The sequence below is a fragment of the Myiozetetes cayanensis genome, unplaced genomic scaffold (assembly GCF_022539395.1).
Source record: "Myiozetetes cayanensis isolate MyiCay16 unplaced genomic scaffold, myiCay2020 scf3, whole genome shotgun sequence".
NCBI lineage: Eukaryota > Metazoa > Chordata > Aves > Passeriformes > Tyrannidae > Myiozetetes > Myiozetetes cayanensis.
In genome coordinates, this window is record NW_026087521.1 from 30858934 (window position 1) to 30931022 (window position 72089).

General features: G+C 39.5%; 1 long non-coding RNA gene across 7 annotated transcripts; it reads left to right on the plus strand.

Annotated features, from left to right (window-relative positions):
* The first annotated feature begins 1684 nt into the window (after positions 1-1684).
* Positions 1685-56503, plus strand: LOC126645104 (uncharacterized). Of its 7 annotated transcripts, none has more exons than XR_007630071.1 (6): positions 1685-9015; positions 22860-22951; positions 25676-27133; positions 40173-40237; positions 45805-46170; positions 51343-56503. It is a non-coding gene; the product is annotated as an uncharacterized LOC126645104 (long non-coding RNA). The 7 variants fall into 7 exon arrangements; XR_007630072.1 differs by having other exon boundaries at positions 25676-26439; positions 27055-27133; positions 45805-56503; XR_007630074.1 differs by having other exon boundaries at positions 25676-25844; positions 27055-27133; positions 45805-56503.
* Positions 56504-72089: the final 15586 nt, after the last annotated feature.

The window sequence follows — 72089 nt, forward strand, 5'->3', positions numbered from 1 at the left end:
GGAATAAATATACAAAAAAGGACTATTACTTAGGAGAAGGAAAAGAAAAATTGAGAGGAGTGCCAAATTCAGTTTCATTTCTCTCTATGAAGATCTGTAGAATATCAAAGTCCACTTTTAAGAGGTTTCAAATAAGTGACAGTAGTTTGAGTAACTATAAATTAATATTAAAAAGACTCAATTGATTGGAAATTTCCACTTCAAGATATTGAATCCCACCCCAGAAAGAGTATATCACAGACAGGGCATGGTTTTAAAATACAGTGAACAAGCATACACACTTTGCATCTTTTTTATAGTGATGCTACTCTAGGTACAATTCCAGGCTGCAAGAAAGAATGTAACATTATAATAATGCTTCATGTTGAAGGTTTTTCTACATTTGGCAAGTATTAAGCCAGCAAGTCTGACCAAAACCAGATGGTAAAAATAAAGGAAAAAATCATTCTATCACTAGAATGAATTAAAATAAAATACAAAGAAGAAAACACCGGAGCTAAAAATCATGCTTTAGCTCACTATTCTGAAGTGATCAGAAGGGCAGGTTCACCTGTTGTACAACCTGTTTTGAGACCAGCAGTGCAGCTGTGTGAGATCATGAAAAGTAGGTCAGCACAGTCAATCAGATTGAATGCCCGGTCTTGCTAGACTTATGAATAAAATATTTTGTACTTTTTCTACAACTCCTCTCTGCCTTGAATGGCAGATACATTAACCTATTTTAAGATTTATTATGATTGCAAAATGCCTCTATGACCTAAATGTGGACCATTAAGCTATATTTGTACGTCACCTTTTTGTGGCCTTTCTTTTGTAAATTCAGTACACAACAGAGAAAAGTGGTGAAATACTTCCCCCTTGCACCTTCTCTACACTAGAAGCCCTGAGAAAAAAGAGAGATCTTTTGCACTGTCCTTATCCCTTGTCCTGTCCTTTCCCCATATTAGCTGAGTGATGTGTCCCATCCAGAAGTTTAGAATCACAGGATATGCTGAGTAGGAAGGGACCCATCAGGATCATTGAGTCCAACTCCTGGCCCTACTTAGGACACCCCAAGAATTACATCATGTGTCAGTCAAATGCTTCTTGAACTCAGACAGGCTTTGTGTTGTGACTGCTTCCCTGGGGAGCCTGTTTCAGTGCTCAACCACCCTCTGGGTGAAGAACCTTTTACTCATATCCAACCTAAACCTCTCCTGACTCAGCTTTATGCCATGTCCTTGAGTCCTGTCACTGGTCACACGAGTGAAAGGATTAACACCTGCCCTTCTGCTTTCCCCTGTGAGGATGCTGAAAACTGCAATGAGGTCTCCCTTCAGCCTCCTCCAGGCTGAACAAACCAAGTGACCTCAGCTGCTCCTCAGAAGATTTCCCTCTCTAGACACTTTACCATCCTCACTTCCCTCTTTTGGATGCTCTCTAATAGTTTAATGTCTTTTTTACAAAGTGGTGCCCGAAACTGCATGCAGTGCTCGAGGTGAGGCCACACCAGTGCAGAGCAGAGTGGGACAATCACCTCCTTTGACCTGATGCCTCCCAGGGCATGGTTGGCCCTCCTGGCCAACTGCAACTCTTATCCAACTTTCCACTGACCACCACTTCCTGGGTCCCTTTCCATGGTACTGCTCTCCATTCTCTCATTCTCCAGCCCATACACACAACCAGGGTTGCTATGTCCCAGTTGCCAAAATTACATATGAACAGTGGAGATGAAGATCCACCCGTTAGTAAATTATGGAGAAAAATAAAAAAAGATTGAAAGCAATGCAATATTTTTTTTCAGATGGTGCCTTCTATCAGTCAAGTTCATTTTCTCAAATATTTATTACTAGGCTGGCATTGTTGTGGCTGGCTCAAAAAATAGCAACCTTCTACTGAATATGAAAAGAATACGTAGATTTTTATGTGAACTAGACAAACAAACATGGTGTACAGACTTGTTGTCCATTTTTAAACACAAAGATATACCCCAAAGCTGCCTGACAATACTGCTGCTGACTATTATTCACTTCAATTCACCTGACTGTCTTGGTCAGTTTGGTGTTTTCCACATTTGAAGATCTCACAGCAGGTTTCACCACAGGTTTGTGATACTAAGACAAGAACAACTTCAACCCTGCTAAACCAACAGAGCTAGACCTCTGGAAGAGGACATTCCTCATCTAAGGAAACCTCAAGGAGGGTTGTGCAGAGATGACACCTGGGATCAAGGATAGAACTAGAACATACCCACAACTCCTGTTTACTGAATATGTTTTCTGGAGACAAGAAAACTAATTATAAAATAATATTGATGGCTCTGGCAGGTGGCAAAGGAGCTTTACAATGTCAGTGTACCATTGCCCATGTTTTCTCTCTCTTCTGAGTGTTTACAGCACCTTTGCCACAGGTGTGAGAAGGGAATGCCTGATTCATGTGCCCCAGTCCAGCTCACACCATGGTGTACAGATATTTATCTCCTCCAGTCTGCTTGACTTTGGGTTCAGTCAGCCCAATAGAGAAATGGGAGCTAACGTGCTAAACTTGCCTTGCTTTCCTTTGTGGAAATCAAGTTGTGTGATGTCTGCAAGCTCTGGACTGGGTCGTGGCAGGACATGGGGCTGCCAGAAAGGGCCTGGACTCTCCAAGGCTGCTGGAGGGCAAATGCATCTGCTCTGTGGGCTCCTTTCCACACCTCTGTACGTCAGGCTATTGACTGCCACAGTTCAGGTTGCTTCTCATTCCCATGCGCACCTGGTTCATCCTTCTGGTAGGGGAATTGGGAAGGAAAATTATGCACTACCTGAAAGGGGGCAGAGATCAATTATCCAGCAGATCCCAGAACTCCTCGCTTTTCTTCTCTACCCTTGATATCCAGATTTACCAAGTTGCCAACCACATCAGGAGGAGATACTTCTTCTGGGTAATACCTACCTAAAGTATTACTTTAATTAGAGCCAAAGAAGGCCAGGAGAAAGTGAAAGGCAGAGAACCTAGTCCTTTTCCTGCAAGATAACAAATTCTTATGAAGCAATTACAGTAACTTTATCCTGGTATCAAGACACAATGGATTCTTGCCATCCTAACAGGATTTTGATTGTTAAGAGGGATTATCGGTTTTCTTTCACACTGTGGAGAGCATGAAACTTTCAGGGAATAATGTCCAACATCTGTTGGACGTCTCCTTCCAGCCACCTGCCCTCAGAGGGCCCCCAAACAATAATGAACTTCCAGGCTTTTTAAAACTGTTTCAGACAAAGTCTTCACCTCAGGAAATATCATAGAATCATAAAATGGTTTGTGTTGGAAGGGACCTTAAAAATCTAGTTCCAATGCCCTTGCAGGGACACCTTCCACTACACCACGTTGCTCTGAGCTCCATCCAGCCTGGCCTTGAATACCTCCAGGGATGGATTATCTAAAACTTTTCTGGGCAACCTGTTCCATATATGGACAGTAAATTCCATGACTAAATGGGTTTCCACAATTTCTATCACCAAGCCTTTGAATGAAAAGGTCTGTAACATCTCAGATGAATTTCTGAATATACTGGACTGATAGCTCTGATTCTTTGTTTTCACACATTGTTTTGGGTTTAGTATGGAAATGTTTAACCTGGGTGCCACAAGAGCAGGGAACAACTATAGGTATACAAAGTTGCAATCATGCAATAATAGCAAGATATTTTTAATAGGGTTCATGCAATGCCTTATAATAGTGTGGTTGAAAAGAAACAAACACAAAAAGTTATTTTCTTCATCTGTCTTAACAAAATTGCAGATACGTTTGAATTTGCCAAGACTTTGATTTATGAATGATAAATATGAAACAGGCATTAGAAGCTGCAAACAATGCTTGATCATCCATCAAACAGACAAACCTGATGGTCTGAGAAGGCTGCTGATTTCATCAGGGTTGTGTTTGTCTGCTTTTCCTAGCTACTTCTTTCTATAGCCAATCACTTCTATTTTCAACCATTTGTGCAGTCTGTCTTGCATTTGAAACAAGGAGAAACAATTTCTGCAAAATCAGTGAAAGAAGCCACAAGTCATCTCCCACTGACTCCTCTGATTAAATTTTGCCATGTTCCTCTGCCTACAGTCCCCAGCATAAAATAGAAAAACATATAAAATTGAGCAGTCTGAGTATGCTGTCACAGCATGTAGGTCACCTGATCAGTTATCCAGCACTGACACATAAGCTTCTGTGTTAATAAACTTTGTGACTATGTGGATCAATTTCAGCATCCAAATCTAATAGAAAAAAATCCTCAGCTTTTTTAATTTAATTTTTTAATTTTGGCACCATATTTCCCCCAGAAGAAGATTATAGAAAGAGTTCATCACGAAAGTACAGACAAAAATTCAAATACTGGCTTCCTTTAAGCAGCTGAAAAGCTGTACAAAACTAACCTTCATGTCCTTCTAAGCAGTCTCTCTAATCTTTCAAATCCCATTCAATCTTATTATCAACTCACTTGGCAGAATTAATGTACTAAAATGGGCACTTTGCCAAGTTTTTTATAACAGTTAGTTTCTATTATGCCAATTCAATTGGAAATTATTAAAAATATAAGCAAAAAGACCAATGAAGATATGGTTGACTACGTTACAGCCTAAAGATATAATTAGTCTTATAAAAATGATAAAAGGATATTAAACATGTATATTTATGATATGACAGATTCAAATCTACATGACACACAGAAAATGAGCAACCAAACTCACCCAAACTAATCGGAAATGAAGGCTGATTCTTTTTCACATTGAAATATTAAAAGTACATGGTGCTAAATGGAAATCTCTTCGTTTTGATTTGGATAATAAAACATGTAACCGCTTTGCCTCCTCAGTCTGGAACACCAAATGAGTTATACTTTTCATAATTAGTGCCAAACCAAAAATAGGTTGGGTATCTACTTCTAAGACACTGCTATTTTCAGCACTGCTTGTAACAGAATTTTTTTGGCCACACTGGGAGGTATAACCTTTATAAACTGTTGTGCTAGTAGTGTCCTGGTGGCCTGAGTTCAGAGCAAAGAAATAAGCACAAGTTGTACATATGTGTTGTCCAGGAACTTGTTTGCACCAAAAATACTGTTACCATGAACAGGGATGTAAAGAACCTTCTGATCATTTGTGTGAAGGTGTTACAATTTCTGTAGACTTTTCAAAGTCTAGGATGTGACCACTGTGATCGGCTATGAAAACTATCAGTATACTTAATTCTTCAGACTGGGACATGGCCATTACAAGTTAAACACAGAAAACATTCTCAAGTGCCTTTAGTACCATACAAATGAAGAAATCCAGATACATTTTTATAAAAACTCCTTAAAATATGCTACAAATAAGCCAAGACTAAGGGACTTCTGCTGTAAAAGTCTGCAATAAATCATTGCACTGAAGACAGAAAAGAATTTCATTTATAAAACTAACCTTGAGGTTTGATGTCATTTACCAACAACAACAACAAATAAGTAAAAGAAACATTATTACTTCACTAGGCAACTAGTGGTGTTGCCCTTCTTTCTCTGTTGTAAAAAGGCTATTTTTACCAGAAATAGCACAAGCTACCAGTGATCTCATGAGGAAACGGTCTCATCTAGAGATAAGTTATATTTGGTCAACAGAGATAAGTCAGATTTTTTGTTTTGTACTAAGGTGTCTACTAAGGTGTTTTCTACTAAGGTGTTCCTGCCTGCTCTCTGGCACTTCTTATGAGAGAAATCAAATAGGTTTGTGTCTTCCACTGGATCAGTCCTGCAATCCTTAAAACTATAAACATCTATTACGTACAGATGGGTAGACTTGTAGGACAACTATCATTGCTATGTCATGTGGAATGGTAATGGTCTGGGATGGTGACCAAGCATGCTTAGGAAACATGGCTTATTTCCTTTGTGGTTCACAAACCCTGCCGTGGGTCTCTATGATGTAGCAGCCACTTTGCTGAATAATGCATCTGTGTCTGGTATTATCATTATCTTTCTTCCTTTCTAAAGACATAAAGAAGATGAAAATCCTGAAGATTAATCTTAAAATTTACCTTATGGTATTGTAATTTTAATAATAGTCTGAAGTACTGATGTTAAACTACAGCAGTGAGGTAAAAAGTACTGCTTGATACACCAAGCTCAGAACTGTGCTCAGAGTTTCTGAAACAGTGAAAAGAGGCACCACCTCCTCAGAGAATTCCTACTCTGATCTTATCTCAGCCACCAGCTTCCTTTCAAACAAAGTCCATCCGTTTTCTCTGGAAAGAGTGGTAATATCCATCTAAGTCAAAGACAGGCTCTGAAGCTTTTGTCAGTTATACACCACAAGACTTCAGGATGTGCCCAGACTCTATGATTCTAATAGCAAGTTGGTTTGAGTACCAAAACTCTTATGTCTGGCTCTGCTGAGTTCCCAGATGAAGTGCTGAGCCACCTTCCAGACCTGTGCCATGTAATTAAACACTTCTGCATGCATGGCACAGCACTGTGCTACCTGTGGAGACTGTCAATAACAGGACAATGAGAAGTGCATAGACTGATGAATACTGGAACATGCCCAGACTGTTGGTGCACTTGGCTTTTTCGGTCCATCCCTATGAAAAATCAACTTATTTTCTTTAAGTGATTTTGTGGTCTCATACAAGAATTGTTGATGATCATTTTCTTTTCATGTGAATGTTTAACAGAAGAACTCTAGAAAATGACAGTGATAATAAACCACTGGCTCTTCTGATCAGGTAGCTTCTCATTCTAATTAGTACAATAATTTAATCAACAAAAATGTTAATGAACTTTTTGTGTATGTATTTTGCATTCTCACCCCTACATCTGTCCCTGGCCTTGTCTGGATTGCTCACAGTATGTACACATTCCTTCTAGCAGATTTAACCACTATGCATCACATTCCAGTGGGAAGGAAATTGTGTCTCATTATTCTCAATGTTTAACAAAAAACACTTGAAATAACAATAAACCATACAAATTGCAAAAGTAGAAAAACACAGGGCTCAGCACAGTAGGAGAAGTTCTGTCTGCAATCTGGATTGAGTGAAATGGAGAAATCTTCACAGACTGTGCTTGAGTCAGTACCTGAATTAAAAATTGGCTGTTCTGTTCTATCAGTTTGTTTTATAATTGGTATTTTGCTTACTACAAGAAAATTATAGGTCTTCCAGTGCGCTGTCACAACTTAGAAATACGTTAAACCATAAAATCTTGAGCACACAATGCAAAAACTGAGAGAAATAGACAATTTACAATCTTCCCATTTCTAAAACATATTTTCTTCAAATTTACCTTGATTCTTATGGTTCAGTTGAGGTCCACAGAACAAGACAAAACCCATTCCAGAAGTCAGTGGAAGAAGGCTGAAGTGCTAAGAGTAAAATTTCTGTCTCCATCTCTTTTTAAAATGCATGACTTTTCTGATGGAAGCATATACAGCCAATACTTACTGCATGGCGAATGGGAATCTCCTGCATAATGGAAATATTTAAGTCCAACCTGTGTGTGCATGGAGGGATGCTTGATTGTTTTCAAGGATCCATCCCAGATAGGGCATGATGGGCACTGCCCAGCAACAGGCAACAGTAGCTCAGCCAAAACCATGACGTGTCCCTGGACAGCAGTACTGCATGCTATGGCTCTAAGGGTTCACTGCCACAGTCAGCCCTCGGTGCTGGGAGCCACCTGGGTGGGATCATGTGGATATTCCCACCCAAAGCTGAATCACCTGAGGCTGGGCTGTCCCTGCCCTGAACATTCCTGTGATGCACATCAGCTGTTTGGAGCACAAAGATAAGGAACTGGTGAGAGTTCACTGACAAGTCCATGGGCAGGGGAAATGGGGTCTAGCTAAACTTCTGCATAATGTTTATATTAGAGTGGGTGGCACATAAAGCAACCAAATTTTTTTCCAGATTTAAGCCAGATATGGAAACAAGTCAGGTGCTTTTTGTGTGGTGCTGCATTTATAGGAGTAATTCAGCAGCTTCAGCATGGTGCTGGGTCTGCAGGGAATAATGACCCTTCAGGGTCTTTGCTGCCTTTGGAGCAGGTTTCTCCTGTTTGGCCCTCAGATGCCCACAGCTGCTGGTGAGTTCACTACAATCCGCTCTTCCATCTGGACACCTCTCATAGTAGATATTTTCTAACTAGAAACATACAAACATGAAAATATGCTGTATCAGAAATAGAAGAGAGCTATTCAACAGAAATTATATGCTCACTGCATTCTCTTCCATTTTTTTGACATTATAAACCACAGACAGTTATTTGCATCATAAAAAAGAGGAAAATATTACCAATCTTATTGCAGCATAAGATTATGCTTCTCTTTTAAGGAGAAATTTCATTTTCATTTATTTTCAAGTGATCACTGAGGTTCTGTATTAATGTTAGGAGTGAATATTTTTTTACATATGTAAAGCATAGTTAAATTGTGAAACTCATACCAATAGGAAGTTACAGAAACTACAAATAAAAATTACTTCATAATGACAAATTCATGACTAAGAGGCTCATCAGAGCCTATTAAGTACCCTGATCCAAATGTAAACTCCACCTAGGCATATTCCTAAACTTGTAACTACTAGAATGAGAGGTGTTCTTGTGAGGCAGCATGTAGTGGCTTTGCTATTAATTAGCTCTTAAACTGACATCTCTAATACCAGACTAGATGGAGCCTCATTCTGAGTGTGTAGCATTTTAAATATTTGACCTTCCTCTCACGTAATAACTTTACCCTTTTCCAAGTGGAGATCATGTAATAGAAGACATACTTGCCGGACATGTTCAGTATATTTTTTCACGGGATGCCAAACAGGATTTGCTGAAGAGAAAACCTTTGTCTATGTCATGCTTTCAAAGGGATTTTAGTGAGATGTCTGTGGGAACTGAGTTTGGTTAACACCATTCAAAAGTTTGGTCACTTACTTTTTTTTCCTCCTTTGTCCAGGAAAAAGAAATCACTACACTTCAACAAGTGGTGTCTGAGACCTTACTATGCTCTGAAGAGCTACACAGACCACCTTGCTCTGGTAAAGCATAGCTGGGATTTGAGAATATCTTGCACAGGTTAATAGAAGACAATGGAAACTAGACTTCAATTTCTCTAAACCTGTACTATGCTCTTACACAGAAAAGAAGACTGTAATGACAAAGTCCTAGAGAATAGCTTTTTCTGTTCCGCCTTTGGGAGGCCAGGGGGCTCTTCTGCCTCTGATAAATTTTTTAGGTATGACAAAGATGAAGGTGACACACTTTGGCAAACAACTGCTTATGTGTTGCTTCAAGGTAATTGAGGGATGTTATGATGGTATATGCATATAAAGAGAAATTAATCAGTATTTAAAACCTAGAAATAGATTTCTGCTAGCTATTTCCAATAAATCTGGAATTATTTTAACAGATCTATATTGTAATTCATAATATAAAGGAAAAAGGATGTCAGTGTAAAATGATCCCACAGATGGGCAGAGACACCTTCCATAAGAGCAGGCTGCTCCAATCCGGGCCTGTCATTCATGGTTCTGTGGTTTGACCATTTACCTGACAGATAGTTGCAATGGACACTATGCCAAAGGAGGAATACCCAGTGCTGTCCATGAGACGGAAGCCCCCTTGCAGCTGTCCAGGTTGGGGTGGAGTGTTCCTGGCTAGGGAGCAGCTCACTGGAGTCCTGGTGGGCAGCTAAAACCTGGCATCAGGGATGGCCAGTGGCCCCCTGGGCTGCATAAATGGGGGCACAGCCAGTAGACTGAGAGTTATGACCTATCAGACCACATTCAGAATGTCGGATCCAGTTCTACCATGCTCTAATCTAGCCTAAGGAGGGCCTCAATAAGCTGGAGTGAATAAATGGAGGAGTCCATCCAACCCCAGGATGGTTAGGAGCTGGAGCACTTGCCCTTTGAGGAAAGGATGACCCTGCATAAGTAGAGGAATTTTCAGAGATCAGATGTACTCACCTCAGCCCATTGTGCACTTACACTGGCTTGGCCAATGGAGGGAATTACTCTGTCCACTCTCTCCACTGTCATGCCTGTTTCATATAGTGAAGACCCTATATCTGATTAGCTGAGTTATCCACTAGTTATCCACCGAATATCCAACTGATAATAAGTTGTGAAGGCTGGGTGAACTACAGGCCTTTCAACCTGACCTCAGTGCTGGGGAAGGGCATGGAGCAGATTATCTTGACTGCCATCATGCAGCACTTACAGGACAACCTTACAGAATCGGGCCCAACTAGCATGGGTTTAGGAAAGGCAGGTCCTGCTTGGCCAATTTGATCTCCTTTTATGACCAAGTGACTTGCCTAGTGGATGAAGGAAAGGCTGTGAATGTTGTCTACCTGGACTTCAGTAAAATCTTCAATACTGCTTCCCACAACATTCTCCTGTAGAAACTGGAAGCCCATGGCTTGGACAGGTGCATTCTTTGCTGGGTTAAAAATTGCCTGGATGGCTGGGCCCAGAGAGTGATGGTGAATGTAGTCTAATCCAGTGGGCAGCTGGTCACTAGCTGGGTTCCCCAAGACTCATTATTGGGGCCAGTCCTGTCAGTGCTGGTCGATAGTTGGCTGAACATGAACTTGCAGTGTACCCAGGAGGCCAAGAGAGCCAATGGTATCCTGGTCTGTATCAGAAGTAGTGTGGCCATCAGGACTGCAGTAGTGATGAACCCTCTGTTCTCAGCATAGTGAAGCTGCACCTCAAGTACTGTGTCTGGTTCTGGGTCCTTCACTACAAGAAAATCAATGTGGGGCTGGAGCAAGCCCAGAGAAGACCAACAAAGCTGGTGACGAGTCTAGAGAGTAAATCATATGAGGAGTGGCTGAGGGACTTGGGTTTGTTTAGCCTGGAGAAAGAGAGGCTCAGGGGAAATCCTATCACTCTCTACAGCTACCTCAAATGAGGTTGTAGCAAGGTGGGGGTCCTTCTCTTCTCCCAGGCAACTAGTGACAGGACAAGAGGACAGAGACTCAGCTGCACCAGGGAAGGTGATCTTTTATATCCACAATGTTTCATACAGAACTAGTAAAAATTGAAGAAAATGAATGACATCTGTAATAATATAAGAAACAAAAGTGACATTGTCAGGGGTTCTCCCTCTTGACATGCCCTTCTGCTTTGGTTTACATTGGTGTTTCATAGCACACATCTTACCAATGCAAAGTTGCAGAAACTGCATGAGGGATATGACCCCTTAGTTCTGTGTTCTATTCCAGAAGGATACAGTAGTGCCTGACATCATGTGAGGCTTCAGAATAACACTAATTCATCTAAAAAGTTGTCAATGTAGTGTTATCTGATTTCAAAGCACTACTGAATCTGGGATCAACAATTGCCCTGCCTTTGATTCTTAGAGGTTCAACTAGGCAAGCAAACAAACATAGAGGGGAATTACAGTGTTGGTTCTCCTCCTACCTTGAATGACATAACATCAAAGAGTGATTTGGTTCTGTGGCATTGCTCAGATTCCCTAATTTCTTTGTTTTCAGGAGAAATAAGACTTACTAATAGCAATAGGTATGCAAAAAAGGAGGTAAGTGAGCAGATGTGCAGAGAAAATCACTGGGCATAAATCTTCCCCCTTGGGCTACTAAACATATTGTATATGAACTCCTCATAAAAGCTCTGCATCCCTTGACTCTCTGATACTAATTATGATCAACCTGCAACCAAGCAGCTTAAAAGACTGCTCAGCAGCTGTATTTGCTCAGAATTCCCAGAGACAGCCATGAGTCAGTGGAAACAAATCCAGACTGTGTGACTTTGCACAGCCTTCTGCTTACAATTATAATCAAGATGGATGGGAGTCACTTCTCTGATTTTTTTCCCTACCGAGGGACCCTTTGGAGACCACACATGCATTGCTACAATTACACTCCAGCAGGTCAATAGCAGGACAGACAATTGTGGTTAATGAATAATTACCACAGTGTTGTTATAAAAGGATGTAGAATTGTGTGAAAAATATTGTGAAAGCTCTATTTCCATAAAATTTCCTATTTTTACCCCTTCCCCCCACATTCTGGACAAAATCTGTGCTACAAATGTCTACATATCTCCATGTTTAACTCCAATTTCAATGAATACAAAAAGAGATTGACACCAAGCTTATTGTAAAGATACCTTTAGATTTCAGTACCACTACATTTGAATAGCAGCCACAGAAATTACTATAGTACCCTGGTATATATGGGTATATGCTAGTTTGAACCAGGCTGAGTAGCAGTGGCAGGCTAGCAGACTATGTTTAGTCAGCCTATGTTGTGATGTTAGGATGAGTTTCTACTCTTGGGCTGGCACCATGACTAGAAGTTAGGTAGGTAAAGACAATGTGGGTCAAAATTGACATATCAGCAGTGCTGATTTTAGAGCAAGTGAGTATCTGGTCCCTAAGTCTCATTGCCTTGTCACACTGGTACAAAAAGAAATGAAGATATGCGTTTCTAAATTAGCATCCATGAGGGAAGATTTGGACTCACAGTTCATGTCTCATCACTGTACTCTTAAACAAGAGCTCAACAGATAGATAAGCCAGTTTCCAGTGGAAATCAAGTCCAACACCAACTATGATTGCTCCACCCTATCTTTTTCCAAGTATTTCATCGAGGACAACAACATAGCAACAGCATGTGTCAGTGGTGAATACAGGTTTCAAGACACCTCAAAGTGTCCCACAGCAGCTAGAGACACTAGAGCTATTTCACATGGGTATCACAGTGTGTTGCTGGATCAAAGAGTTACTGTGTTGCCTCTCTGTGACAATGTAAATCTGGATGCTGGTTTACCCCAGTTCACAGTGCACCATATTTCTTACTGCATCATTAGTTGGCTGCCTTGTTAGCATGGTGTTTCTACTAGGACAATTTCCATTGGTTATTTGGATAAGCTGCCCAACAGTGGTGCTGTGTCCACATGCTAATATTGCCAGGGAAATGCATTTCAGCCAAGAGAATTAAATGTTATGGGGAGCTTTGGGAGGAACAACGTGGGGTTAAAATTAATAGTTCTCGGTACAGATCGGCAGTCATTGCTGGTAGAACGCGTGCTGCTGATTATGCTGCCTTTCTGTTGCTCAGACCTGCCTGTGTCAAATATCCTAAATAAGACACACTATGCAGGTGTTTAGGGATGCTGCAATTTACCATCTAAAGCTCTCAACTAATGAGTCAGCAGGACTGTCTCCATGGAAAGTCGGTGATTGCAGGGCCTGTAAGCAGACCTGGGACACCTTTTATTTTGCTACTGCTGCAATCAACTGCAATATTGGATTATAAGCTCCAGGTCAGAATGGATATCTTGCAGGATTTCCACACCCCAAGACTGGCTAGGAGTGTCATTCCTACCTGCACCAAAATGGATGGAAAAGTCTGTTTGTGCTGCAGTCACATATCAATTAGACTGCAGAGAAGGCTTACCCTGAATCTGGCTGTGCTCCAGATCTCAAATACATCTTTTATTTCCTCTTTTTGGTGTCAGAGTCAGGAGAAATCAGGCTACTTGGACAATAAATTCTTTGAAGTACACAGAATAGTACAGTGTTTTAGTGTATCAGCTCATTAAGTACCCATCAGTAACCTGATTTAGTTGAGAGCTTTAGATACTAAACAGCAACATCCCTAACCAGCTGCCAAAGGGGAGACTCATTTTCCAGCCCCCACAGCATGTCTGAAGTCAGCATCAGTCTGGTTCACTCTCCTGCTGCCTTCCCTACTTTTGCAGTCTCAGCTGGGCAGTGGCCTGGTTTCCACAGTAGGAAATGAGAGACCCCTTCTGAAGTCTAGCCTGGAAAATCCAGTCTGAAAATTCAGATGGATAGATTGTGTAAACTGCTGTCCTAATATTAGTGCATTGGATAATTACTGCTAATGCATGTTTTGCTATAGCACAGTGACATCTACTGTTTAACTCAGTGTTTAAAGTGAGGATAATATTTTACCTATGTCATACTGTTCTACACTTTAGGTCTGTTCTGCTTGAAAGGAAACACTGGCATTGCCTGTGATATCCAAGTGCTGTACTGCAGGATGCTGCCAACACAGTGTACTCAAGTTCTGGATCAGCAGGACATGAGCCAGCTCCAGTCTCAAGCACTATGGCTTGTTATTGTCATCCTGAGCCTGCCTTGTGACTCTGCTTCCCATAATAAACACACAAGCAGGCCCTTCATTTCTGTATGAGTGAATTGCATTGATGCTCAGCACTTGTTACTGTCTGTAATGTGTCTCAGGCATCTGACCATCACTTCCATCCTCTGTTCTTTTTCATTCTGAAGTGCGTACACGTTGTTGACCAAGGCAGCCTAATTAGATGTATTTTCCTGGTCTACTTTACCATTCCAAGGAAACTTTTTTCCTCCCAGCAGCCCTGAGACAAGTAACCTCTCTTTGCAAATCTTCCTGTATGAGCTTTTCCTCCCATATTTCATCTGTCTAAACTTACCTTCTTGCCCTGTTTATTTAGCATTAATCCATCAGGCTGGGCTTTTCCCCAAGTTGTTCTGAGCCATCTGTCATGCTTTTTGCTATATAAATACAAAGTCATATCAAAATGTCATCTATGTAAACTTCAGCACATTGAGTGAGCTGTTTAAAATATAAAGGCAGAGAAATCTTATGGTTTGGGTGAAACACCTAGAGCTGAACCAACATGGTCTGAGACAAAAACAGTGACTATGTCAAAACAGCTTGGTATGGGAGATCTTTGAAGACCTTTGGTCTGGATGCACTTTCCAGTTTTGTTCTTATAGCATACCAAATTGAAGTTGGGAAGGTCAACATTTTCCTCACCATCTTCCATAACTTGGTTTCTCACACCATGAAAATAGATACAGGGCTCAGGAATTTCCACAGACTGCAGCTGAGATGCAGACAGTGCCAAAGTGCTTACTCCCAAAGTAAGTGCTGAATAAAACCAAGTATGTTATATAACTTCTCAACTCACCCATTAAACCCATGCTGATGCATCAGGGGTGTTAAAACTGTGGACATTGATCATCTGTACTGGCATTTCTATCTTATTTGAAAGCTGAAGATGTTTTCTTTTTGTGCATTTGGTCAGGCCTAATTCCAGTAATTGACCGTGCAGAATTTAGGTGATTTTGTCCAAAATGTGTGATGCTGCTGATCGGCTGCTGCCTGATTTCTTGGGGTGAGTAATTTCCAAGAGCATCTCACATTTTTTTCTGGACAGCGCAGAATAATACCTTTGTTCATTTCTGAATCATCTTCCTGAATGGTCTGAGCAATCTGGTATTTAAGTCACCACCTAAGCTCAGTCAGAAGCCAGAAAGTAGGCACCCTTCTGCCTCTGTTTTTTACATGCTCAGTCCCATTGAGATTCTCAAAATGTATCAAAAGAAATTGCTGAGAGTGGGCTCAATGCTCCATGAAGTTGTAGATATCTTTTAAAATGGTGATGGAGCTTATTTTGCCATGCCACTTAATTAGGCTGGATGTCCATGGAAGATGGGGGCCATTCATATTTTTGGGCTATCTGAGGCAGCTTTGCAGCTATGAAGCAGGGTACTTAGGATCCTTATTTCCTTTATTTGGTCAGAGAAGGAATTGCCTTTGGACATCAATTCCCCTAAGACAGTACAAATCTCCCTCATCTTTTCTCCGCTCTGTGATATCCCAAAGGAAGGATCTCTGCAGCCTTGTTTTGTAGCTTCAGGGTGAGGCACAATTTCTTGGAGACGTAGTCTTTTCCAGGTCTAGTGAAAGCTTTGCTGCCTTCTACAAGACATTAAAAATTCTTAGTTTAGATAGTCCCCTCATTTTGCCTTCAGAGGAAATGAGACCTTCAGATCCATTCTAAGCCAATTACAGGGTGGTGTTGCTTTCTGTGGCGTTCCACTGAACCACACTTCTTAAGATCTGAATGTTTCATGTTCTTTCACTGTTAAAATGACTAGTCCTTGTGCTGTGCTGCCTTGGGCATGTTATATAAATACGTGATTCATTTGATTTCACAGCATTGAAATACTCCTCTGCTATTTCTGCTTTCAGCTCTTGTTTGTTGATCTCCAATCTTAGGAAGACTTTAGCAGTCTCATTGTTTCCATCTTCTTTTTCATGTTATCCCTGTTGAATTGTATCTGCAAACTTTTACAAACCTGGTAATTCATTAAAATTCTCGCATCATCTTCCAATATCTCTTTGTCTTGACTTGAAGAGTTTATTGAAGAACATCTGCTCTTGTAGAATGTGATTTTGAGATTGAGATTTCCCCCCTGCCCCCCTGCTTTTCTTTTTGCCTTGGGCCTATTTTTATTTTCTGTTGGATGTCAAATAACAAATTTCTGCAATTCAGACATTGCTTGCTTAGAAACGGGCTGGGATTTATTCCTCTTCCAAATAGTAAAGGTGTCACTTTCATCTTGGAGTATTCTCAAACTGCATTTTCACTTTCTGTTTGAGCTTTACATATATAAATGCTTTGTTCTTTTGTGGAAAACACAGCTTCTCTTGCTGCCCTCTGACACCGCATTCCCACACAGCATAGCAGGGCCACCTCTTCAGCACTGTCCACAGCCTCCTGGCACTGTGCAGATTCAAGGCAGGGGCTCTACCTCACCCCCCACACCCAGTCCTTCCTCCCAGTGCACCTGGGCTGTTTCTCTTCTGCCTATAAATGTTATTTGTAGCTGGGCCAAGGCAAATTACCACACTAATGATTTTGGACAGCGCCAACAGTTTCACTGTGCTCTCCTCTTACTTTAAGAAACTAATCACAGAGGAATAATGTAGAACATGTTAAGAAGCTTTCAGAGACTTTATATTTGTTGAGTTTCACTACCTCGTAGAGCAAGGAGTTAAAGACAGTGTGTTTGGGGGGAACAGAGCTTTCTTCTTTTCTTCAAAGTCTTTTGTTCCTCTGTATCACCTGAAATAGCCATACACTGTTGATCACATCATAAACTAACAGGGTAGAATTTTCCTTATGGTTGCTCAGGAAGGCATTGAGAATACCTTCAGCATGACTTCAGGCACGTGCAACACTTAGTGTAAAAAATTTAGGCAATAATACTTACATTTTTGGTAAAGATATTCAATAATAATTATAATAAATACAAAATATGATGGGGAGGGAAAAATGAAATTTAATTACAATATAGATTTACAGAGCTGTGTCACTGGACTGCTTTTCCAAGACTGTTATAAAGTGCAGTGGATCTTAAATATTTCCATAAATCACCTTATTCAGTCTTTCTCATTATCTGAGTAGTTAAGAATCTGGAGGGAGATGATTTGAGGATAGTCATTCATAAAAATCAATACATTGCAGAAATTTCAAAGTCCTGAGGAAATTCCTTACATGCTATGGCTGTTGTAATTTGTTTGTTTAATTACAAAATATACAACAATTAAAGACATGAGAAAATAAAGCAGAATGAAGGAAAGTTTTGTTTCATCTCCTGTAAAGGAAGGAAAGATTAAAGGAAAGGAGGCAGATATTTCCTTAAGCAGGGTAAACACACTTCTTGGGATCAAGGAATCCTGACAATCCTGGAGGCTGCACTTTAGCCCTCCACAATAATTTTTATGAATGTTTACCAAATCAGGGGTTGGGCACGACTTGAAATGAGTAAGACAAAGTTATAAAAACTGTGGAGGCCACAGGTTTCTAAAGAGTGTGTGCATCATCCATGCCACAGTTATTAAAAATTTAGTAAGACAACTTGCACATTCCTCTCTGTTGTCCCAGCCCTGCAAAACCTCATTGAGGTTAATGTGTACCATTTACCTTAGGAGAGAAATTGTCCCACTATCTGTGTGAGTTCTTGCACTTCAGTTTAAGGATTTGGCTGGAGTAAGTCCTACACTATTTCTAGACAACGCTATAGGAAAGTTGATTTCTTATTGCCAATAGAGTCAGAATAAAACCTGTATTTTTTCAGTTTCCCCAGCTGAAGTCATAAACCAGCTGGTTTATGATCTGGCTTTTCTTAGTTTGTACCAGTAACTATAATTTCTCTTGGCTTCCCCTGGAAATTTTATAGTGAAAGACAACTATTAAAATGTCAGTCATGTCTTGTTTTTCCTAGAAATCTGCTCAGAGGCAACAGTGACAAAGAAGCAGAGAAAAGCCAAGGCTACACAAACTTGAGTTTGAAATTGTGGCTTGCTGTCTACTGACAGTAGGCAATGAATTTTACAAATGAAGAAATACATGGGAGAATATTACAGGGAAGGACTTTGTTCCTAAGGCTCTTGGGTTTGAAGATTTTCTTATCTGACTTCATGCATGGCAGGCCAGAGAGTGAAGGAGTATAGATGCTCCTGTTCCAAAGCCCTTGTTAGACAAGGAGGAGACTACAAACGTTAAGAAACCCACCAAAGGAAGAGTGAATAAGGAAAGGTTGTTCAAATTCTGCATGCAAAATTGTTAATTCAAGATTTTCAAGGCCATCAGATGTTGAAGCAAAGCTTACTAAAGGACTGTTTGCACCTCAATCACTTCAGAAAATAATTTTTAAACAGTATGGACACTTTCTTTTTCCTGAAGCTTGATATTAACTTTATATTCATTTTATATTAACTCAAACTTTGAAACACTTCCACTTAGAAACAGTTATAAAGTGCACAATGATGTTAATGCATTATCCATCCCTAAATTCAATATGACATAGTATTAGAATGTAGGTAAGATTAGTGTTCTTGTGGAAGAGCTGGGGGGAAGGTAAAGCAAGTCAGGCTGTCAGGAGAGGTAGAAATCGCTGGGTTTATCCAAATGAGATATGGTGCACTGATTTTCTACACAACATTCCATAATAAAAGAGTAGTTATCATCACAGGTTTTCTCTGAAATTGCTTTATGACTGTTCCAAACTGGGCAGAGAAACAATAGGTTGGTTTATGTTTACTTATGATAGGTCTTCTTTGGTGTATCTATGTTTTTGACTTTTTTTTCTGCTATTCCATGAGTTCAATGAACTTGTCTGTTTAAAGACTCTCACCAGAATGCTGACAAACTTGATTGTTTTCTTTGCAGAGATTTTTCCAATATACAGTTTAACCAGCAAGTTTTGCTCTGTAAAAGACAATTTACTCCCTGAAGAAGACCTACTGACTTTGTGTTCCAGCAAGCTAGTATGAGGGAGAAATTAATTACTTAATTCTCTGCAAGAATTATTTAGGACTGCAGAATGGTTTTTAATTTGTGTTTCTATTCTGTTCACTCTATCACTTTAAAATACATATTTTTTCTGAGAAATAATTTCTACCTCTAGAGTTAGGGAATATAAATGTTCTTGTAGTAGAAAATTAATCTAAATATGTTTCTCTGTTTTTTAACCTTACTACTTTTAAAACTCAAGACATTAACTGGGTTGATTTCTTTCTTATTGGAGTACTTCAAAAGATCCCTGAAACTAGAGAATTGGTGTCTGAAAGGAACAAGTTGAATTTCAGAAAAAAACCCTTTCTCTTAACTTTTAATAAATTTCTTTATTTTCTGTTTTTCATAACTAAGTCTAAAATGGAATAGAAATATTTGAACAACTACTGAGTTCTTATTTGCCTCATTTCAAAAGTTTCAAAAATACAGGCAAATTTTTAGCTAGTTCTTAATTAAGTCTAAGTCTGCAGTTTGGTTTTGCCTTTGCTGAAAGATAGGTCGCCCTGATAATGCAGCATTGCCAGCCTAATCTGCACAGTTGTGATGGTTTCCAGATGAAGGACATCTACATTTATGAATTATTTTAAATTAAGAAATCAAATTATCTGTCTGTCACGGTTACTTAAGGTAGGGTGGGACATATTGTCATATTACATTTCACATTTCAGTTTTGCACTGAGACAAATTTCTAATTGTGAAGAAAATATTTATTAGAAGCAAGTAATCAAACTTCTTCTAAGTCGTGGCAGTTGTAAGGAAGGAGAAATTAGCAAGAGATTAATTCAAGAAATGTTATGCAAACATGGTGGATTGCTAGTTAATGATTAATTTAAAAAAGAATTTATTTATCAAGATGATAGATGAAGAATGTGAAGCAGAACATTGTTGTATTGATAGGAAGTGAAGAGGTGAACAGAAGTTACACAACACAATGCAAAGGCAATTTTTACCATGATTTTTCAGTGACTTTGACACAGTCTGCATTTTTTTTCTCTCTTTGTCATCATGCTGGATTTTCTTTGTCATCTTTGATGGACATGGCTCATGACATTGTTTCTTTCCAGCTTTAGTCTTCCCAACAATAATAAGACAATCAAGCTCCTTTTCCTTTGGGGGTACCATCAGAGTTTGATCTCTTCAGAACTAAACACTATCTATCATATTTGTAAATCTTTCTAAAAAGTGCTTAATGTTTTTTAGTTTTAGTTCTCATAATCCAATATTTTTAGTTTTCTCATTCATTACAAATACTAGTTTCTTTTAGCATGATAGCAGGAAAGATTTTAGAAGGTCAAAGGAAAAAGCTGTTGAACCATATGCAGTCAATTGGCTGACCTTTTTTTATTCCTACACACCCAGTAAAACTTTAAGGATTTACCTGTTGCATAAGAGATTTTATGTGCAATTATTCAGGGCATGTAGACATTGGTTCTAAGTTAACATTTCACACACTGGTTGAAGTCTTTTCTTTCTTTCAGCTGGCATGGATTTAGCCAGAATATTTTACTAAAGAATTATTTACATTGATTCCCACTGATGAAAATTTTGCTTCAGAGTAGCAGTACAGACTTTTGAATACCATACTGGTGTGATACCATGACTCTCCAGCTCTTTCCTTTTGTGAAATTAGACAACAGAATTGCTCACCAGCCTGGGTCATTGCACAAGACTTTTGCAAAAGTGTAAAATTCTGAGGTCAAGCAGCTATCACTTCTAACAATCCATTTGGTACCAGCTGTGAAAACTGTCTTGACTTTGATTTTCTACTGATCAGTTCAGAGAAAAAAAAAGTAATGCAGAACTAAAATTGTAGAGAACTTTTAGAACCATACATGCAAACTGAACACTTTCAAAATTTCCCTAACTGAACAAATATCCTAAACATCTTGAGAAATTGATTAGGTCTGGAAGGAATGAAGAAGCTTTATAACTGAAAATAAAAGACGCTTCCAAAAATATTTTAGTAAAAGGAATGAAATATTGCACAAATTTGGACAAATATTTAAAAGTACTTTTAACCAGTAAAAGTGAATGATGATGAATTTTATTCCTAATAATGGTGTGGAAAAGTGAAAATTGTCAATATGAAAGACTTTGGGTTAATTTCTCTGTTAAGACTGAACACTCAGTAAGTAAATTCAAGATATTCGTTAAAAAGACTGAGTTGCAGAAGTGCACTTTTTTTCTTGGGAGTTCAGTGGAAATTTTAGTGTTAAGATACATGTGTGTTTGGGCACAAGTCCTGGGATTAGAACATGGAAGGCTTGGTGTCACTATAAGCTCAACCTAAACTATATAAGTATAGCCATATAAATATAGCTATAGTGTAAATGACTAAAATGAACTTATTATTGAAACACATGTAAAAATATAGTACTAACACCTAACCTTCCCATCTTTTTCAGTCCAGGAAGAGGGTTACAATGCACCCGCTAAAGATACATAGACAGTTACTTTCTTGTATTTGAAATACAAGCGGTCATTTTAGGTAATGAGTATGCCCAACCATTAACCCAGCACTGCCATGTCCACCATTAAATCCTGTCCCAAAGTGCCACATGTAAGCATCTTTTAAATACCACTTCCCTGGGCATCCTATTGCAATGCTTGACAACTGTTTGGTGAAGAATTTTTTCCTAATATCCAATCTAAATCTCCCCTAGTGCAACTTGAATCTATTTCCTCTTGTCTATTGCCTATTACTTGGTAGAAGAGATGGATCCCCAACTTGCTATACTCTCCTGTCAGGTAGTTACAAAGACTGGTAACGTTTCTCCAAGACTCCTTTTTTCCAGAGTGTTTACCCCAGTTTCCTCAGCCTCTCCTCATAAGATTTGTGCTGCAGATCCTTCACCAGTTCTGTTTCCCTTCTGTGGACATTCTACAGCACCTCAATGTCCTTCTTGTAGGGAGGGGTCCAAAACTGAACACAGTATTTGAGGTGCCACCTCACCAGTGGTGAGCACAGGTAGAGAATACTGATGAGACTGAAGAAGTGAGATTTTAAACAACCACAGTTAAAACTCTTTGATAAGCAATTCAAGCAATGAAAAAGCATTATTCATGTCCCAGGAGAAAGTCAGTAAAAAAAAAAAATCAAGATATTGTATCTTTTAGCTCTAGAAAATGAGGAAATGCTTAAGTTGCCAAACAGAAATACATAAGGAAATGAGTCATAGCATTCTTGTTGCTCTTTTAATGAGCTTTTTGTGATTTACATTTTATTATGTATTTCAATAACATATATGTAATATTTTATTTTTAAGTTCAACTTATTAGCGTGTGATTGAAATATGCTCTGATTCACTACATAGTGAGGATTATTTTCTTGTTTTTAATAATGACCTTTTAAGTTTACCATTTCGGGGTAAACTATTGATGTTGGAGTTGTTTGGGGATGTCGGGGGAATGGGGTGGGTATGGTTTGGTGTCTACATGGCATTCCCACAGTATCTACTCTTTCTTCTGTTGTCACTTTCTATTTGCATTGTGGTGTCAGTAGTGTGGTATTGTAGCACTATACGAAGCACAAAGTTCTTCAGGGATACCCATGGTAAGTCACTGGCTGAAAGAAAAAAAGGGTGTATTTTCTGTCTGGTTTGAATCAGCATTTTCTATAGGAAATCCCGTTTGCCTATTTTATCCTGCAAAGCTTTTAAAGAGACAATGGAAGCCTAAGAGCAGAACCTTGTCCCCATACGATAGCCATATTCCAGCTCTTCTCCCTTCAATTTTTTTTTTTTTTTTAGGTCATATGATAAAGCTACAAGTGAAGAACAGGAAGAAGAGTTGTTGTTCTGACCTTAGGAGACACTCATAGCTTTTTGAAAGATCTAATCAGGTAAACACTGTGTTGTTATCTGGGACTATGATCTTGAGCCTAAAATCCCATGGAGGGTTCATAAAATTTCCAAAATAATGATGGTTCTTCTTTTGATATAATGGATCACAGCACTGAAATGGAGTGGGAAGGAATAGATGAAAAAATTCTCATTCACATTTACCTAACCTAGTATTTTTCCTGAACAGACTTTGATCCTTATCTTCTGGCAAAGATATATCAGTTTCCTCTTTCTATGGCACTGCTCGTCTCATCCTAGGTGTTGTACTGGAGCTCTACTTCTTGCTTCTCCATGACTGAAATGCAAAAATGAAATGTGAAAATGAAAATCTGTGCCTTGTAATAACTGTATGGAATGCTCTACCAAACTGTCACCAGGAAATGCAAATGTTAACACATGGCTTATCAAAATAGTGCAATGCACTGACTGCCATGTGTATTTTAGTACATTTAAGTGTAATAAGATTTTTCTACTGTTTTCTGAGTGGAGGTCCCTGAATACCTTAAAAGAATCTCCAGGTCTAAAATGAATCTACAGAAAAAAATGGGAACTGGGACAATTTCTCTCTTCAGTGCATTAAGTAATTTCAATGCTTTAAACACATTAGTACTATGAAAAGGACTATTATGCACCCCAAAGTTCAAACAACTGAGTTCTTTCATTCAAATGATGCTCCGTATCATGCTGAAATCATTACAGAGCTTGGTCGCTGCAAGTCACATCCTTCATAGGGGGCATGAATTACCACATTAAAAAGGGATGTTTTGTCTAGACTTATTTATGTCTTTCCAGACTTCCTAACTTCTAAAAAGTCTTATTAAACATTAAACATTAGATTTAATGTACTTAGGCTAATTGCTGTCTCTAACACTAAAGAATGTCTGTTACAGATAAAAGAGAACATATTAACTTTTCTCATATTTTTTCCCAGTTTTTCTACTATGATATTTTCTAGCTTACTAATTGGAAAAAAAAAATCCCTTATTTTGAATTCTGTTGAAATTGTTAACAAAAGGACCTGAAATACATAATATTTCATCCCATGTGATACACAGTTCTACCATCTCAATTTCAAAACTTATTCATAATTTCTACTATAATATGAAAGCACATCATGTATTAGCATGATTGTCTATTATGCCTTGAAGAGTCCCTTATTCTTAACTCTGTGTCTGAATTAGCTTTGATATCTGGTATCCTTTAATAAATAAACAATATAATCAAGTAAATTCCGTGTGGATGCTTACTAGTCCATTCTGTACCGACTCCAAACCAGGAACGGAATGATACATGATGGACTGAACTCAGTTTCCCACTATATATTCAGAGGTGGACAATTAAAGAATGCAAACTTTGTATTAGCCAAACTAGAAATGTTTAATCTCTGCTTACCTTCTTTTATCTCAGACTGTACAACTTCCTGAGTAGATATGTGTCAACATTGTTTATTTATTTAAAGCTATTTATCTAATTCAGCTGGCATAGGCATTCAAGACCTAGGGTGTAATTGTGGTCTGATTCTCCAGAAGTAATGGTAGCATCCCATTCTCATTTTTGAGTGCTAGAAAGTTATGACCTCAGAGTCTGCCTGAAGTACAAATGTTGCCTAACTATACAATGCAAAGAGATTTGACTTCACCGAAAATTTAGAAAAAGGATTCTTGTTTAATGCCCGCACAATTATAAAAGGGTTTTGTCTTAGGGAAAAAAAAAAACAAAACAAAACAAAACCAAAAGAGAAACGAGAGAGAAGCTTGAATTTGAATCCTATCCAAGGATTTTCTTTGTAAAAGCTGAATGCGTCCTAGGGTAGAGATAAAAATGTAGATAAAGATTTAAAAAAATTGTTCATGGTGGAATGGAAAGATAAGGATCTATTTAACATGTGCTTGTGTGGGCACCTACAACTTGGCAGCTGTGCTGGAGGTGTTTCCAATACTGCAAGTCTACACAGAAGCTCTGCAGCCCTGCTTCCCACGGCCACATTTCTTGCTCTGCTGCCTTTGAGGTCCTAGCCATTCTTTCCTACTTCTGTTGTCCATCAGGAGGTCTGCAGTATGCAGCATATGGTGTGTCAGTTAGGACCACGCACAGAAACTTGTGATTTGGCACAAAAGGTGACAAAACTTTGGTGTTTCCTAACAAGGCCTGTGCAGTAAATAAGTTTCAGTATGAAAGGGGAAAATTACTACTTTAACTAATTTCTTAATCAGTGGTATCTAAGGACCTTTGAAGTAGATCTCTACTTGGTTTTAGCTATGATTTCTGGGTTGCCATTGTTCCTTTAATGGAAATCACCATAATTAGGAATTCATTCTGTTAAAAAAATACTTCTTTCTTTCTTTCTTTCTTTCTTTCTTTCTTTCTTTCTTTCTTTCTTTCTTTCTTTCTTTCTTTCTCTTTCTTTCTTTCTTTCTTTCTTTCTTTCTTTTTCTTTCTTTCTTTCTTTCTTTCTTTCTTTCTTTCTTTCTTCTGTAAAAAAATTTTCAAAAATATATATATCTTGTTTGACTAGCATTTTCAGCAGTAAGTTTTACCTTTGTTAAAAATCTGTGGTATGGAGAAAGAGATTAATATCAAATACTTAACTAGCCACCCCAAAATTTAATCTTTATTTTATATATAATGTTGATAATAATGCTGAATAAGAAATATTCTGGGAGGGGGAAATATTACTCAAATTTTGGTTTTTCCAGATGGTTTTTGATAGACATGTTTTCCAGATGAAATTCTCTTTGGATAACCTGCCCTGCATCTACATTGGTGTGAGAAGACAGAGACAGTTGTGGTTTGGGCTTCCCTATGCTCCAAGGCAGACAGGCAGCTTTGGCACTGAAACTGCTATGAGCTGCAAGATCGAAATAATGGGCTGGGACCTTGGAACCGGATAAGGTGATGACAAAACCCCATCTGAGTACAATCTTGCTCAAAGAATCGTTTGTTTGCACGTGGACAACATAGCACCAAACAAAAAGATGGAAAGCCACCACAAGTATATGGTGGTTGCATGAGGTACTAAAGAGGATATGTGTGTTTAAAAATCTACTCACAATCCCATGATCTATTTCAAAGTGTCTATTTTAGCAGTGAAGTTGCCAAGTATTTTGGCAGTACAAGAAAATTTACCTCCTAATGTTAATATGGTTTGGAAGGTTGGGAAAAATTAAAAGAATATTTTTACTGTACCTTTACTGTACCTTTTGAAGTCTGTGATGGTTTTGGTCTAGGCCTTCCTGGTGGCCAGTTTGTAACCAAGGAAGTGGCCAAGTACCCAGTATTCCATACGATTTTTACGTAAACCAGAGTATAAATAAGTTGGAGTTTAGAGACCTCTCTCTCTTCTCTTCCGGCGAGGTTCAGGAACAGTGGGTCCTTGCGTTGGTCTCGCTTATCTAAGGCTGAGGCCTGCAGTGACCACTGGCCTGCCATGTGGGGGGTCCGGAGAGTGCTGGCTGTGTCTGCCAATCCTGCTTTTCTAAGGGAAGTGGTGAGATCTGTTTTGTTAATTACTAGTATAGTTCTTGAGTTTGATTGGGTATACCTGTTCGGTGTCCCTTTTGTTCCCTTTTGTCCTTTTTTTCCCCTTTCCCTATCCCTTCGGGGGGTGGATCCCCTTTTACTGTGTATATAGCATCTTAACTGTATATAACTGTAATTTACGTAAATATATATATATTTTTATATAAGCAGCTTGACTTTGGGTTCTTTAATTTTTTATAGTTTTTTTTTCTTTGCCCTAAGAGGAGAAGGGAGGGGGGAAGGGGGCTGCTGTCGTGACTTTCGGGCATTTGGCAGGGAGCCAGGTCCAAGCTATCACAAAGTCATAAAAGATGGTGATTAAGTTTTAAAATTAACCAGAGGGAGTAATGATGTTGTATTTTAAACAAGACTGTAAAATTTTAGTGCTCCTTGGCATGGCTTGAACAACTAGGACCTATAGGAAAAACTTTTGAATCTTTTTGACCAGAAATAAAACGTATCATTGGAGTTTAAGTTTGTACCCCTATGATTCTTAAGTGGAATAATGATGTTTATTTTATAATCTTGATGTAAATTTCCTAAGTGATAAACTGACTAAAAAGATTTTTTTAAACATAAACAGCTTTAGGTGAAGCTGTGGTGCTCTAGGACTCCTTCTATGCTATTCTGAAGTATAAAGAAAAACTGAGAACGAAATAGAGGTAGGAATTTATGTTAGAACTCCATTTACCCCAGGAAGTGTTAGAAGAGTTAGAAAATTATATTTTCTTGCCTGTAGAAAAGATAAGGGGAAAGAAAAAAGACCTCTTATGAACCTTATGTGAAGATTTACTATTATTATCCAGGTCTATCTGAAATAATTTCCTTTTATTCTGCCAAGCCCAAATTTATCCTATGGATACCCTTTTCTAGCCACTGGACTTTATATAAACCATGAAGTCCAATGCCCTTTACAGTCACAATGAAACTTCTACAGAGATGAGAAATAATGGATATCACAACACCATATCTCCAGCCTTGCAATGGTTGTTGATCTGACAGTGCATATCCTATGGTATTTAACTGAAATTCTGCAAACCTCTGGTCTTTTGAAGGCTTTCTGTGCTATAGCTTTGGGTGAAGATTTGCCATTTTCATGTAAGGATAGAAACTGAAAATAAACTGCTTTACCAAATTCTTCAAGAACATTAAGTAGATAATTAGCTGCACCACAGACTAATTTGTATTTGTTTTGGAAAGTTCCAGGTTTTAATCTAAGTGCTTTGGATTTAAGTTTGTCTTCTGAGAAAGCATTTGTGGGAAATTAAGGTACTTTGTCTAGCTATCTTATCTAATCTTCAGCTGATTTGGGATCTTTTAACTTTGAAAAATGATCTAATCAAATACAGTGGAGAGAAATACACAGCATTCACCAAAACCCTTCCAAAACGGTTGAGACTTCTGCAAATGCAAGAGATTCCATATGGTTCACCATAGTGGAGACCATTTCTTCAGTGATGGAAGACTTAGGTGATAAGTTACTGCTCTTCCTGGTTCTGCTCACAGCTGTTAATGACAGCTCACTCTGTTGCTCTTGTGTTCTAGACAACAACTGAGGCAAGGGCTACAGTGTCTGCTTTGGAAGACACAATGCTGACAAACTGAACATAGACTAGTCCTGATTCAAAGACCTTTTTCCATAGAAAAAGTTGAGAAACCACCTTCAATCTCATGAAGCTGATCTCCTTAGCCTCCATCCAGAGTCTGGGAAAGCCCAGTTGAGTGCCCCAGAAATTTAGACATTCTGACTTGGTGTCTATCCTTCAGTTGCCTCTGGAGCTAAAATTAAAGTCAGTGAACATCCTTGTACAGAACCAGTCTGGTGGAGAAAACAGTCAGTTTGCAGAAAGTTAGGACACAAGAAGTGTTCCAGATGGAAGCTGTCATCCCATGACCCAGACATACCATAGCATGGGAAACCCCCACAGCTTTCCAGTCCTGTACCATGTAGTCATAATAGCACAGAACAGCATTTTTTGTCTCAGGAATTAAAGTATGAGTGACTACACCATAGGTATCTGACTACACAGGAGGAAGGATGTTGGAGGTATCCAGGATGAGAAAGAGGATTTTAGAAGGTGGAAAGAGACAACTTCTGGTAATATGGGCCAGACGGCATGAAGAAAAACAGACTGTGTCTGTTAGATTGTAAGCCCTCTCTCAAAGGGGAGAGCAGGTTTTGTCTGATTGGTCAATGTCCAGTCAGAGACAGTTAGCTTTTTCCTTTTTCCAGAATCTTCCTTATCTGCCTATAAAACCCTTCCATTTTGTAAAATAAATTAGATCAGCTCTTAGCCCCAAAGCTGCTGTCTCTGTGCTAATTGTCTCCTGAGCTCGGCCGATACCTAACATCTGGATGAGACAAAATACAATCCTGCCAGGAACTCTAATATCCACTGCAGCTCAGCTGAAGGACCCGCTGGTCTGATGTGACCCCGACACCCCAAACCGTGATAGAAGGAGAACTGCCATACTGCAGCTTTCAAGTGTTGAGCTCATGAGAAGTTTGAAGCAGAAGACTATGAGTTTGTGACAATAAGAAAAATATTCAGAAAAGCTGATGAATAACCTGAGATATTTTTATTGGATTCTAATTCTTCCTACATTCCAGGGATTTGTGTTAGTCAACTCTGAATGACCACAGTGAAGATGGCTGTGACCTACTCATCCAGACTCCCTTTATAGTCGTTAAAACCTGAATAAGTACTTCTAGGATGCAGTTCATCTAATCCTAGTGTAGACATTGAATACAGCAGAGCTGATTCATTCTGCAAAAGTGCGCAGTTCTCCCCAGAAAACAAGAATTTAGACACCTAACTTGAAGGTCTGATAATAGACAATGTAATTTCCTTTCATAAGTTATCATGTTCTCTTTTAACTTCAGCCTACTATACTCCCTCAATTACCCTATTTCCATATTTTGATCACTTTGAAAGATGCTAAGCACTGAAAGGAGAAAATAGGAATTAATTATCATCAGTTTTTAAGACATCCAGTATGCCTTCAAGTTACAGGGTGATAGGTAAAGAATATTCCTGAAATAGGGAAATATAATTAAAGTATCCATTTAGTTGAAGAAAAAGTAGGTGGAATGCCAAAGAGTGAACCGGTAGAGAAACAAGTTAATAGAGGAGGAATACTATCACTGTGGGAATCCATTCATAGAAAGTGGTGTTTTTATTCGTGAACTAAGTGGCTGTGTGGAAAAAGTCCTTTGGTTGTGCTGAGAAATAAAGCAGGCAAGAGACCAGATTCATCACTTTGTACAATACCTTTATCTAATTTTCAGAGGAACCCCAATTTGGTGTTCAATTACCCATCCTCCCATTCCTCGTCAGCATTTGAACCTCTGTAGTCAGCTCCGGGTGCCTGGAATGGGCCACCTGTTACACACCTAGAGTAGGAGACTTTAAAATGAGCATTTGTAAAACAAAGGAAACACAATGACTGAATAATGCTGGTATGAACATTATAGAGAAGCCCCCTTTTTACTATGATACAGCTATCACAGGGTGGCACATGTAAGTTCTGCCAAGAACCCAATCGGGGGGTCACACTAACCTACTGCCCCAGGAACAATTTGGTCTGAACACAAAAGTAGTCTGGGGGAAAGGAAGATGTATGCCCATTTCACTGGTAGGGAACTGAGACCAAGATAAATCAGTGAATGTCCCCAAATGTGGTGGTCTGAGTCATCAAGGGCTGGTTTTACAGGACTATTTCAGCTAATACTGCTTGCTCTTACTCAGAGATCTGTATCAGGATTATAATTTTGATAATTCTAAAGAAACCCAGGAAAAACTGTACAAAGGTTTGGTTTATCTCTTTTAATTTTGTTTTTAATAAAACCAAATTTTCTCATGCTTTGACCGCTCATCTTGTTCTGAGATCTTATTCTGTTTTCAGAACTGCACTCATGAAATTTTAACCAATACTTGAACAAAGCTAAGTTACATTGGTATTTTTACTGCCCCATAGACTCCAGTAATGTGGAATGAACTTAATCAGATTAAATGAGCAAAGGAAAAATCTGTAGTGCCAGACCACCTCTCATGAACTTTTGTGTATTTGTGCAGCTAATATCTTAATTGGATTTTTATGAGGAATGTTTGCATATTTATCCGGCTTAGTTGTTTTCTGCTATAGTCATGGTCCCTGTTTTCTCTGAACATGTCTAGAGTTCTGTTGAACTATATGCAGTTCTGTACTTGGAAAACACAGAGGCAAACAAACCCATGGAAAATAACAATTTACAGAACATATCGTGTGACAAATGGTTAGATTAATACCCAGGTCATTACTATCAGACAAAGCTGCTTCTGTGAATAGCTGCATTTTTCATTCTTCATTCTTCATTCTTCATTCACTGCACAAGGAAAGAATGACTGAAAATGCTACTATCAGGGCTGGATTCCCTCCAGCCAGCAAGGTCATTGTTTGTAAAACCTTACAGGCACAGCATAGGGTGGCACTTGACCAAAGCAAGGCTCTTGCAGGATTTATTCAAGGATGTGGAATTTTCCATTGACCAAGAAAGGTTCACAATCCTACAGAGGCATACTTTGGTAGGGGACCATAAAAATAGCACTGTGATGGGTTGAGTAACGTTCAGCTAAAGGTTAATGTAATTACCAGGAAAAACCCTCTGCTAATTACAGACTGTCCTGTCCTTTAAAGCTATTATAATCACATTGCTTTCAGAACTACCGCTGGAGCTCAGTTAATGCAGTCTGCTATTCGTGTGTATGTGACAATTTGAGCCAGCTCAAGTGCTCTCTGAAAAATGTGTTAAATAATGATTTTACTGCCTCAGAGGTGAGGAACAGGAGCCTGGAAGGGCCTAAGGTGCTTCTGCTATTGAAAAGAAAAGGACAGAAGAAAAACAGAGGGCAGAGATCAAGTGCAAAATGGAGACAGTAAAGATTACTGCAACCACTGCTTCTGCTGGTTGGAGGCAGTGGTAGGCTGCGGTGTTGTTTCTCTAACCTCTGGCTATTGCCCCATGTGCTCCCCAGTCCTTGCAGCCCCCTCCTTCCAGAGCTCAAGCTTAGGTAAAATAGGCAGTGGGAGCTGCCCACAACAGCCTTTGACGCTTGCCTAATTGAACTCTTTAGGTACTTATTAAACACAATAGAGGAACTAGTTCATAAAAAAAAAGTTTATTCTATGGTGTAAGACCTAGTCGCAATGAACTAAGACTTAAATACACAGGCTAAACATAAAAAGTGAATTACAAGCAAGTGTTGTGACTTCTAAGCAGTTTTCTTTCAGTCCAAACACTGTAATACATCAGAAAACAAAATATATACCCCAAAACTTATGTACATATCTATTGTTTTTCTCATGATCCTCCAGATGGTAATAAAAAAGAAAACAGAAACAAACACTTAAAATAATAATTTTACCAACAACAGTAATAATAAGATATGTCATAATTTTGCTGTTATGAAAAGAGCCATAGGGGAATTTCTGAATGCTGGGGGTAGGACTCTTGCCCGAGACAAACAGGAAGATTGCTTAAACCCTGTTGTGCAAAAAGAGGTCTTGATTTGATGTCTGATTGGTGACAACTGAAATAATGGAAATCAGTCCCTAAAAGCAGCACTGTACAAAAGCCTGGACAGATGCTGAGACATGTGAGTACTCGGGTTCCTAGAGGAGTTTGTAACTAGGATAAAAATTGAGGATTAGCTGTTGTGTCTGTAAACTGGCATCAGGCAGGAACCCAAAAGGCATTTGTTCCTGGCTATGGCCCTGGGGGAGCTCAGGAAGTGTTTAGGTCTACTGATTATGGAAAAAGCAGGCTGGGAATTGTGACAAGAAGAGTGCTTTCTGGGTTTTGACTCTCTGGTGCACAGACAAGCAAATCTTCTCTGTCCATAGTTTGCAGATCCTCACTTGTGTCCAAGAAAACAGCCAATTCCATCATCTTCTTATATAAATCAAATGCAAGTGACTGAGTACATACAAGCAAGTCAAGTGACTTGCTTCTCTCCCAGCATACACTTCTGTTTGATCCTTGAGTCATTGTGTGGTTGCACTTCGGATTGAATGGACACATTTTCTCTTACCAATTTTCCATACATTTTAGTAGGGTTACAGAATGTTTTGCATTTCCAGTGCTTGTTCTGTAACTTAAGAGATTCTCTGACCTGGAAAACCAACTGTTAGCATCCTTAGGTGACTTCATTTTAGCCATGGGAGAAATGATTGGGAGCTCTTGGGAGAATTTTTGGTGCTTTTCACCTCCCTTTAATGTACTTTTCCTAATTGCTCTGCCCCTACAGACCTCTGTAGAAAGTATCCAAAGTAGCAGTAGCAATTTCAATGGCAGAAGCCTGGCAAACCTGCCATTTTTGTCTCCATAGCTGCCCCTGATCCCAAAGACAGCTGCCCCTTTAGCCCTATGGCAAGAAGTACAGAGAAGACATCTTCCTGGATTTGTTGTAAAATATCCTTTACAGGGATGAATAGACCAATTTATATGACTCTCCAACAGCTTTGATTACATGTGGTCACTGGTGTATGGTGGAAAGGAAATGAAATGTTAAATAATGTTTTTTCCCTTGAAGCTACCCCTGGGTTTGTTAGATTTCAAAGAAATGTTTGTACATTCATAATGTTATCTAAATAATGAAATTTTATTCTGATTGAGTGCTGTGCTGGCTGCTAGAAGATCTATGTGCTTATTCTGGTGCCTCTATAAAATGTATACACTGGAAAGAGCCTGACAAACTCCTGAAGCATGTCCGCAGGTCTCAACCTGGTGGTACACCCCTCTTCAAGGGCTTTGTGATAGTCTTGTTCCAGACTTATTTCCAGATGAAGTCACTACAGTGTTGTCTGACACTCAGCTGTGCACAGCCCCAGCTTTGGGATATGAAAAGGGAAAGCAAAGGCCTTCTGAACTCTTCATGGCCCTTAGAAATAAGATCCGTGTCATGTCCAGGCTTAGAACATCACAAATAGCATGGAAGTTGAAATATTCTTTGTTCTATATCATCAACCCTCTGTTTATTTGTATACAGGTAACCTGCATTGTTCACAATATGCCTAATCAGATATGTCAGTGATAAGCAGTCTGGTATGTATCACACTGCCAGTTTGCCATCTAGTGGTATACCACAAAGCTAATTTTACATCCTATTTCATCATTTCAGTGGAAAGATGTCTCCAGAACACAAACACAAGACAATTTTTCTGCTAGTTGATTTTAACAAGCTACTAGCAGAAGACAGTCTGTTACCAATGATCCTTAATTCCTGGACTTTACACTTTGTCCTCCAGGAGCAGAGGCTGGCTCAGGGTCTGGACAGTTTTTGGACTCCACAGAAGAACTGCTGTATAGATTCAGTTGCTGCTCTCCACCTTAGGCCCGATTGTTTTCAGTGTTACCCTGGTCTTTTTAGAGGCTATGAGAACAAAACTATTTTTATGCAAGTATCAGGGAATCTCAAAAAGTTATGAATGGCACTGCGGAGAGCATTGTCTGTATGACAAAGGGTCTTCAATGAGCATGCACATCAAGAGAGGATCAGTGTGAGCTCAAGAGCTCCCAAAGGATGTTTGCTCAGTCTGTTCCACAAAATTTTCTGATTCTCATGATTTCAGAAATCTCTTTGGGCAGCATAGGTGAGCTGCCAGGGTCGTGGCGGTTGCCCTTTAGCGTAGTGATCCATAGACTGCTGGAGGCAACATGCAAAAGTAAAATACCACTGCTGAGGGACAGCTCATCACATCCCACTGGGCTGCTGTGGAATGGGAATCTCGTTCCAGCCAAGGGCTTCAACTGCTCAGTCTGAGGAAGGTTAAAATATCCAGGGAGAAAGTCTGGTTTGGGGTATAACCAGAAGCTACAGCTGTTGACAAAGTGGTAAGAAACCATTTCAGTGTATGGGTGACACTCATACAGCATGTCTAGATTTTGTTTCACTCTACCATAAGAGTATAGCTAAGAATATTTTTCCCTTCTATAATAACTCCCATGTCCTTTATTCCTTGATACCTGATAGATGTACAGACTATTGCTACATTGGTAATCACTTGGGTACTATTTATTGGTTGTTGGGAAGAGTCAAATTATGGTTGCATGGAGGGCAGAGTCCCAGTGCAGTCAGTCAGTCACTGTATGAAATCTTTGTTGTCAGTTAATCTAACCTTCTCAGAGTTTCAATAGCTACTCTGGCAGCATGTTCAGCCACACATGCCACTAAGGACTTCAAGTAATTTTGATAAGTAGGTTATTTCTGATTTAAATAAAGAAGGAACAGATGACAAGAAAAAAAGAAAAGAACCTCAGTTTGGGAAAATTTGACTTTCAGAAAATTCTCATATGCGAAACTCCACAGTAAAAGGAAAACTGGAGAAAAACACCTATTTTATCTCTTTTCACCCAAAAGAGCAATCAATCATTTCCCTCAGCTGCAGAACTAATCTTCTCACTCTGACTGAAGCAGTGACTGGAACAGAAGACTGCCTTCCTGAATAGTAGAACTGAGCCTGTGAATGAAAAGGGATTCTAAATACCTGTTAACAGTTTTACATAACTACTTCTATCATCTACTTACCAAGGAGCAGGATGGGAAAGAGAGAAGCTGGAAGAGCCATTTTGGAAAAGAGGCACTGGAATGTGATAGGGAAAATTTCAATTCTCCAGGAAATTCAGTTTGTATGAGTACTTCATTTACTCTGCAGATTTTTATGTGAAACTGATTGTCTCACTAGTTTTAGTGTGCTTTTGAAAGAGGCAAAGAAATGTTAGTATGAAAAGGTGGAACAGCAAGTGTGCAGTGTCAACAGCAGAATTAGGACCATTTCACAGAAGGATCATCAAGTCCAACTGCTAAGTGGACTTGGCCCATGCAAGGGATCAAACCCATGACTTTGGTGTTATTAGCACCAAGTTTTAACCAGCTGAGCTAATTTCTGAGAAGCCTGAACCATTCTGAAGGACAAGAATCTTTCAGAAATATTTCTGACAGTTTAATATTTTTTTTATATTGATACAGGCAAAGTAGATACAACTTTGTCTGACAACAATATAGAAGGGTTAGTTGCACATAATTGATGTTTGTACAATTTTAAGTTGTTGTTTATGTTGAACTTTTTTAAATTTTAAAGATATTTCCAGTATGTGACTAAGCTGACCTATTAATATAGATACTTCAAAATCAATCACGTTGAAAAAGTTACCAACCAAGTATATTCATTATTTTCAAACACAATTTTTGGTTTGTTTTCTTTTATTTTTTTAAATATTTTTTAAAAATAATACCAATAATGACAACATGTTTAATAACTAAGGCACATTTATTTTAACTAAAAAACAATTGTAAAATAGAAGGCTTTAAGAGTAAGTCCTCTACAGGGTAACATTTACTGACTTTTAAAATGGGTCTAATTAATGACAGATCCCTGTGAATAGACCTACCTTGATGTCTCTCTTCTGTCTTGTTTATTAAGATTGCTGTCAAAGCCATTTCTCCTGTCCTGACAATAGAATCATAGAATTGTTTAGGATGGGAAAGAATTTTAAGATCATATGTCAAACTATTAACCTAGCACCACTGTGTTTACCACTAAGCCATGTCCCTAACTACCACATGTACAAGTCTTATAGATACCTCCAGGATGGTAACCCTATCACTTCCCTGGGTGGCCTGTTCCAATGCTTGACAACCTTTTCAGAGAAGAAATTTTTCCTAATATCAGGTCTAAACCTCCCCTGGTGCAACTTGGGGCCATTTTCTTTCATCCTATAACTTGTTACCTGGGAGAAGAGACCAACGCCCACACCACTACAACCTCCTACAACCTTTTCCTTCATGGATTTAAGCCAAAACAAATCTGTGCTCTTCATTCTACTGTAGCTTGGTTTCTTTCATAGATCACTGTAAAATCTTTAGAGTTCAAATACTTCTACAGCACTCTGCACTGAAGCTCAGTTTCAAAGTGCAGCTCCTCCTATCATATGCTTTATTCTTATTTATAATTTATTGCTTAGTCTCACAAATAGTGCCAAGAGATGATGCTCCCATTTCTTCCAATGAGGAATTATTTGATGATCAACAAAGAGTTAATTACCAGGAAGTTTTCCTGACATTCGACCAAATAATTGTTTGTGGATATTTTTTCCATCTTAGTGTAATCATATCAGCTTGAGTACCCTAAAATCAACCTGCAATACTAATAGAAAGTCTTGAGTCAGGGAACAGTGATTTAAAATAGGTTTTAAAAGGCAAAAGTAGATTAGACTGTTTTATTCATTACAAGGAGTGAACTGGAGATTATGGTCCTTGTTTTGCCAAAATTTAAGCATCTGTGAGAAAGCAACAGAACTGTTTATGCGGTTTAGCTGCATTTTTTAAAAACATATTGTCTCTAAAATCATCTGATTAATGACACAAAAAATACTGTCTGCTTTGTTGTACTTAAGTTTGAGAATTGCACAGGTTAGTGTTTTCCCCAAATATTAGTTGTAATACAGCATAGTCTCCATCTGTTCTGAAATTAGCAGCATGGATTGTATCTATATTTCTAGTCACATATTCAAGTTTGGAATCCCACTGCTCCAGTCTACACTTCTGGCACAAAACAAAAGGCTTGTTATTCAGAAATTTTAAATTATGCTTGTGTGTTCATGTGTCTCTATTTTGAGTTCTTTTCTTAACTCTGGAGAAACGGTTTAAAATATATGTCTTCAATAAGACAATTCCCATCTCTCTTAAATCTTCAAAAGCTTGTATTCTTGAACTGTGAGTCATATAGTTCCTAGAGAGTTGTCAGGAAAACACCAAAGATGGAGAAATTAAAGGATGGAGAAACCTGAGCTGAAACGCTACAGGGCAAGGTATGCTAGAAAATACTTTTAAAACATGGAACAAGTTATTTTCTTTTCCCTTTACCATGCTGATGTCTTATTTATGAGGGTTTGAAGGACATGCTCAAGTCTTAGGGTGATTAACAGATGATCAGAGGTTGAAAAATAACACTCCAAGTGGGGGTCTCAGTTGTGTTTTTGTGGAAGCAGTGCAGAATAAGGGAACAGTAAACTAAATTGTTTAATTAGGACGTGGATGGAAAGAAAACAAGTATTTTTACTGAGACGAGAAAACTCAGCCACAGGAGAAACACAGCTTGCATTCAGAGTTCTTAAATACTTCTATTACCCCTTGCTTCTTTTGAGTGAAACTATTTCCATGCTGAGAACAACCACCCATTTAAGAAACAGTGAGAAACAGATATTCCAACAACAGAGATATCAAAGTAGCACTTGAGAAACCTAGGAGAGATTCCTGCTCCAGGACTGTTTTAAGGAAGCTGGAAGGTCCTTGTCCCCTGCATTCCAAATTAACAATGTAAATCCAGTGTCAGCTGCATTGTAAGCGTGTAAGTAACTCTACGTTGCAAGTGATAGAGACTTTTTTCTCAAGGGATGTGACTGGGCTTCCCAAATCCTAGGTGTAGGTGTGCTTGCTGGGCTTCCCTGGTGGCAGAGAAAGGAAACATGGGTGCATGAACAAAGAAGTGATACAGATGTCCTCAGTCTGGATGAAGAAGGGAGTATGAGGCCTCCTGTGAAGCACGTTGACATTCCAATTAGCTGCAGGTACTGCCTCTGTTCAGTGGCATGGACAAATGAATCCAATAGCTGGGCTCTGAGGACCTGAGCTGTAAGACTGTCTTTCAGCACTCTGCAGAAGGTATTTTGGTGGTTTTGGGCAAGTCACTCAGTCTTCGTGCTTCAGCTTCCTATCACTTTATTTTAGAGAAGTGATGTGAAGATACACACACTCAAGATTATCTTCTAGCTGTATGAGGACCTCAGTCCCTCATGGTGTAGGAATCAAGGTTACCTGTTAGAAGATCCCAGTGCAGTCTTCTCCACCAGAATTCGGGCCCTGTGGCCAGCTCATAACACATCCTTTATAGGAAGGAGCATGACACGGGTTAATAAAGGAAAAATTTCCCATTAAGATAGCTGTTCTTTCCACATAAATTAGCAGTTGCTTTATGTCCCAGATATAAACCCTCCTGTCACTTTATTAACAATGTTTATTAACATCCTTTCAGAAACATCTTAGAAAGTTCTCCATCAGATCTCTAATCCTTTCTGTGCTACCTCACCCCAAACTGCTAAGGTAACTATGGTCCTTTGACAAATGCCAGTGGAGAAAGAGAAAAATATTTATTTATTTATTTATTCATGTGTTACTTAGTGGTAGAATTCTTTCCCCAAGTCTTTATATTATAACTAAGAGCAAACAGGAAACTTTGTTTCATTTTTTTTTCCTGCTTATTCTTTATGCTACTGTTAAATTCTTTCTAATTATATCTCTCACAGTTGCTTCGTTTTAGCACCCTAGAGAGGTCTTTTTCATCTTGGATTCTTTTTATAGTGCTTTTTCACACATCATGTATAATCAGTAACTTCCTACTGAGGTGAGGTTGACAGATGCTTGCCCAGTGTTGTAAATATGCTAGACCAATGAATGTATAGTAGCACATAAATATATTTTAGAGTTATTTTCTGTTAAATTCCCTTAACATTCTTGTGTTTCCATTGTGACTGCACTTTGGGCTAAGGTTTACAGCACAGCATTGCAGATGTGCTGAAGACTGGATACTGGGAAACCCCATCCAAGGAAGCTTATCAGAACACAAATTATTTGACTTTTAGAAACAAAAGAATCTTTAGAAACACCAGACCATTTACCAGTTATGTTCTCGTTGCCAAAGGATATCACTAGACATCTTGGACAAGGATTCTCGAAGAAGAGAAGAGAGACAGAAAGTCAAAGGGAGAATTTGCATTTACTTCAATGGGTTCTCCCAGAAATTCAAATACAGACTGGACATTATTAAATAATATACCAAATACCTAATAATAATTTCTCCTCCATACTAAGCTTTCCCTTTGCTTTGATTTAGCCCTTGAATAGTTTTAGTTTTAAATGCCATGATCAGCTTTCAGAAGTGCAAAACAAAACTGTGGCATTTGAAGGTCTTCAATGAAAGTAATTACTGCAGCTTTTTGTAATGTGATACTAAGAAAATTGGGGCCTTAGAAAAAAATTGTGAAACAGTACAGAATAAGATTATAAGCAGATGGAGTAATTTTACTCGTAGCATACTCTGGATTAAGTATTTGAAACACTGACAGTTACAATACATTCCTACATGTACTGAGCAGGCACATGTAGATACATTGTGATTTAATGGGTGACTTCTAAAGAAAATATCACAGTCAGGTTGAAATGTCAATTAGTGCGACATTTCCTAACATCCCACAGATTCATTTCTTCCCCTGTGAATGTCAGATAAATGGAAAATGTTGCACATTTAATCGGTTCTCCACTAATTTGATCCTTTTGGGTTCCTCATGGTACATTTTATTCCATTTTGGTAATTTAGAAGCAATATTCTACCAGAATATGAGGGAAAATGGACTTACAGATGAACTGTTATTTCAGTATGACAGCACGTGGGAGGAAAAGTGCATTCAGGTTGCAGACCAAATATAAGGTCTGTAAGGTTACATCTCCTGTTTTGTTCACTTTTTCTCATGAAAGGAGTGTGCTATGGGGTGGAAAAAGGCTGCCACTATTGGTGCTGAAGGCACTAGGGAAGCACAGCCCTGGGATCTCCAGAAAATATTTCAGGCATTTCCAGTTCTTTTTTTTTTTTTTTTTTTTTCCCCAGCCATCTCTCATTCAAGAAAGGAGTCTGGGGCACCTGGAGACTCCTTTCCTGGCTGCCAACAGGAGGTAGGCTGAGTTGGTTTAACTGTGATCTCAGGAGAGATTTGGAGATTGCTCCCTGTATCCTAAAATAGCAGTGGGGTTGTCTATACGGGAAATCATGTAGAAACAGCTATTGTGGTAGTGCAAATTCACACTCTGCATAAATCTGCTTTAACTTTCAAGTCTGGAAAAGGTGTTATGCTTTATTATCTAAGTAAAGTAATTGGTGTGAAACCAACAAAAGGAAGTAAAAAAACCCCAACAAACAAGACAAAAATTAAACTAGGCTTTGAACAGGAGATACATTTAAAGAAACATCTGTTTCACTCCTGTAGAAGATCTGAGTTGCTGATTCACACTTATGATATAAGGACCAGCATGATGCTGTTCTCTGCAGAGGTGTTACCTGAGGCAGCATTGAGGTCCTACTGCAGCACTGGCCTCCTTTTGATGACTTAACACAATAAAACACTCTGCTCAGGCAGCTAGACTGCTTACAGGGTTGAGGTACCTTTGCTTGACATGCTGTTGTGTTGTATGGACATACCATCCGCTGTCATCTGCAGCTTGCTAAAGTCAGCAACCTCTCTGCAGCATCACCAAGTCATGAAATCAGGCTTTCATGAGAGAGGAGAGAGGGAACTGGCTTTAAACAGGGTCATGTCTGCCAAATTTTGGGTTTCAGGAGTCTCTAATGACTACTGACAGCCACAGCACTGGTCAGCTGAATATATTTCTGTGTTCATACCTATCTCTTCCCCTTTCCACTGACTGCAAGAGTGCTTTTGGGGGCTCCTCAAGCACCTATTATGCTTTCTGAAAGCAGTCCAGGTACAGCCTATAAACTAAACTGTAGCGCAAACATGACATTTCTTTTATCTCTCAGCTTGTGTATGCTCTAAAATATCTTCTGAAACTGGACAACAATGTGGCATGAAATTTTCCTTGATTAAAATCAGATCTGAGAATATCTGCAGTAGATGTTTATAAGTAAGACAGTAGAAGTAACTTGCTCTGCTGCCAGTTGTGATTTTATTGTGAGTCCTGCCTAGAAGCTGTTTTTTTCTGGGGCTCTAAGATATTTGTGGAAACCTCCAATTTTACATAAAAATAGGTTTATATCTGGGATCTGAAGAAAATTTTATACGTAAAATGCCATAGAGAAGGTTGAAGACAAGAAGTTAGGCAAAATGAAACCCATACTGCCTTTCCTATACTGTCAAGATTTTAATAAAAATCTTATGATTTTACAGTGGAAGATATTTACCCCAGATTTCAAACATTCTGGGTTAGCAATACTGAAATTACCTCTATGGGAACTATTTCAAGCTCACTGAGTACTTTTAATTCTTCGTCCTACTGTTTTACAACAGTTTCAGGTGCTTGAATAGATTTTAGAAATCTTTAATCTGGCTTGCAAAGTTTTTAGATGAAGAGTCAGGTGTCGAAATTTTTTAGAATCAGAGAACCAGAGAATACAGGTTGGAAGGAGAACTCAGGGGTCATTTGTCCCAAACTTGCTTGGCAAAAACATGTTCTAGACAAGATGTCCCATCATTCTTTCCAGCTGTTTCTTAAAAGAGTCCAACATTGGGAAATTCACCACTTTCCTGGGGAGACCATTACAATAGCTGATTTTTCTCACTATGAAAATTTTTTCCTCTTTTGTCTAATTGGAATCTTCCCAGGATGAACTTGTATCCATTACCCCTCATCTTTTCCACATAACTCCTTGTTAAAAGGAAGTCTCTGTCTTCTATATAGCCACTCACTTCTCACAAAACAACACAGAACTTTCAAGACAAAATACTGGAGCGACCTCTCACTTTACTACTGAATACGGTGTTGTGTTTTGAATGTAGCTTTTTTTCAAAGCCTGAGACAGACATCACATCATGTGATATTTGAGGTGACACAGTGCTGTCCTGCTGCAGCATTGCTCCAGTGCTGAGGTAATAAAGAGTGCTGCTTCTCTGGCTATAGAGAAGCCTTATAGCTCAATTCGCATGCTGGGATACCTTCATGTGTGGCAGTAAGAGTTTCAAATTGCCCACTGGCCTGCTTCTCGGGTTCTGGAGTTATAGAATAAGATCATAGAATCACAAAATATGCTGAGTTGGAAGGGACCCATACGGATCATGGAGTCTAACTCCTGGCTCTGCACAGGACCATCCCCAAGACTCACACCACGTGCCTGAGAGTATTGTCCAAACTCTTATTGAACTCTGTCAGACTTGGTGCTGTGACCACTTCTTTGAGCAGCCTGTTCCAGTACCCAACCACTCTCAGGGGGAAGAATGGGCAGAATCTGGCACTTCCCCTTGTTGAGCTTCATATGGTTGGTGATTGCCCAGTCCTCCAATTTGTTGAGGTCTCTCTGCAGGGCCTCTCTGCCTTCAAGGGAGTCAACAGCTCCTCCCAGTTTTGTGTCATCTGCAAGCTTGCTTAGTATCCCTTCCAGTCCTGCATCCAAGTCATTTATGAAGATGTTGAACAGAATAGCCTAAGGTGGAGCTCTGTGGAGCTCCACTAGTGACAGGTCACCAGCCTGATGTTACCCCATTCACTATCACTGTCTGTGCTTGACCCATGAGCCAATTGCTCACCCACCACATGATGTGTTTATCCAGCTGTGTGCTGGACATTTTGTCCAGAAGGATCCTAGGAAAGATAGTATGGCAAGCTTTACTGACATCCGAAAAGATTACATCAGCTGGCTCCCCTTGATCAACTAGGTGGGTTACCTTGTCATAAAAGGAAATCAGGTTTGATAAGCCGGACTTTCACCTTGTGAAACCTTTCTGGCTCACTAATGACTGCGTTGTCTTTCAGGTGTTTTTCAATACCTCCCAGAATAATCTTCTCCATAACTTTACCAGTCACTGAAGTGAGACTGAGAGGCCTGTAGTTTCTGGAGTCCTCTTACTCGTACTTCTTGAAAATTAGAATAACATTTACCAGCTTCCAGTCAGCTGGAACCTCTTTAGATTCCCAAGACTGCTAGAAAATCATTAAGAGAGGTGTTGCAATGACATCAGTCAGCTCTATGAGGATTCTGGGATGAATCCCATCAGGCCCCATAGATTTGTAGGGATCCAGCTGGAGCAGATCCCACACAATTTCAGGATTGACTGGGAGTTAATCACTCTTACAGTCATGGTCCTCCAGCTCAGGGCACTGAGACCCCCTTGGTCCATTATCTACTGTTGAAGACAGAGGCAAAGAAAGCATTAAACACCTCTGCCTTGTCTCTGTCCCTGTTTATGAGGTGACCATCCTCATGCTGGAACAGGCAAATGATAATTCTATACTGCCTATTGTCACTAATGCATTTGAAAAACCTCTTTTTATTGTCCCTCACATTTCTGGCAGCTTCAACTCCACTTCAACTTTGGTCACACAAATTTTCTCCCTACAGTGGCAAGTAGCATCTCTGAATTCTTCCCACACCATTTGACCTTTCTTCCACTGGTCATACACCTTCCTTTTTTGCCTTATGTCCAAGAGAAGATCCCTGCTCAGCCAAGCTGGGCCTCTGCCTCACCTACTTGACTTCCAGCATTTGGGAGTTGCTCCTGTGCCCTTAGGAGGTGGTATTTGAAAAGTGACCATCACTAATGGATCCTAGCACCTGCAAAAATATTTTTCAAGGGGCCCTTACTTACTAATTCCCTGAGCAGCCTGAAGTCTGCTCTCAAGACTCATCCCACCAGGTTTCAATTACACCAGTGATGTCAAGTCTCTGGGACTGGACCAAAGGCTTCCAGCTTCTTTTGTTTGTTCCTCATGCTGGGTGCATCGGTATAGAAACATTTTGGGTGTGGTACAGTGTAGCCACACCTCATGAGGCAGATTGAAGGATATCATTAGTGTTGGTTTTCTCAAGTTTTGACACGCCATCCCATCACTCATCACTGGTAAGCCTGGTCCCTTTCCCTCTTCCAAGCTAGTGTAGAGCTCTGTCAACAAGCCCCCCAGCTCCTGTGCTGGAACTTTTTTTCCCTCTGAGATAGGTGTATCCTGTCAGGTATCTGTAGACCAGGTGTCGAGTAGATCATCCCATGGTCAAAAACTCCAAAATTTTTCTGAGTACACAAACTTCAGAGCCACTCACTGATGTGGTGGATCTGCCTATTCCTATCAATATTATTCCTCATTACTGGAAGAATCAAGGAAATCACTACCTGTGCTCCTGATCCCTCAACCAATTGTCCCAGAGCCCTGAAGTCTCTACTGGCCTTTGGACTTCTCTTTGTTATTTGGTCACTGCCAGTTTGATCAACTAATAGCAGATAGAAATCAGAGGGCCTTACTAGACTGGACAGTTTTCCAGTAATGTCCTTTATCCAAGTGTGTAATAAGATGGAAGCCAATTTTGTGTCCCACTCTTGTTGCACAGGAACTAAGAAGTCATAAAACTTACAGATTTGCCATATCCATGACAAACTGGGAATGCCTTTCCCCTTGATGCAAGCAATTCAGGATATCTGTTGGGACCATAATCAACCCTTGACTCTACAAAAATAATGGCAAAGGGCAACACTCTGTTTAGTCCTAGTTCACTGAAGCAAAGTTGAATGGAAAAGCAGAGTGAGGACAGAGGTTCATGAAGACTTTTAATTCTCCTGGAAGTGGTAGAGGAACTCTACTTACAGTTCGTATTTTGGTTTGAAAATGGTAGGGGCTGAGTTTTGGAAAGATGCCATTCCTCTTCCCTGACGTCTCTCGGTGGCCACTAGAGGGCCCCAAAGTCCACCTTAACAGATTGCCTTTGACATTTTTGAAAACGCTGTACACAAAAGTGAACGTTTACCAGAAACCTTGTGCTTTCTGGTTTTGCTGTTACCAATAAAATGTGTAAAGCGAACACAACCACAAGAAAATAGGGATGTGGGAAAGAGGATACCTTGAAGGGTAACATCACCAGTGCCTTCTGTCCTCTGAGGACTTGCATGCTTTCTGGAGTTTGGTGGGCATGGTATCTCAGCAGCATCTGACTTTCACCTGTGTATTTTCTGTTTTATGAGGCAGGCTCATATGGAGTAGAAGCCCTGAGAGTGCACAAGAGGTTTTTTATTTCACTCCCTATGAAGACGTTTGCCATGTGTTTAGGCTCACCTCAAGCCTTATTTCCATAGCTTGTCTTATGGCTGTGGAGGAGTGAAATAGGTGGGTTACACTTGTTATTGAGTGTCAGCTATGGACAGGGTGAATTTTTTAGTAAACAAGAAAAGGCTCCTTTCGAACAATGTTTCTTCCTTCTTCTAGAGTTGAATGGGGTGAGTGGGCATGCTGTTCTGCTCTGTATTTATGGATGTGGCTCAGCGGAGAACTTCTGTGCCTTTGATCATCCTGATGAAGAGCACTTCCTTGTAGTCTATGTTCTTGCCATCCAGAGTAACAACCAGACCTTTGAAGGTGTACAGAAACATGGAAAGTTTAAAAATAACTTCAGAAATTTTTCCCATTTTGTTCCTCTCCCCATTTGCTTTCCCCATTCCTTTTAAATAAATAGGCCCATCATCTCACATGCCATAGTCTCGATCTGAGAGGTTTAGATAGAGAGGTGTAAAATGTTAAATTTTTACCAGCCCTTTCAGGACTGAAACCAAAACCTGGATCACATGAAGAGAGAAGATAACTTTGGGAGCAACCACTTCTGTCCTGGAAGAGTCTGAAATGTTGGACACTGAAATACAAAATGTCATCATAATAAGTTTCATGGCTTTTGCTGAAAACTGTATCACTTGATGGATGACAGCTAGAGCAGCTGAATCCACAACCCACAGAGGGCAAAATGGGTTCTAATAATAAAATACTAAAATTGCCAGAAACCATCCTAAAATACGTTGCCTGTGACATATAAGGAAACATACTGCAATATTGGCTGACTCTACTGGCATTTGCTTTAAAATACCCTGCACCATACCAGTGGCCCTTCCATCCCAGAGTAAAAGGTAGCTGTTCAGAGGGACCTCTGTTATTCACTTAATGCACTGTGCTTACACTCTCCTCTCTTTTGGATACAAATGGGACATAAGCTATATGTTTTCCCTTGGAGTTAATTTTCCCTTTCTAGAAACAAATTTGCAAAATAGACATTTGCATAAGAATTAACATTTCAGACAAATGTATGGCAGCCAGGTTAGTGATTGTGATTCGGGATAATGCTAAAGAATGAACATTATTTCCTGTTCTTTTAAGAAAATCTTTTCCTTATTAGAAGTGGTACAAAAGATATCAATTTGTATGTGAGTAGTCACCATGTTTATTGTATACAAAGACTTGATAACTCACCAGCAAGATAGGAATGGGGGTTTATTCAGATAATTTTTTAGAATCTGACTCATTCACCTGAACTCATTCTATAGTAGGTAAAGGAAAAAAAGGCAATGCTAGAAAAATTATTAAGTTAGTCTTATGGTAGATGGCTAAAATACATTATGTAGCTCAGATCTGAGAAGTATTCATTCATCTCCTTTAATTACAAAAGAAGTCTAGGCGACTTCATGGGTTGTATAATATATATGTCTACCTTTTGGCAAGATGAATCCCACCTGTCCTGTCAGTGTCATCATGCAAATTGCACATTCGTTTGTGCTAAATTACCAAATACAATCTCTGTGCTGCATTACGTGGCAGCAGCAGCACTTGGGTGCAGAAAAGCATACAGAGCAGGCAGCTGTAAACATATATGGGGCTTTCAGAGACACTGCTGCTCCCAGGAACAATCAGCTAGAGTTCAGTTTTCTGAAAGAGGTTCCTTTGCCAGCCTGGAATTCTTTGGAGATGCAGCTGTGGGATCTCTCAAGGCACTGTGCGGACAGGTGTGGTCAACCTGCTGCTTGAGGAAAGCCTGCCCAAAGGGCTTTGGCTCAAGGGTAACGCACTTCCATGTCCTAAGCACCTTCATGGTTTGCCTCCTGGGCCCTTTCTCAGTTCCATCTGCCAGCATTTTTACAGGAGTGAAGTGTGTGCTTTGTCCAGCTGCCTTAGCTGATACACAGGGCATGCAAGGACGGTGACATGCAATGGAAGGATGGAGAAAGAGGGCTCTGGTAAATCATTTAAAATACATTACCATTCTTCAGGGAGCAGACTAATCCACACTCTGCTTTCTTGATTGGTCTCCTACTGCAGATGTTTTACTTGTGTTATAAGTGAATGTTCTATTCTCAAAATAATAAAGCTTTTTGTTAAGGAGTAGTTCAAATTAGCAGTAATTCAGAATTTTATTTTTTTTTATTTAAGAGGGCATAAATGGAATTATAAAATTTTTTCAGTATTTTAATTCCTTTCATGAGCATATTTTGGGTCTTGAGGGATGTTCATACCAAATATGTGGCTTAGTTACAAGTACTTTACTTCTTAAAGCCCTTGTGTTTTGAGGCATAGCCAGATAGGATGACAGAATATATATTATTTTTATAGTTCATATTTGGGTTGATAGCATGAAGAATGTTTTATCCTTGTGAGAAAATTAAACATTCCTGTCTAATTTAAAAAGGGATTGTCTAAAGGACTTGCTGTAATCCTCTATATGCTTTTGGGATCCTCTTCCTCTCCATTAGGAACTGTTCTTTATTCTTTTGCAATCAGCTCTCATAATTTAGGAATTCATAATGTCATTTCAATTGTAAGTGGTTTACAAATGCCAAAAAAATCTCTGTGGACATCTTGTGTGTTAATGGGATGGGGAAGAGGAGGTTGTTTTTGTAGTGAGGCATTATGAGCAATAAAAAATATCTTTGGGCAAGATACTGCAGTTCAGTGGCTGATTGTATGGTTCATTCAGTATTGGATGAGGAGTAAGAATTCCTTTCAAGCAATGATTGTCTGTAGAGTTGTTTTGGTTTTGATTTTATTAATGCCCATGGGAAGCTTATGAAAAAATAGGAAGCCCATTTATTTTAAAAACAAACAAACAAACAAACAAAATAATTCCATTCTCAGAAAAAAAGAAAGTTTTCTGAAATAGTAGTTAAGTTTATCTCACTCTCCTTCAGGCTAATGAATAACATATTCAGCTGGCAAAAATATCTTTAGAAACATGATATCATCACAGCTAAATCTTGCTGATTGATCTCATACAGTAAGCAGGACATTAGTGGCAGCCTCATACAAATTACTCTCTTCTTGAATTTCTGATCTACTTTACATTACTTTTGATTATTTGTCTCATTGTCACTGCCTTCAACACTGGTGAGACATACCTGAAGTACTGGGTCCAGTGCTGGGCTCCCAAGTAAAAGAGGAAAAGGACACTCTACAGCAAAGTCCAGCAAAGCAGCATGAAGGGATCTTCAGGGGAGTATGAGCATCTCATACTAGAGGAAAGGCTGAGAGCTGAGATTGTTAAGCCTAAATATAAGATGGCTCCAGGGGGATCTTATCAATGTTTATAAATTTCTGATGGTGGAGGGTAAAGAAGAGGGAGCCTGACTAATCTCAGGGGTTCCCAGTGGCAGGACCGGAGGCAGTGGACACAAAGAGAAATAGAGGAGATTCCCTCTCAACACAGGAAAACACCTTTCTACATGGAGGGTGATTGAAGTCTGGCACAGGTTTCCCAAAGAGGTTGTGGAGATTCCATTCTTTGTTTAACCTCGAGAAGAGGAGGCTCAGGGGTGACTTTATCGCTCTCTACAACTATCTGAAAGGAGATTGTAGCCAGGTGGGAGTTGGCCTCTTCTCCTTGGCAGCTAGTGACAGGACAAGAGGACACTGTCTAAAGCTGTGCCAGGTGAGGTTTAGTTTGGACATTAGGAAGAATTTCTTTACAGAAAGGATGATTAGACATTGAAATGGGTTGCTCAGGGAGGGGATAGAGTCACCGTCCCTGGAGGTGTTCACTTAGTGCCATGGTCTAGTTGGCACAGTGGTCTTCGGTCATAGGTTGGACTTGATTATCTCAGAGGTCTTTTCCAACCTAACTGATTTGGTGATTCTATTGTATTTCAAAGTCATCTGAACATGATCCTGGGCAGCTGGCTCTAGGTGACCCTGCTTGAGCAGGTGGGTTGCGCTAGGCCATCTCAAGCCTCAGCTTTCTGTGCTTTTGCCACTGTTTCTGTATTTCGACAAGAGCCAGGACAAGCTGTGGCTTAGCAGTGTTAGTGCTGCTGCAGTTCATATGTAGGCATGAGCTTCTGAAAAAGGCTTTATGCTGAATTACAGACCAAGAAATAGATTTCTTCATTTCCACAATGAAATAGGGCCAAAGGCCAGAATGGACAGAACATACATCCAGTCTGAATCCCTGTACATTAAAAGCCATAATGCCTAGTCCAAATGAATGAAGAGTCAAATAGGATCTTCAGAGGTTGCATAGTCTGTCTCTTTGTCCTTGGGTGGAGTTAAATGTGCCTAAGTCATTACTGACAACTTTTCCAGTCATTAACGATCCTTACTACTAGAAAGACTTTCTTGATATCTAAGTGAAACTTCAACAACTGTTGGCCCCAGAATTCCATTAATTTGACTTCTTGCCTCACTGATCATTGAGCAGAGTTTATTCACTTTGCAAGATGGCTGCCATTCCCTCCTCAGCCTTTTCTTCTCCAGCCTGAACAAACTCTCCCATTCTGTCAACCTTTTCTCCCTAAAGATACAGGAAAAATTCCCTGGGGACTTTAAATTGAAACAGTGCAGCATGCCTGTGTGTTATCCACCTAGTCTAAGCGCTACCAAATGAACTACCAGGTTGACCCTTAAAAACAACCTCTTGTGTGATGTGTGGAATGTACTGAAGCAAATGATCTGGTAAATCCACTTAGAGGCTTTTGGAATGTTTTATCAAGACTAAAATCAGTGATTATGTCAAACTGTGTGTACCTAAATGAAACAGTGTTCCCCATGAGGGAAGATGGACATGGGATGTCTAGTCCCTGGTGGCCCTGGGCTCTCTGCCTTGTCAGGCAGTACCTGAGCTTTGGGATGGCACTTCACTGCAGGTTGCCAAGTGAGGTACTTTGGCACTTTCCCTTAGTAAAACTGGGAGCACTGGGAGAGCTGCTTCCTGCTCCAGGCACTCAGCTGTCTTGCCAGAGCTCAGGGGAGATCTCCCTGGGGGCAGTGTCGGCACCTGCACCATGGCTAAAAATGTGCTTGCCAGAGCATGCAATGAGGTTACCCAAGGGCACGGAGCACTGTAAAGCCCCAAAGTCATGCCCTTCTCAGTCCTGATCGAGCAGGAACCGCACTAACCAAGTACTTGAGGTATTTTTTTGCTGCCTCAGTGCACCAGGTGAACCTTTGCCTTCAACCACCACAAGCTGCTTGATGAAACTAGAAGAAAGCAAATGGACAAATACAAGGAAAAATAGAAAAGAGAGTAGGGGAAAAATTGCATGAGGAGGATCATCTCCGCCCCATGTCCTCTTCTCCCAGTCTTGAAAGATGGATTTTACTTCTGTATTTGTTAAAATGCAAAGCTGAAGGAGTTATGGATGCACGAAATTCGACACATGCAATTTAACTATCCCCCAGGAACACTAATATTTACACAGAGACAACTTAAAAAATAAAAAGAGAGAAGTCTTCTATGCTGAGTTAATGAAGTCTGTAGATTCTATAAAGATAATAGAGCTACAGACAATAAACCAAGAAAAATGGTAAGAATTTGTAATCACAAAAAAAGTTGCTATTGTGGAGAGTAACAAAGAACAAGAGTCTGTTCTTATGAAAGTCCCAGCAAGATTTTTTTCTCATTCATTTCACTTTGAAAACACCTTGAGAAGCAATCTAAGGTATACTCTGAAATCAAAATTCTGCAAAATGAATAGAAATTCACAATACTTTTCAGCATCACCTAATCTGTGTTTTTATTCAAGCGGTCTCATTGAATAAAAACAGATAAAAGAGAAATCAGGTCCAAAGTACTGAAGTAGATAAAATAATTTAAATGCAAAGTGTAGTCAGTGAAAAGTAGAGAGCGCATTTATATGTTCAGAAATGTACTGATGCTTTCAATCCCTCTCACATATTACTGAAGTATGCTCTATTTTACTCAAAATGATGTCGTCTAATTCTTTTGTTAAACCCTATTGATTTTAATAGGATATCGCTGTTGTAACAAGGTGCAGAATTAGAAAATAAAATGTTCTAATGCAGGCATTTTTCTTTTACAGATCTGTTTCTGGTGTCCTTCATTATGCTTTGCTGTGATCTTTGAAATCACCTTCAAGGCTCTGTCAGTTTTGTTCCCAATCTCCTTGAAAACACTGTTTCTGGGCATTGACCAGACCTCTTTGGCGGCTGACAAAGTTTACATTTCTCAGTACATGGGCTGCACCTGTAGATGTTTGTGGGTACAACAGCAGTACAAGCTGCATGGCAGAAAGACTAAGTTTTAAGTAGTACCTAGTGTCTGCTTTGACCCCTTGTTATGAGACCTGACAATATAGGTGCAAGATCACCTAGGAATGCAAAAGAGAAATAGATTTGATAGTTCAACAGAGTGAAAATTATTTGAGAAAGGTAAAGGGTTTGACCTTATTTTTAAGATGTATGGAGTTTAAAGTTCTCTGTGAGAGAATGTCAGTTCATTTTTAACTTGTGAAAAAAAAGCATAGTATAATTTTTCAGCAGTTTAATGAATGAGACATTGGGGAAAAATGTTTATCCTAGAACAGAAAAAACCAAAGAGTCCTGTCACAGACCACGAGCTTTTCAAACCATAGCCACCTCAGTTGCAGTAGCCAATGAAACCATATTTGGGACTAGCATCAGCTTAATTTTATTTCCTTTATCACTGTCTTACAAAAATAGTACTGGGTAAAGGTTAGAAAACTGCTTTAATTAGCTTTTTTGATCATGTTATTGAGTCCATGCTTTTTATTCGTGATTCGTATCTACTGTCTGCTTTCCTCAACAGCCAGGAGCTAAAAGAGATCAGCAAAGAGTAGGTCTGGAAGAATAAGCATTTGTATGAATAAGAATATAGAAACAGAATTATAGAACATGTTTTGCATGAAAATTGTAGAAAAAGGCTTGAGAAAAAAAGTGAACCCAGAAAGATACATAGATATTTTGTGAGGTTTTTTTATTTTCCAGATTTGAAACAAAAATCAAAACCATTTATCACAATGGTTCATTTCAACATTTTTCAAAGTAAAATGCTTCACTTTCCAAACTGAAATTATTTCTCTCCTTTGATTTCAGAAAATCACTACACTGTATTAAAAAGACAACACAGAATGCACGTTGATTTATGATATTCCTGTAATAAAAGAAATAAATCCTGTTCAGCTTGAAATAATTCAACTCCTTGATTCTGCAATGTTTTCAAAAGATTCAGTTTGTAATCTGGCCAGGTAATACTACATTTAGGAGTTACTAGTGAATTAAAAAAGTAAAATAAGCTATTTCCTTAGCTCATATGAGCTCATAGCACTCCATATCAACACTAAGAATAAAAGGAGCTACACTCAGTCTAATAACTGGGAAGGGGAAAAGGCGCATAAAGTTTCATAAGAAAGCCCTGCTAGTAATCAAGTGTTTGGTACGAAGAGCAGTTGCACCGATTTTGAAGGAAGCTGGAGTTATAGGAAGAAAAGCTGCTCAAAGAGATTTTTGTTCAATATCTAGAAACTTATTTGACAGATGCAATTAAAGCTGAAAATGAAGGTAGTAGATTCTGAAAAGAGTAGGACTGATCTAGTTTAATGAAGAGATTTGACAAAATTATATAACATGATACAAAAATAGAACTTCTATTCATCTCTATAGTAGAAGAACTAGGCAACTACTGTGAAATTGAAAAAAAAAATCCATTTTAAAGCTCATAAAAGAAAATGTGTTGTTACACAGCATGCTGTTAGACTGGAACTCCTCACAATTTTTATCACAGACAGGTTTTGGCTAGGCTGACCGTTACTTGCTGGAACAGCTGGGACAGCTGATAGTAAAACACTGAAATAAAATCAGTATTTAAATGTGCAGAGGCATACATGCGAATATTAAATCATATATTCTTGTCTTTCACAATCTACTTATAACAGAGGTAAGCGGATTTTGTTTTCAATTAAATCTAAAATAAATCAATAAAAGATGCCACCCTTCAATGGAACCTTTGTTTCTGTGAGATGCTTGCAAAAATAGTTATTTTTCCATTCTGCTCTAATTTCAGGCCTTTTGTTTAAAGTATATGCCCAAATAATTGGACAATATGACTTTAAAACAAATCCTTAGTGTTTAAGATGACAATACTAATAACTTACAATAACCGTACAACTCTACAATAAATTCTAACAATAATAATAAACTTTTCTATATTCTTTCATTTTCTGTGCAGGAGGCATATAATGTTATACTTTTATTTCATATTTCTAGACTTCTATGTTCATATTTTTTACTTAAGGTTTTTATTTTCTATGAAAAATACATTTAAACAGCATATTTAGAGTGGAGAAAAGGGATAAATCTCCTACTATTTAAAGTTTCCAACGGTTAAAGAAGTCTCTAAGAGAGTTGCAAATTGATAACTGGTTATTTCCACCAGTTTCTGTTTTACACTTGTTGTGCCTCTCTGCCATTTCCTGTTTATCTGAAGTGTCTAAACAGGACACATTGGCAACCATCTGCCACAGATTTTATTTTCATTGCACTGCACTATTAGCAAAGTTGTTTACCTCTGAGGGTTTTACCAATAAAAAAAATTATCTAGTGGTGATTGCATGTGGGGTGGCTGCCTCTGCTGCTGAGAAGAGCTCATAGAAAGAACATGAGTTTCCATCTAGTGTAATGAAATTAAAACCCACATTCAGTTGACTCATGTGCCATGTGTGGTAGCTGTGTGTTTGTTGGCTGAGTGCGAACAGTACGGACAAATGGCTCTTCTGTCATTGGCTGTCAATGGATGAAATTTATATGAGAGCCTCAGGTGAGGTCCACCCCTGCTGCTCACCGCTGCTCCTGTGTGCGTAGCTGAAGGTGCTGGGGCAGGAACAGAGCACAGGAGGCACTGAGAGATTGCTGTGAGGGAAGGGCAAAAGATCACCTCCAGTTCAACTGCTTTCTGTCCAACCTCTAGGCATGGAGGAAGCTAGAAATTCCTCAGAGAAAAAAAAGACTTCATTCCAACCTCTCAAGCAAGGAATAAATAGACAGCTAATTTTGAAAGTGGCAAAATTCTCATTGGCAAAATGCTAAATTTGTCTATTATACACTGTTGCTGGTTGGCATTTAAACAAATTTTATACAAATCTGTTTTTCTGCCTTCTTGTTTTGTTGGTGATATTTTTTAACAAACCATGTGGGTCTGATTTTTTTGTCTATTTCTTCCTGTGATTCAATGCAACCATTCTAGTTTATTTTATACATGCTATTATAATAGCATTATAATATATAGCCAAATATTTTATTTATTTCCATCTACCTTAAAATGGACGTCAGTTCACAGTTATGCATATAGATCTTAGTCTTCACATTATACATATATACATGTCTTAATTTTCACATTACACATATAAATCTTAATCACACAGGTGCACAAACACTTAGCTCAGAGCACTGAGCAGGATTAAATAGACCAGAAGGCATTAGATGATTTCCAAGACATTTTCTCTCACCAAGTATTTCCAGAAAAACAAACACGAAAGAGTGCTCTCAGTAACAGAAGAACTTACCAGATGTTACCTTTTCCCACTCAGGGCTTTTGACAGGCCGTTCCACCAGTGAAGAGCTGTGTCATTTGGTGATGTAGATGCCTGATCTGCTCATTCCCATCAGCAGTGGAGTTTTCATGGGTGTTTCCTGATCTGTTTTGCTGAGCTTCAGCATTTCTAAAGGGTGATTTGACTTGGTCTGAAAGACCTCTCCTGGACCAAAGAAATGGATTAAGAAATGCCTGGAATAAGAAGTGCTTCACATGAACTGCGCTGGGAATGCTGGACAGGTGGCAATTTTTTGGTGCTCTTTTCACAGGGCAGAACAGGAGGCGAAAGGTGATGCCTGACTGCAGGCTTAGCATGTCTTTTCTTAGGAGAGTGTCCCAGAGAGAGCAGTCCCCAACCATGGCTATGCTGAGATGGTGCCTCCTGACACACCCAGGGACCAGCTGGGACTGCAGTGCATTGTGTTTGGGTCACCTAACAATATAGAAGTCTAGGTTCAGCTCTGGTCCTGCAGATGTTTGGCTTGAAGGCCCCCAAATAAGTTGTCATTAATTCCAGGTACTTTTGCATGAGTAGATTGAAAGGTTTGACTTCATTTGACGCCTGTGTTTTCTGTCCTAAAGCACTCAGTTTTTAAAAATAATAAGCCAATCTAAATGGTGTGGAACTGAACTCTTAACAGCAAAATGAAGTTTCCTGGAACTCACCAATTAAAACACTATTTGGAAAATATTTTTTAATTTATTTTTATTTTATTATTTTGTTATTTATATGCTAATGTGCAGTGCTGGGGCTATTCCTGCATGTCTGAAAAAATGTGATTAATGGTCAGCAACCCCTGAAGTAGTTACCTATGAATTTATTATTTCTATTCTTAAACCCATGTATTAGATTTAGAGGGGCTTACAGTAATTGTAAACCCCCTATCTTTCCATATTAATGTGTACAAACGTTTTTGTGTTTCAAAGCCTCAGTGAATGTAGGTAGCATGCACATTTTGAATAAAAAAGTATACAGAATAAATACCTAAATAAAACCAGAAAATTATGAAGAAAGATAAACTGGCTGTGTCTATAATGTACTTGTACAATGTGACCCAGCTGTACTCTCTGCCCCCTCATTGCCTGTACTAGCAGGAGACATCTCTTCAAATGCTCTCTTTGGGGAGAACCACCAGTGAAGTGCACTGACCCCTCACCCTGCTCTCTCTGCATACAGGAAAGATGGAGAGAGGTTTGGCCAGAGGGATTTAGTGTGCATTTTTCAAAGAGAGAAATGGTGTGGACCATGCTAAAGGTGATTCTTATTTGCATCTCTTGTGACCTTTCAGTAAGACCCACTGCATACATACTTGACCTTTCGATGGTCCAGGTGCTGTAGAGTTTGCAAAGAATACGTTTAACTCTGCTATTTGGAACAGGAGTTGTGTATTTATAATGTGGTGTAAGGTCTTGCACAAAGACCTTAAGACCTAATCATCCCAGGTCCTCTAGATCCAGGATAGTCTTAATTGTAAATAGAGTTGGTTACTAGAATAAAAAATGGCTTTATATATATTACTATTTAATGCTTAGCAATTACTTGGGAAGTATTAGTTGTGCATAACAATAATGATGTATTATTTCAGGGGAGCCCTTTCCTGTAGGCTTATTCCTTGCATTATTAAGTGTATCTCTATCTCGATCTCTCGATCTCCATCCCCAACATGACCCAGACTGTCCTGACATGAAAGACCTCTGTACTGTTACAGGGAGCAGTGAAGACCTCACTCCTTCTCACTTTCCTCTTGCACCACGATTGTCATAGCTTTTAGGAATGCAGTGTATTGCAACCTTTCTGTTAGATGTGCTGTGTCCACGGGTCACCTGTGTGTGCTGCCTGACTTGGTGTTGATCCTCTCCCCTTAGCTGTCTGGAGTGGGCTGGACTGGACTGGTTTGCTGTTTTGTGTTGAAGGGTTAATACAAGAAGGATCTAGCAGGGATCCTTGCTACCTGTACAGCTACAAGTGTCCTGTGTTCTACTCAATTATGAAACTGGAAGCACTAGACTAAAGAAAATAAACCTTGTAATAAAGGGACTCTGGAAATAAATATACTATGAAACCTTTTCTTACATAATTGTAGTCTGAATTCATGTAATTGGTGAGAGGAGTTGAATGAAGAAGAATGGAGAAATTAGGCTGATGGTGTCCCCACCTTTGGAGTAATTTTTCTGAAGAGGTGTTTGTTCTGTATTTTCACTTGGTCTTCTGTACAACCAACTATGCAAAGTTGGTTAATGCATATTTTTCCTGTATCTGTCTTAGAATCACAGAATCTGCCTTTGGACCTTACACACTACTCTTCATTTGCATTGCTTCACTAAAGTGGCACAGCTCTGAAAGACCAGTTCTGAGGTATGAATTACCCAAGCAACCCATGGCTTAGAATATACAGTTTTAGCAGAAAATTAGTAAGAGCTTATATAACAGGTCACTGAATGTAAGACTAAAAGGCAATTTAGTATGGAATCTTTCTTGTCTAAATCTAGCTGTCAAAGCTAAATTAGGAACACCCAGGGGAACTAGACTATCAAAGATAGTAATTTAGTTTCTTTCATATAAGGGGAGAGAAACAGACTATCACAGAGCAAGCAATTATTACAAAACATGTATTTTAGATATATATATATGGATGTATGGATTTTATATATATATATATATATATATATATACACGCACACACACACAAAATATGTATTTCAGATATACTTCACCAGTTATGGAAAATCCTTAGTTGAGTATCTTAGACCAAGTGATGAATATTCAAATTAGATGAGGCAAATTTTTGTCTCTGTTCTGTAGCAAAGAAGATCAGCAAGTTACTAACAGCCTGTGGTGGGTTGACCTTGGTTGGATGACAGGTGCCTACCCAGTTGCTCTATCACACCCTTTCCCAGGTGGACAGGGGACAGAGTAAATTGGAAAAACAACTCATAGTTTGGGATAAGGCAGTTTATTTAAAGTAAAAAGCAAAACGGAAGCTTGAGTGTGCAAAAGCAAAGTGAAAGATAACAGGTCTATTCTCTGCTTCCCATGGGCACCGATGGTTGGCCACTCCCGAGCAGCACAGGCTTCAGTGACAGTTCCTCAGCAGGCAGCCACTGGAGACAACGAATGCCTGCCTTCCTGCTCCTTGCCTCAGCTTTTATATCTGAGCTGACATCATAATGTTTGGAATATCCCTTTGGTCAAAGCATGTTACTGGCCATAACACAATGGCAGACATTTCTAGCTGCAGGGAAATTACAGATCCTTGTTTAAAACTTTCTCTCAACATAAACTCCAGTATTACAGAGATAAAATATGAATTTTCTGGTTTCAGAACCTAATAGCTTGGTTGAGTGAATATTTGTGATAGGAGTTATTCAGGAGCTATTAAAAATGACACTTAGAAAATCCTGGTGGACCAACAGGGTTGCTCAGCTCTTAGGAAACAACATCTCACCAGCATTAGATCAGCAACATGCTCTGTGCATCAAGAAGGTATGTTGCTGGTTCCTTCTGCTTAGTGACTGTTGTTTTGTTTGAGAGCAGTAAAAAGAATTAATGAGCCCGTGGTATTCCTTCCTGTCATTGTAGTAGGACAAGCAGGATACACTGAGACTATGAGAAAGGTGACATTTATATTACTTAGTTTCTGTCGTTGGAAGGCTGAAAATCTTTGCTTTGAGAATGGGGAAGGTATTTAAAAGCTATTTAAAAGCATGGTCCCCAGTGTAGCTAGCGTAATAAACAGATCTTAGAGAGTATTGAGGAGAAGACACAGAAATGGCAGAAAATTCTTGTGGTATGATTCTAACTTGTCTGTGGGTAAGGGACATCATTGAATTAGATGTCAATCATATGAAATTGGCACTGTGTCTCACTGTGATTTTTGGCCTCCATCAAATTGCAGTGCATATCTATGCATTTGGAGGGTGTATTTTCATGTTCCCTCTAATACCTTCTTTTATGTCAGTCATTTAGTAATTCTATTAAAGGCTAAGACTGAAGAGCAAGCAGGATGCAAATCCTGTGACTTTAAGACTTTCTGTCTGTGCTAGAAAAACAGGGTAACACAAGTACAATGAGTAGGTTAACCCTGCCTACTGATGGTACTGCAAAACCAGAAGACATTTTTTTAGGGGGCATGAGAAGTGAGAGATGCAGAAATACCTAGAAGACAAAGTCATTGTATCCCCAGAATAAACAGAGAGTTGAAGTCAGTTTTTCCTCCCAAGTGCTAACCTGTGACCATTCTAAAATCCAGACTTGTGGTCCATCTAGGTGGCAGCTCCAAACACTGATAAGAGAGTATCACGGAGAGCATGAGAGGAAGCTGCAGCAGCTCAGCATGCCATGGGCAGTTCTCCCATCTGCTCCTCTACCAGATTTTCAGAGTTTTGGAGATGCACCTGCTGTTTTCTCCAGAGCCATAGATGAGGAAAGAAAGGCTAACTACTTCCCTCCAACAAATAGGAGTGTTTCTTCTGAAATCAGAGGGGTCTGCAATATATCAAAAAGAAAGCTACTCTAGAGTTTTTCAGTGGAGTTGCTGGGCTCTCCATACTCCTTTGCTGTGGTCCACTGAGGGTGGTAGTCTTGCAAGTGATGTTGATACCTACTGCATTTCCCACATTTCTGCTACTGAATACCCATAAGCTGGGTTCTAGGAACTATGTGCTTCTAAAAAGGGATTGCCGCTCAACAGCATCACCTATGCAAGTGGATGGGACTTCTGAATACTGACAGAGTGGCAGACTTCAGTACCTGCCCACTTCACCCCTTGCCTATTCCACTTCTCTTGAGCACAAGTCCTATGAGGAGAGGATGAGGGAGCTGGGGTTGTTTAGTCTGGAGAAGAGGAGGCTCAGGGGAGACCTCATCACTCTCTACAACTCCCTGAAAGGAGGTTGTAGCCAGGTGGGGGTCGGTCTCTTCTCCCAGGCAATCAGCAGTAGGACAAGAGGGCAGGGGCTTAAGCTCTGCCAGGGGAGGTTTAGGTTGGATATTAGAAAGAAGTTCTTTACAGAGAGAGTGATCAGGCATTGGAATGGCCTGCCCAGAGAGGTGGTGGATTCACTGTCTCTGGAGGTTTTTAAGATGAGGCTGGATGTGGCACTGAGTACCATGATCTAGTAATCACAGTGGAGTTTGATCAAGGGTTGGACTTGATGATCTTGGAGGCCTCTTCCAACCCAGTTAATCCTATGATTCTCTGCTAAATCCAGCGCTGGTAGGGAATGCATGTCTGACATGTTACACAAAGGCAAGACAGAGCTATAGTACATGTAATATTAATGTAGCCAATATCAATAGTTTACAGCAGAAAACTGATGAGTCTCTTACTATTTGAAGCTAGGATAAAGAAGTCCAATTAAAATCAAGATTATTGGTCCGCTAAGCTGAAAAGAATTGCCTAACGTGTGAATTTCACTTAAAAGCATTAAATAGTTTTCTGGGTGTTACTTTCCTCAGAAAGGCATCACAAATTTTATAGTACTTTTTTAAGAACAAGTTTCATATTGCTAGTGGAAAAGACTTCTTGAGCCAATAACACTTTATTCCTCATACATTTCTATTCTTCTGGAGGATTTTTTCAGATATATTTCACAGAATCACAGAATATGCTGAGTTGGAAGAGACCCAAATGGATCATCACATCCAACTCTTAGCATTGCACAGGACCATCCCCAAGAGTCACACCATGTGCCTGAGAGCACTGTCCAAATGCTTCTTGAACTCTGTCAGGCTTGGTGCTGTGATCACTTCCCTTGGGAACCTGTTCCAGTGCCCAACCAACTTCTGGAGGACGAACCTTTTTCTAATATCTAACCTAAATCTCCCCTGACACAACTTCAGGCCATTCCCTCTCGTTCTGTCACTGGTCACCAGAGAGAAGAGATCAGTGCCTGTCCCTTCTCTTCCCCTCACGGGGAAACTGTAGACTGCAATGAGGTCTTCCCTCAGTCTCCTCTTCTCCAGGGTGAACAGACCAAGTGACTTCAGCTATTCCTCATACAGCTTTCCCTCAAAGCCCTTCACCATATTCATTGCCTTCCTTTGGATGCTCTCTAAGAGCTTAATGTCTTCCTTCTATTGCAGTGCCCAAAACTGCACACAATATTCAAGGTGAGGTCGCACCAGTGCAGAGCAGAGTGGGACAATCACCTCCCTCGACTGGCTGGTGATGCTTTGCCTGATGCCCCCAGGACACGGTTGGCCCTCCTAGCTTAAAGAGCACTGCTGACTCATGTTGAACTTGCCACCAAACAGGACTCCCAGGTCTCTTTCCATGGTAGTGCTTTCCAGCATCTCATCCCCCACTCTATATGTACATCCAGGATTGCCTCATCCCAAGTGTAGAATCCAACACTTTCCCTTGTTGAACTTCATGTGGTTGGTGATTGCCCAGTTCTCCAATTTGTTGAGGTCTCTCTGCAGGGCTTTCCTGCCTTTGAGGGGGTCAACAACTCCTCCCAGTTTTGTGTCATTTGCAAACTTGCTTAGTATCCCTTCCATTACTGTATCTAAGTCAGTTATGAACATGTTGAACAGAACAGCCTAAGGTGGAGCCCTGTGGAACCCCACTAGTGACAGGTCACCAGTCTGATGTCACTCCATTTACTATCACTGTCTGTGCTCGACCCGTGAGCCAATTGCTCACCCACCAGTGATGTGTTTATCCAGCTGTGCTGGGCATTTTGTTCAGAAGGATCCTGTGAGAGACAGTATCAAAAGCCTTACCAAAATCCAAAAAGATTGCATCAACTGGCTTCCCTAGGTGGATTACTGTTTCATAAAAGGAAATCAGGTTTGATAAACAGGGCTTTCCTCTCATGAAGATGTGCTGGCTGCGACCAATGACTGTGTTGTCTTTCAGGTGTTTTTCAATACCTCCCAGAATAATCTTCTCCATAACTTTACCCGTCACTGAAGTGAGACTGACAGGTCTGTAGTTTCTGGGCTTGAAAATAGGTAACATAAACTTAGAATTTCTTTTTTCTAGGAAGTTTAGCCCCTTTAGATCTTGCTCTTGTTGGTTTATTTTTTTCATGCACAATCAAAAATATAATGTTATTTCTGTCATTTAGAAAGCAGTAAACCATTTTCACATGTAGATATTTTCCCAGACTCTCACAGCAACTGAAAGGAACTGATGTTTTCGTCAGCTGCCTGCTTTGTGCAAAAAGAATGCAAAGAAAAGTAGCAGACATGTCAAGTTTAGGCAAGAATGGAGGCTTCATGGGTTCTACAGTTCCTAATATTCTCTACCATGAGAACTGCGCTTCAGTGACTCTGAGACACCAAAGCTTTTCTGCAAATTAAAGACCTTGCATATTTTTGTATTATGTTGTGATTGCTGAAACTGTATTTTGTGATGAACATCTGTGGTTTTTATTGTGAACACTTCCCTCTAGTATTATACTATTATGACTAAATGTACCCCATAAAAGTTCAGTGCCAAGGACTGATCCTATGGACAAACCTCAAATCAGGGAGCTACATCTGTTGCCACAGGACTAAACCTTCTCTTCCATCTATGAGAAGGCTATACAGCCTTTTTCTGCCATAATCCTGCATACAGAAGAGGGGCCTAATGCTTGTCCCATAGGTAATTTTGTGTCCTGGTGGCTTTGCACTGTCAGACAATTTTTGGGGATAGATTTCACAGGTGTCTACACCTGTGCTAATTGTAGGGACTTGCTTTGTAGTCAGCAGATTCATACAGGGCACATAACTTGTTTTGGACAAATGCTTGTCTTCAACAGCTATAAAGGAAATCTAGATAACCAGCTCAAATGTAGACCTCAGCTAAAGAGATGACTGTAGTTGTCTGCTGAATCTCACTGTGGGTGTGCTTTTCTGCTTCTCTTGCTCAGCTTCTGCATTTTGGAACCTGCACCATGCCTCCATCAGGGAGTAGGACCAGCAGAGTCAATTTCCATGGCCTTGTTGCTCCCAGTCCTGCCTGGTCAGGGCATGTCTCCAGGATGCAGGACTACCGCCTCCCTAAGATTGTGCTCTATGGGGAACTTGCCACTGGCTGCCGCAGGAGAGGAGCCCCGAAGAGGAGGTACAAGGACTGCCTGAAACAATCCCTCAGCCTTGGCCATATTGATCACCACCATTGGTCTACCCTGGCCTCCAATCAGGAGGCCTGGGAGACACACCATCTATAACACTGCTGCTGCTTTTGAGAACACACACAGGATCACTCTCGAGGAGAAAAGACAACGCAGAAAGAATCGCGTCTTGTCGATATCACCTGGGGAATCTTTCTGCTGTGCCTTCTGCAACTGGACTTGTCTATCTCGCATTGGCCTTTTTAGCCATCAGCACGCTTGCAGCAAGCGTGGGTAGAGCCCTTCTCAAATCTTCGTTTGATAAGCCTAGCCATGACGATTGTTGCTCCCAGTTGTCCCACAAAACACAAGCATCCCATGACCCTGAATACATGGTGCCCTCAACTTGTGTTGAGTGTTGATCTGCTCACAGAGTTCTGACACTCATCACTGATTTGCTCAGGGTACATTTGACCATGTATTTACAATAAAAGCTTTTCTGTAGAGAGTTGTGTGTGTCAGTAGCTCTTTGACAAAGCCTCTTACAGTGTCTCTTACAGAGTCTTCCAATAGTGAGGGTTTCCTGTCTCATAGTGGGTAGATGTTATAATTTGTCACAAAAGTTTTTTAAGGTTTTTTAAGGTTGATGTCCAGGCTCAGTACAGATGGAAGCATATCTGATTTGGTTGTCTGGCTGATTTGCTGAAACATATTCCACCACTAATCTGGAAAAGCTGAAGCTTTTCTTTTGAAAAATTGGCAGGCAGAGGCAAATCTGGCCCCAGCAGTGCAGATGCATAAAGCACTTTGGCAGAGAGATAAATATGGTTCTGCTGCACAAAATGTGCTTCTTCTCTCTGCAAAACACAATCCTTCTCTCTGAGGATCCTCTCTGAGGATGTCTGCTGGAAAGACAGAGTGGTGCTGATGCTGGGGGGTATTTTGCAGCTTTTCAGAATTAGCTTTGGACCCCAAAGCCTGCAAGAAGGAGAATTCTGAAACCACTTCCACATTTAATGAAGGGCTATTTGGAGACTTCAGTGTCATATTCTTATCAGTCAAGAGTTAAAAGAAACATCTGCTATTAATGTCTTTTTTTGTACAAGATGGCATTTTGAGGCTGTTTTGTGCCTCTAAAAACATGTTTGTGAAACATACATGGAGAGTAGAGAGAGAAATTTTGTTTGAATTCATTATGATGAGATATATATAATATGAGCATTTCAGATTCCCTCTAAGCAAAGGGCTGAACAGTAAAGGACAAGGCCTAGGATAGGGACAGCACTGTCTCCGCATGTCTTTTTCCTTGTATTATTCAGGATAGAAGTGAACAAATACTTTTCTAATGGTGGGTTGGGAACATTTAACCATTATTTTGTCCTCATTCTGTTACGACAGAAGCTTAATGATTCTTCAAGTGAACATCCTCATCTGAGAATGCATTAATAAAAATGCCCTGATTATCCTGCTTTGATGGACTTTCTAAAGTAGAAAACTGGGAATAGCTTAGTTTTTTCTTTCATCCATAAAAATAAGTGAAAATAAGTTAATCTTGTTTAGACTGGGCATTGGAATCAAAACAATGAATAAAATACTGCTGTTTCTACACGGTCATGTAACAAAACAGAATTGTATTTCAATAGTCAACATATAAATAAAAGAACACTGGAAGACAGTGACATGCTTAGGGGAAACTGAGGGAATTATTTGGTGCTTTATGACAAGATCTTCGTGAGTGAGAAGTATGCACAAACCATGACTGGATGTGAGAGCAATGCCTATCACTTTAGTCAGAGTTTCATGATTTGTCAGACCAGGAGAAACCATCCAGCATGAAAATTATCTCACTTAGATAGTTCAATGTCCCATATCAATGTGAATTGCCCAGTGTACACTTTAGAAACAGCAGAAAGAACCAGGTGCCTCTGGTAAACAATTTCTCTGCCCTGTTTTTAGGATTGAATGTAGCATCCTCTGAAGACTTCATTTTTTATACGGAAAGCACCTCAGCCTGAGATGTCTAGTTCAGTTGTAAATGGTATATTTTTAAATGCCTAACTTAGGGCAGTTGAATCTCACTACTAAACTAATGTGAGATGCAAGACTTCTGTGAAATTAAATTTTTGAGCTAAAACATTTGATGTAAAAAAGTAACAAATACTGGGTTTAAAATGATCAGTCATGAAGGATCTACTGCATTTTCTAGTAAATCAATACAGTTGATATTTATGCTTATACTGTTTTTAAAGCCTTTTCCTTTATTTATAGCTTGAATTAGTCCAGCTTCAACTTCTAGCTGATAGATCTCTTTAAATCCTTACCTTCTCCAATAAGCTATTACATAGCTTTGCTCCCATGCAGTGCATGTGGGGATTTATCTCTTCTTAATTCACTTGTCTCAGTATCAGGTGTCTGGTCCGAATGAATCATTTACTTTCCCTTTGTAGCCCATGGAGACAGATAATGATTTATCCAGGTTGTTTGGGACATTTGTTTTCTGCTGGAGGAAAAGCATCCTGGGGTGATGACACTTTCCTTCAGTTACAGAAGGGGCCTGGAAGAGGTGGTTTACACTAGATGACACTAGATCAGCTAAGATCATATGGAATAAATTCTCCTCTGAGATGTGCTCATGACATTCCAGACCTTGGTTTCAATAAATTAAGCACACTAAGCTGCTGGAATCAGCCTTTAAAGATTTTTTAAAAGATTTTTTTCCCCCGTCCTTTCCCCTCTTCTGTAGTCTATTGTGTTGTTCTGCACTGAATTTTCCTGAGTTTCTTAACACTCCTCTCAATGAGTGGACACTAGAAGTGGCACTCTTCCCTCAAAGGAACATACTCACCTGTTCCTACTTGGGATTCTCATTCGAAATTGTAAGAATTATGACAGCTCATTGCTTTGGGCAATGCCAAATCACCCATACCTCAGCATGACCCTGAAATCCTTTCCAGAAAACCACATCCCAGAGCATGGGTCTCCATTCTGTGTACATGGTCTACATTCTTTGAAAAGACAAATGTTTTGAGGGACTAAGCTAAGCCAATTTATTTTTAAATTCCAGATCTCAAGATACATAAGGTAGACACTTTTCAGAAGGGTAATACTTCATCTGTACAACTTGATCTTAGCTGAAGTCACAGTGATGTGGCTCAGAGGAGACAGTATTTTGTAAACCATGTATTCTTTGCTCATAGAATCGCATGTGCTTTTTTCCCCTCTGTATTTTCAAAGAAAATGATTGATGTTTGCCTTAAGAGTCACAGTGCAATCAAAGAAAATATTCATAAATTAAGTGTTTGAACTCCTGGCAATCTGTGATGCAGAGGAATCCTGCAAGAATTCTGCCTCACGTTCACACATCTCTCATATGTGCAATGGCAGGTCTTTGGAAGGAGACCTACCTTTTCTTTGCACATAGGTGTCAGTTTGGCTGGAATCTGATTTCAGCTGAACCAGCCTGAATCTAAAGGAACATCACTGACTATGCAGCTGTCACTCTAGGTTTACACACTTGCAACTCAGCCCACCCTGAAATTTCAGTCAGTCTGCATCTTCATGGACTGAGTGTATTGTTTACTGGAAGTTCAGCTGCAAGAAAGAAAATAATACAAATGATACACAGACAAAAATCTCCAGTTCACAGATGTCCTCAGAATATTAGGAAAATGTCCGCTTCTTCTAAAGAAAGGGTACAGAGACTAATCTGGTGCACTTTATCCCAGACTGTCATACTAAAAATGCATGGACATTGTTGGGGAATGCTTATGTACCCTGTGGTAGACAGATACAACCTTGCTGCTCTTTAGCTCCATGCCAGAAGTCATTTGCCCATTACTGTTGCTTCAGCTCAAAATACCAGGTCTTGCCAAGTATTTTTAGTTTCTGGAATGGGGTATAAAAGTAGCCCATGGTGAGAGGAAGAGATTGAGGTGTTTTAAAACCATATTTTTATAAGAAGGTCTCAAATACTCAAATGTCACAAGTATAAGCATTCACAGGAAATATACAACCATCATCACTCCTTAAAACTAAACTGTATTACACATAAAGTTGTATATAAGAACTCAGAGCATCTGCTTCCATTTTTGTTCCATACTAGTGCTCCTCAAAATCTTTTCGTGTCCTGTTTTTATAGTATTTACTAAAGCTTTCTGACTATAATTAAGAAAAATGTTCACATAACTCAATACGGTAGTTCAAAGACTTGCTTTATACAAAATAATTATCCAGAAATTTTTCTTTTGGTTTATTTATTCACTTTCCCTCCTCTTCTTCCCACACATGGGTCTTTTACTTAGCTTTTCGTCTCCTCAAAGAGTTAGAGAGGAAATCATCATCATTAAACATTTCATTTTTAGTCTATATCCCTCACAGCTTCAGATTTACTCCTTTGAGAATGTGTTTTATTTTAGCCATAAAGGTTTGATGACTATGTGACCAACACGTCTGTCCTTGAACAGGCAGCAGTCACGAGCATTGAGGCCATGCTGCTGAGAACACAGCTGCGCTGGGCAGGGCACGTCTCCAGGATGCAGGACTACCGCCTCCCTAAGATCGTGCTCTATGGGGAACTTGCCACTGGCTGCCACAAGAGAGGAGCTCCGAAGAGGAGATACAAGGACTCCCTGAAACAATCCCTCAGCCTTGGCCATATCGATCAGCACCATTGGTCTACCCTGGCCTCCAATCGGGAGGTCTGGAGACACACCATCTATAACGCTGCTGCTGCTTTTGAGAACACACGCAGGATCACTCTCGAGGAGAAAAGACAATGCAGAAAGAATCGCGTCTCGTCTGTATCACCTGGGGAGTCTTTCTGCTGTGCCTTCTGCAACCGGACTTGTCTATCTCGCATTGGCCTTTTTAGCCATCAGCACGCTTGTAGCAAGCGTGGGTAGAGCCCTTCTCAAATCTTCGTTCACGAAGCCTAGCCATGATGATGAAAGGTTTGATGGTAGTTACCAGAGGCTAACTTTAATAAAAGTGACTGAAGAATTTTCTAGGAAATAATTTTCCTTTGGAAATGCTCCAAAGAACAGATCTTTACCAAGAATGTATCAAAACTTGAATAAATGACAACAATAAAAGTGTCATGATAGTACCAAAATGTTTTCTGCTGGCTATGCAGAAATACAGATTTTTGGGTTTATTTATTTTCATTTCAATTTGCTGTATTTCAAAGCTTGTATATAACAATGTAGCATGAAATATGTATTTCTTACAATGTAATATTATAAATTTTCAGAAGTATTTTGAAATTATCACAATAAAATCAACTTAAATAAAAATAAATCATAGCAACCTTATAAATTCATGCAGAGTGCATCCAGACAACACAAAACTGGCTCTTTTTGGAGCTGGTGCAGTAAAACAACACCCAAGCTCCAGCAGGCTTTCAGGTACCAGAATCAGTTTCTCTGGAGCTGCCTGTGCCCTGGAGACAGGCTAGCTTGCACCTGAGCAATACCCTCTCTAATTATCTTTTCTGACCTCACAAACTTGTGTTTATATATTTCCTCTCTTTGTCTCCTGGTAGCTTTATTCTTGATGTCTTCATTTGTTGCTCTCAGTCCTTTTCACATTCCTAGCTCTTTCCCTCAGCCTATTTTTCTGTGCCTCCTCCCAGTCCCTCCTCTGTGTCTGCTCTGATGGCTGTTGGGAGAGTGATGTGCCAAATCCCTTTTTGGGCACTAGAGCTGTGACCTGCCCTGTTTCTTGCACAGGAGGCCGGCAGTCACAACCTTCAGCTCACAGCAAGAGCTCTGACAGTCACTGAACAGAGTAGAGCTCTGAAATAAATTACTAATTATATAAGGATTTGGGCTTGAGGAAATATAATGATAGCAGCTGGATTTAATGAAAATTGCTTTGGTATGACATGACTCAAAAGCCCTAGCTCTAGCCACCATTTGCCTTTAATATGCTAGCACATACACCAGGAAGATTCGAGTCAATTAGCCAGCCTCAGTCACAACTGACTTGGGGAAGTACAGCCTATCCACTTGAGACTCTTCAGATGTGTAACTAATAACAAGTTGTCAGCTTACATTAATTTTTACACGTCTTGGCTGCATCAGATATGTACAGGCAAAATCTAGTGTTCAGAGAAATGACATGGAGTTGAGGACTCCACAGGGAACTTAATCAATGCACACACTACATTGATCGCAAGTAGCTTTTTCATTGTGATGAGATTTTTCTCCTTGTGTAACTCTTTCAGAATAATGTATAGGAGAAAAGACTATAGAATGGAAATTGCATCTGCAAAATACAAGAGGTAGTTGGAATATTTTGTGAAATGCTGCTCAGTGAAGCAAAACATCTCTCACAGTACAAATTCTCTGTCTGAAGATGCATCTAATATGCAGCACAGAGCCCCATCCAACCTGGCCTTGAACACTTCTAGGGATGGGGCATCCACCACTCCTGTGGGCAGCCTGTTCCAATGTCTTACCACCCTCACAGTTAAGATTTGCTCCCTAATAGCTAACCTAAACCTAGTGTCTTTCAGTTTGAAGCCATTCCCCCTTGTCCTGTCACTCCATGCTCCTGTAAATAGTCTCTCTCCATCTTTCTTGTAGGCTCCCTCTAGGTACTGAAAGGCCACAATTAGGATTACTTATGAAAGTAATGGAGTCTAATCTCAGTTACACTTGCACACCCTGAAATGATTTGATTTGATTGATGCAAATGGGATCCAAGACTGGTAACATGTTTAACCTGAGGAAACTGTTGCCCTTTTCTGCAATAACATCATATTCTCAAGAGAAATTGTTAAAACTGATTACTTAAAAAAAAAAATATTTCTTTACAAAATGTACAGAAGAAAATCAAATGTTTGTCTAGAGCCAAACCTTACTGACACCAGGAAGCAGCTATTCTGGATCTCTGTTTTTACACCTGTGTTAGGAAGATATGCAGCAAGGCTACACACAGAAAATACTGAGGGTGAGGAACACTTTGGTCCTGAATGAGTCATGGTGGATCAAGCTGAGGGCATGTGTACTCTTTCAAAACAGGTGGTCCCAGAACAAATACAATTCGAACAGTTTTGAGAATTTTTTCATACATATAGTGCTACTATTTACATTCTTCATGATTTATCTGTGGAAAATCAAGGCACAGATGAACTCGGTAACTCTCCCTGAAGACACACAGATAATCTCAAGATACAGGATAGTCTCAGGATAAAGGCTGATTCCTTGCTTAAAATACAGAGTTGGTTCCAGTATGAGTCAAAAGAGAAGCCTAGACCAAAATACTGTCCACCTGGTTGGCACCATTTTGTGCTCTCCAAAGTTGATTTTATCATCTACAGCTCTCGCATACAGCTTTCTGCAAAGATATATGAGAGCCTCACAAGTGCCAAGTGTACATAACCTAAAGGATGGAAAATATCCCATTACATAAAAAGAAATTGTTCAGATCAACACTGATAGCTCTGTTCTTTTATTTTATTTATTTTTATTCCATCAAGGACATATAATATATTATTTAGGAGCCCAGTCTCATGCTACTGATGACTAAATATGTCCAGAATACTGCAGTATAATAGAAAACAAATAATGTGGGAAATCCAAAATTTTTCAGTCAGATTTCATACTTGGGTTAAAAATTTGGAAGGATGTTACTAGTTTTGCTAAATTACATCTCATTGTTGGTTTGCTGTTGGGATCTCAAAAGATTACTGATTGCACTGAGTAATTCTGCGCTCAATCTAGTTTACTGTAATTTCATTAAGTTGAATAATTTATTCTAATGCTCTGATGCAATCATCTGAAAGAGAACAATCAAGCTCTAAATCTGTATGAGGCTAATATATAGCTCCCACTTTAAGAAGAAATGTGGCAATTAGGTTTTAGGAAGGTCCCATTAATGTAATAAAACTACAGAGTTTTAAGATGTGTTTAATATCACAAGCTTGTTCAGACTCCAGTTCCGGTTTTGTTAAGTGATAATCAGCAAAATACACTTTCAATAGGTCTGAATGCTCATATATTTCACTTTTAGTATCTTTCATTTTTCTTAAAGAGGTTGCATCATAAAAAAGACCAGGCAGAAAAAGCGATAAGGAGAGAACTCCTCAGTAGAGTGTCTCTGCCTTGCTCACCCAGCAGAATAATGTTTCTTTTAGAGGAAGTGCTACTGGAAATATGAAAGGATTGCCTACCATTTGGGGATAAAGTATTTTAGTACCTGAAAAAATACCTACCAGTCACACCATTAAATAGTAGACAGTCAAAGGAGATGTGTAGTACAAGTGAAGGCAACCCTGTCTTTTAAAAGACAATGCCGTCTTTCAAAACTTGTTAAACTCTCATAAATTTAGGGAGGTGGGGAGGAATAATTAAGTTTCATTTTGGGGCACTCTGTGTTGGCAGGCCTACATTTGGAGAGGGGGAATAGACCTCTCTCATTTTCAAAAGTCCAACCCAGACTGTACAGTTTCCTCCTGCTGACTCACAGTAAATCATGCCAGCAATCACACTGACCATGTCTGTGAGTCTTTCATGCTGGACTGCATTTACTGCAAAGCAAATTTCAGCTTTACTAGAGGTCCCAAGAGTGTATCTCTGTACTCCAAGGCCAAGTTAAACCTTCCTGTACTGATAGAAACTGTGAAACAGAGAAAGACTCATCTAGAATGATCAGCATTCACAGCTAAAACAATATTGTGGTCCAGTGACTTGGAAATATTTGAAAACTCAACCCAAATGACACTGTTTCTGGAGCTGTTTCACGAGTAATAGCATGTTCCAAGATTTTCCCAACACGCTAGTGTTCAGTGGGATGCAGTTTCAGGACAAAATTACATTCGCAACCGCAATGGAGTGGCCACAGTTTGTCCCCCAACTAATTCATTTGTCATCCTGTGTATGACAATTATTTCAGAGGTATTGTTGAGATGGAGCAGATTTCAGAAGTACAATTTGTATAAAGAGTAAAATCAAAACAAACCTCTGGGGAAAAATAGTGCTTAGTTTCTGCTAAAATTTCCAAAGGAAAATGAAGCATATACGAGATATTTCGATTTCAGACCAATTTGAATAAAAGAGCTTGTATGTAATCCCAGACAATCTTCTGTAACCTGCATTCAGGGAAGAAAACATGTAATGCAAGTCATGGGGCAAAGGGGACCTGAACAAACATTGCCTACATAATACAAAAAGC